At 40.6% G+C, this 72,089-nt stretch overlaps 1 protein-coding gene and 1 long non-coding RNA gene across 3 annotated transcripts; both read left to right on the top strand.

The window, feature by feature from the left end:
- The first annotated feature begins 14,255 nt into the window (after positions 1-14,255).
- On the top strand, positions 14,256-50,868 carry Hph (HIF prolyl hydroxylase). 2 transcript variants are annotated; one of them, XM_080280045.1, is made up of 6 exons: positions 14,256-14,866; positions 30,587-30,851; positions 42,518-42,786; positions 43,455-43,574; positions 48,000-48,136; positions 48,464-50,868. In XM_080280045.1, the coding sequence occupies exons 1-6, from the start codon at positions 14,390-14,392 to the stop codon at positions 48,564-48,566; spliced, it is 1,371 nt and encodes a 456-aa protein (XP_080136171.1). In that variant the 5' UTR covers positions 14,256-14,389; the 3' UTR covers positions 48,567-50,868. The 2 variants fall into 2 exon arrangements, with proteins under 2 accessions (XP_080136171.1, XP_080136170.1); XM_080280044.1 differs by lacking the exon at positions 14,256-14,866 and having other exon boundaries at positions 29,804-30,851; positions 48,467-50,868.
- Positions 50,869-50,880: 12 nt separating this feature from the next.
- Positions 50,881-52,693, top strand: LOC145409691 (uncharacterized). Its single transcript, XR_013899150.1, has 2 exons — positions 50,881-51,513; positions 51,549-52,693. It is a non-coding gene; the product is annotated as an uncharacterized LOC145409691 (long non-coding RNA).
- The last annotated feature ends 19,396 nt before the right edge of the window (positions 52,694-72,089 follow it).

Genomic DNA, 72,089 nt, shown 5'->3' with positions numbered 1-72,089 from the left:
TTGTTTTAGTCTAATTTCTCAACATTTTCTAAGGTGGCTCCTCCCATCTTCAGTACTGTAATTTCTCCTGTTTTTTTTCTTGTAATCTCCAGACGATTTTACTCAGCTTGGGAAGGATCTCTCGTACTGAAAGGGTTAATGATGGATATATCTAACCCCCCCACTTCGATAAGTCTCTCCTAAGCTGAATAAAATCGTCCGGAAACAGGAATAATGGCGAAAATAATAATAATAATAATAATAATAATAATCCATCCATCATCCAATCCTACATTGCCCCATGAGGAGTGTAGGAGCCCTGGGCTAGGCAAGCTGGTCCTGACATTTAAGATGAGAGTTAATAATAATAATAATAATAGCAATAAAGACGTTATCATAATGAAGGGATTAAACTATCAGGATAAACTCCGCATTACATTCCAGAGTCCTTACATAAATACATACATACATACATAATACATAATACATAATACATATATATATACATAATATATACAAACATACATATATTCAGTGACAGACAGAGAAATGGGTACCTTTTGTAGATACGATCTTTCGACAGTCTTTGATCTGAAACACCACTACATTCATCATCATCATCATCATCATCATCACCATCATCATCACTACTGCAACCACCATTTCCCATCAAAAGAAACAGGAATATATCACTATTGTCAATTTACCATCCCAATATTTATTTTTATTATTATCATCATCACACTAAATCTTCTAATTTATCTTTTTATCATCATCATCATCATCACCACCACTGCCAACAACACCATCACACTGCCATCATCACCGCCATAGTCAATTATACTGTATGTTCATCATTACATCACTCTCACCAATAATAATACCCCATCACCATCATCACCATCAACAGTACCACCACCACCACCATCACAACAACAACAGCAACAGTACCACCACCCACCCCAACCACCACCACCACCACCAGCAACAACAGTACCACCTCCACCACTAACCCCCCCCCACCACCACCACAACAACAACAGTACCACCTCCACCACTCCCACCACCACAAGACCACCACCAACAACAACAACATCAATAACAACAACCACTCTCTCCACCAATTGCAATGCACCAGAGAGAGAAATTTAAATAAGAAAAAAGGAACTAACAAAGACCGACTGTATTAAAGCTAGGGAGAGTACGAAACATGTGGGAAGCTGCCCCCTCCTCCCCCCTCTCTCTCTCTCTCTCTCTCTCACACACACACACACACACACACACACACACACACACACAACACACTGAGCCACTATTATCGTTTTATCAGTATCAGTAAGCTACGGTATTATCAAATCACCATCCTCACCTAACATTACGATAAGTACAAGCATTATCTGGATTGTCTTTATCTCTTATCGTTGCTACTGATTTATAAGAGTTTAATGGGAATACTACGACTACTACTACTACTACTGCTACTAGTACTTCTCTTCCTCCTTCTCCTCCTCGTTTTCCTCCTCCTCCTCCTCCTCCTTCTCCTCCTCCTACTACTACTACACTATCATCATTTACTACTTCGATACCAATTATTCTCTTTTCACCTTAATCTGGCTTACAGTTTCTTATTTTTGCAGCTTCTTTTGCACAGTTCATAATCGGAAAAAAATACAATGCTGCGGCTCTAAATCCTTTCCACAGCACTTCTTCGTGACGAGCAAAATTTTCTAGTGTTAATCTTCCGTTTCAGCTCAACATTCAAGATAGAGAGAGGTTAAGTTAGAGTAAAAAAAAAAACAATAGTCAGTCACTTAGATCATCAATAAAAATAAACAAATATGATTATAGCCCATTTTTTCTAACATGACAAAGATCCCTAACCCCTTCCAGCTCAGTTGATGGCCAGGTGTAGTCAGATAAAAGGATCATTTTGACTAGTTACCATGGAGATTCATTCGTACTTTTTTAATATAACACTAACCTGACAAAGATTCCAAACCCCTTTCAGCTCAGTGGATGGCCAGGTGTAAGCAGACAGGGGGATCATTTTCACTAGTTACCAAGGAGATTCATTCCTATTTTTTAATATAATACTAACCTGACGAAGATCCCTAATTCTTTTCAGTTCAGGTGTAGTCCGACTAGAGGATCATTTTGACTAGTAATCAAGGGAATCATTCGTACGTTTTTTTAACAACCAAAATTGAATATTCAGGTTGTGGGAGTGACCTACAGTAGTTCCATCGGGTGAAAAACAAATCAACTTTATTATCATTAACGTCATTATCATTATCTCTGCTATCAATAATCCAAGGATGTAATCAGAATACTATTATGTACTGACTTACGTTCTGCCTGTTATCACCCCCCCCCCTTATGTTATCATTATCAGCGTGTCTCCTCCACTGCACAGGGCGAGGGGGGGTAGGGGATAAGGAGAGAGATGAGAACCTAGTCTTATTATATCAACTTGGCCTAAAATTGACCTCTTGCGAGTTTTGAGTTGCGAGGGAGTTGGAAATACTGACATTATTTTCGTAGTATTTGTGTGAAAATACCTGTAATATTATACCACGCACTTGCTGAACTCCCCTGGATGAGAGAGAGAGTGAGAGAGAGAGAGAGAGAGAGAGAGTCAACAAAAGCAAAGGCCACGGAATGAATGTGTGTGTGTGTGTGTGTGTGTGTGTGTGTGTGAGAGAGAGAGAGAGAGAGGAGGAAAGAAGGAGAGGGAACAATTATGAAGGATGGAGTTGGAGAGGGAAGGGGGAGGGAGAAGGAGAGGGAATGTCTAGAGGGGAAGGAGAGGGAGGGAGGAGGGAAAAATATCTGGAGAGGGAGAGAGGAGGAGGGGGGAAAGGACAAAGGGTGGAGCAGCAGACAGCCTGGCTAGATCCCAGTGTTGCTTACGTGATGCTATCCACGCTGTCTTTACCCCTACCCCCCATCGTGTGTGTGTGTGTGTGTGGGTGGGTGGGTGGGTGGGTGAGAGAGAGAGAGAGAGAGAGAGAGAGAGAGAGAGAGAGAGAGAGAGAGAGAGAGAGAGAGAGACAAAAAGAAAAAATATATATATATATATATATATATATATATATATATATATATATATATATATATATATATATATATATGAAATCAGTGTTATTTTGTTATGATACTTGTAAAAAAAATTTCTAGAAGCGTCTGGTAATATAATCGCTTATTCCTCAAATGTCTTTAGGTTGGATTACTTTATAAAGCCGTTTCTAAACAATGTTTGTGGCAGGTGGGGGCGCTCACCATCCACTCACTCAGTGTAGTGTTGCTCCCGGATGTCTGCCCTGTCCTCTCCTCCATCCTTCTTTCCTTCCATCTTCTTCTGTTTTTCTTTCCTTCATTCGTTCCTCATCCTTCTGCCTACGGGTGACTTTACACTCCCTCTTCTGTCTTTTATTCCATCAATCTTTCCTCTTCCTTCTGTCTGTGGGTGACTCTACACTGACAGACAAGTCAAATGGTTTCCTCTACTCCAGGAAACCATTTACTACGCTGGGTGGTAACCATATAACCAAATTTTGGCGACTGGTGGTTTAGTGGGTAATTATTGTGCTCCGGTCGGATTGAGCCGGTGAAGGTTTATATCCAAGGGATGGTTGGGGTTTACTGCTCACGTAATGCCACTCAGGGATGAGTGAGGTTGGTCACTCTCATCTTAAATGTCAGGACGAAATGCCTAGCCCCCGGCTCCTACGCTCCTCATGGGGCAACGTAGGATTGGATGATGGATGGATGGATTCTAAACAATGTATGAAAAAACACAGAAATGGGTAACTTCGTAAATCTTATGCGAATTACTCTTCCTTAAATCAGTGCCGAGATTAATAATAATAATAATAATAATAATAATAATAACAATAATATATTATTCAATAAAATACTGAAAACAGAATTTTTTGCTTGACCTTTTAGCTAACGAAATAGTCCACCGTCCCATTTTTTCCTCTATACTTGTTAACTATAGTTTGGCGATATAAATAAAATGCATAACTAAAATATTTAGAATGATTACATGAATAAATTGTTGTGTAAAGCAATATGGTTATTAACGATCATATAAAAAAAAAAAACTAGCGTAACTCAACAACAGTAACCAGTGGGGGCTGTTATATATATTTTTTACATGTGATTATTCCTCCCCCCCCTTCTCTCTCTCTCTCTCTCTCTCTCTCTCTCTCTCTCTCTCTCTCTCTCCTGTATACAGTAGTTGCTTGGCTAGTAGACAGCATATGGAACAGGGCAGCAATACACAGACTTGGGGGGGGAGGGGGGAGTTCCCTTATTATGTGACGTTTCGCTAATCACAGCTGGCATCATCAGGCTGTAAGTTGGAGCAGGTCATGAGAAGTGTGTACCCGTTGAAGAATAAGTGGACACAACCCCCCCCCCCCCTGAATTATGTGTATTACTGTCCGGTGCCGTATGTATGTATATATGTATGTATTCAGAGATAATCCATCTCCTTACACTTGCAAAATATCTACTTAACTATACCCAGATGTTTTAATCCCAGAAAGGGTGGCCACAATCAAACTGCTCCAATGTCACCCTATCCTTCGCCATCAAACTATCCTCCATACAACTCGCACCATCCTCATTCATTTACCTCTCCAACTCATCCTCCCTCCACCACCAGAATAATTAGGGACCTTGATGTATATCTGATTGTTCCCCGAGCCTAACAGAACACTGACCACAGACTCATTGTTTCTAAGGATGAGCATTTTAAAAAAGATTCACCCACCACAGGGGAAAAAAATATGGCAAAAACTGGTTGTGATGGTTGTGGTCAAGGATGAGAGAGAGAGAGAGAGAGAGAGAGAGAGAGAGAGAGAGAGAGAGAGAGAGAGAGAGAGAGAGAGAGAGTGGGGAGGGGGACGATGGTACAAAAGCAATGAAGGAAGAAAACGCACAAACACGCACGTGTGAACTCATCCTATTAAAGAACGCACACACACACACACACACACACACACACACACACACACACACACACACACACACACAATTAATTATTCAGTTTAAATGCATATGCGATTGTCTCTAGGGAGGGTGTGGAAAAACAAGATGTGAGAAAAAAATGAAGAAAAAAACGAAAACTGGTCTTGATGGTTATGGTCAAGGAGAGAGAGAGAGAGAGAGAGAGAGAGAGAGAGAGAGAGAGAGAGAGAGAGAGAGAGAGAGAGAGAGATAAACAAACCACACTAACCTTACAGTCCCATACAGTCTCTCCACCACCCTGCTCTCCCACCGAAATCATGTCCATCTGAAAATTAACGAAGAATTAAGTGTACAGTTACAGACATAAATCTTTATCCACTTTACAACGATAAATGATGGTGGTGGGGGACGCCTTCACGCGGTGGAACTGAAATGACCGGGCAGTGGAGCTACCTGGTTATACAATCGTCCCACGGTCCCCTCCCTACCCGTAGACAGGAAGTTGGTGGGCTGCAGAAGAAAGGCAGCATCATTCTGTAGTCTACCGGGTTCACATTTCAGATGAACGTGGGGCTACTACTACTACTACTACTACAAAACCTTCTACTACTTCTTCATTTACTACTGCTATTACTGCTACTACTGCTACGATAATTAATGAGACTGAACAACAACTTACGACATTTAGCATTATGACATTCGAAGCCTAACACACCTTTTTTAATATTACGTAAGTTTCATAATAGTGCGATTTAAATGAATAGATATTACGGGGCGCTATTGTACGGGGTGGTCCATAAATAGCACTCCACTAGAAACTCACGTGACTTATGTTCTGCAGGGACGGCTCAGTGTGGTGGTGTGGGCGCGGCATTTGTAGTGGGAAATGAATGATGAAGAGTATATACTAAGAACACTGACTGATCCGTCCCACAAAGAGAGAGAGAGAGAGAGAGAGAGAGAGAGAGAGAGAGAGAGAGAGAGAGAGAGAGAGAGAGAGAGAGAGAGAGACGTCAACTATGGCCAAGGTTAATATGTTTTGCTGTGTGTGTGTGTGTGTGTGTGTGTGTACTGCAACATTCGCACAGCCGTTCCAGCAATACATAACACAAACTCACGGGCACCAGAGCACTTTCACGCCTAAAATAAAAAAAAATGACTCACATATGACACTCTTCAACACTGCCAAGCGATTCTTCGTGTGTTGTGGAGACAGCTCAGCGTGATTAAAGTCTATCCTGCATCATTTATCCATTTCCTCCTCCCACTGCCACAATCACGCCCACACCAGCAGCCTGAGCCATCCCCGCAACACCCAAGACACCTCCTGCTGAGTTTGTAGTGGAGCGCTACTTATGATCACTGCATATAAGTAATGTTCCTCACTTGGGGATGGGAATAGAGAAATTTAAAGGTACTAAAAATGCATCTCAAATATTTCCCACTTTCCAAGCTGGGTGTCTTCAACTCTCACGGGCTTAATAACACGTCTCAAATATTTCCCACTTTCCTGGTTGGTCTCTTCAACTCTCCCCCACGAGGCCTTCACCCCAACACAGAAGCACAAAACGTGTTCAAACAGCAAGTCACAATCCACACAGTAATAACGACTTGAACATTTTACCTTAACCTGGTCCAGATTTTCGTCCTTTTGCAGTTTATTTTACGTAGGACAATGACATAAAAAAAAAAAAATGCTACGGCTGTACATCCTAGAGTTTCCTTAAGGTTATCATCAAATTCTAAAGTTAATTTATAGCTACTACTCAGCATTCAAGACGGGTAGATTGCAATTTTGGGCCAAGTTCAACCGGTATAACATTGACGGTGGTGCAAGGGTGTGCCGCCACATAAAACTTAAGCTGTTGAGCGTTTGCTTTAATATATAAATATAAACTAAATGAATAAATAAATAACATACATATATACATACATAAATACTGTACATACATATATACATGTATAAATACACACACACACACACACACACACACACACACACACACACACATATATATATATATATATATATATATATATATATATATATAATATGTATATATATCTATATATATATATATATATATATATATATATATATATATATATATAAACTAACTCTTACGGTAGAATGCCATGTAGGAAATTGGAAGGCTGATCTGACTAGCCACCAAGGAGATTCATTCCTGCGTCATAACTACAGCACATCGAATTTCATGCAGTCACACCTTAGTACTCAAGGCCTGGCAGTGGCCCATATTCTCAGGTGAAAAAAAAAAAAAAAAAAAAAAAAAAATATATATATATATATATATATATAAAACACTATGGCAGAGGAGAAAAAAATCGCAACCGTACAGATGAATTTAACACACAAGTCACAAGTCCATCTGTGCCTTTGTGGAATTATGTCCTATGGAAGACTGTGCTGCTAATGGGGCTCTACAGGTTACACCAGTACAATAGTTCCAAATATTCGCCACAATCCTAATTCTCGGATGAAACAATTTAGGCAGCCCATGTCATCAGATAAATGATTTGGGTCATTAATACGAGTTTATAAGATGCCACACTAACATTATTTCGTGGAGATTGTGGGAAAACACACACACACACACACACACACACACACACACACACACACACACACACAAAATACTGCGTCTCCATCTCGGTGTCTTGACTTCTTCAAATAGATGAAAGAGGAAAAGCTGTGTACTGGGTAGATTACAACGGCTTCGTGTAAATCTGGGCCCCTCATCAGGTAATCCAAGTTGGGCCAGAACTGTTCCATCTCCCCAATAAACAAGTTCTCCAAATGCAGGCAAAAATTCTTGCACCCACGTATTCCCTGCGTGTTGCACAGGGTGACTCAGGCCCTGGGACATACACACATATACGCACGCAAAAACACATACGAAAACAACACACCCACCCATTCCCCCCCCCCCCCACACCAATGCACATGCCTCTATCTGCACGTCCACCAGTCTGCTCTTGTCTGGGCACGTGTGTCTGATCATGTACGCATAGAACCATAATCGCTGGTACGTGTGTGGATGCGTACCAATGTGTGAATGATGATGAGGGAAGAGGAAAAAACTACCAAAATAACGAAGGAAAGACGAGGAAGAATGAACGAAGAAATACTGAAGAAAGGGAGGGAAAGACGAAGAGGAAGAAGAATAAGACGATGACGAAGAAAAGGAGGAGGAGGAGGAGGAGAATACAAAGTAATACAAAGGAAAGCAAACAGCAACAGACCGTATGGATACTGAAGAAAGGGAGGATAAGACGAAGAGGAAGAGGAACAAGAAGATGACGAAGAAAAAGAGGAGGAGGAGGAGGAGGAGGAGGAGGAGGATACAAAGTATACAAAGGAAAGCAAACAGCAACAGACCTTATGGTCCTTTCGAGGCTGCTTGTTACAGAGTAGACTATGAATACAATATCTAATTCTGCATGCTGAAGGATAAGGAGAGTAAAGCAAGAAGGCTTCCTCGGCCTCCAAACACTCCAGTTAAAACTGGTAGGAAAAAGTGAGAAGGACCACGATGCAGCAGGGAGAACCTGATAGAAGTTTCATTGGAAAGGCTGAAAACGGAAAAAAAAAAAAAAAAGGATGAATAAGAGAAGGAGGAGGAGAAAAGAAGAAGAAGAAGAAGGAGGAGGAGAAGAAGAAGAAAAAACGAAGAAGAAGAAGAAGAAGATAATAGATCATGAAGAAGAACAAGAAGAACATGAAGATGGTGATGGTCATAATGGTAATGTTGATGAAGAGAATAAAAAAGAAAGAAAATGGAAAAACGAAGAAAAGGAAAGAAGACGAGGACTGAGATTAACAGCTATCGACCACACAAGGGTCACTGAGGCGATCATTTTTTTTCTAAGTCACAATCGTCGCCTAGAATACGACAAGCAACCATCACCATTACATCCAGATCCCTAATTGTACTGTCGGGTGAATGAACATTCCTCCTGCTGCGAGCTGGGTGTGTTAATTAATGTGCAACCGACCCCACCCCACCGTGTGTGTGTGTGTGTGTGTGTGTGTGTGTGTGTGTGTTTACGGCGGTAATGGCTGTTGTTACGCTGTCATGATCTTTTTTTAAGTAATCAATTATTCAGTCAGTCAGTCCTGTTTGGCCTTCAGTTTCAACGTACTGAATGGTAAATCAAAAATCTAAATTAAAATAAATATATGGAACTATTTGTTATTAACGTAAACTATGTCCATATTAAACCCATACCATTAATAAGCAAAATATATAAATAACATGCAAGTGAACGATCAAGTATAAGTGAAATAAGTCGCTGAGGAGGAGGTACTACGAAGCCTGCAATTTCACCCGTTCCAATGCCCTGTCGAGTACACACGGCTCAGTAAGATAGACATTTTATTCCATATCCAAATCTCCCTTCTGCCCCCCTCCCCCCAAAAAAAAAAAAAAATCGAATGTACACACGTGGGATACTCAAAGTAATTTACAATCAGTTCTGTCGTAACTTAGATATATTTTACAGAAAGGACTTGACAAAGGAAGATTTTTCACTCCTTTCCCTCATCTTCCTGCAGAAAACATTTATTACTTGCATTAATTTTCGTCTCGTAACTAAGATATTATTTATGAACTTAGAACAGGAGACAGAGGATGATTCAACAGCCTCCTTGTCTTTCCTGCGATCCAAAACCTGAGTTACGAGAAGTTTTTGATCGTAAGTGAGTTTCCGTATCTCTTCACTGCAGTTATAGAGACAAAATGTGGGCAGGAAACGTGACTGGGGAGCGGACGGGGGAATGGGGGCCTTTTCACCACTGCCAACCCACCCCTAAGACAGCTGTGTGTGTGTGTGTGTGTGTGTGTTATGACTCCTAGTGTGTGTGTGTGATGACTGTTTGTGAGTGTTTGTGATGGCTGCTCTGTGTGTGTGTGTGTGTGTGTGTGTGTGTGTGTGTGTGTGTGTTATGACTGCTTGTGTGTGTGTGTGTGTGTGTGTGTGTGTGTGTGTGTGTGTGTGATGACTGTTTGTGAGTGTTTGTGATGGATGCTTTGTGTGTGTGTGTGTGTGTGTGTGTGTGTGTGTGTGTGTGTGTGTGTGTGTGTGTGTATAATCCCATCGCCAGGGGACGAGCAACTTCAGCGGCAGATTAACTCTAAAATAAAATGCTAGTCACGAAGAAGTGCTATGAAAAGCCGTAGTATAGTCTTTTTCTGCCACTGATCTACGTGAAATAAGCTGCAAAGGGACGAAAATCTGAGCCAAGTTAAGGTGAAACAACTATAGTCATTCTCGGCTTAAATTTCACGACTGAGTAGCCTAACCCAGGGCCCTTACGTTCCTGGTGGGCAATAAAGAATGAAACAACAGATAACAGTCATGATAAGCATCAGATTTGGTTCGTAATAGAGAAGAGAAGGATTTATTAATATGCTATTGATCTTTTTCTGTCATTATTATTATTATTATTATTATTATTATTATTATTATCATCATCATCATCACCATTATCACCACAACCACCACCACCACCATCATTATTATTCTTATTACTGATTAAGATTTTGCCATGGTGCAATAAGAGAAAAGAAATATCTGCAGAAGTGGAAAACAGCAGCACAGGGAAGGAAAGTGGACGGTGCTATGAAGGCCTTGATACCAGAGTGTGGAGGCTTGAAGAGGACTGCATGAAGGTGCTCTAGTGTCCACATTAACGTATGGATGTGAGACTTTGGTGTGGCATGATTACAAAGTCAAGAGTAAGATCAGTGGATATGTGATTATTAAGGACTGCGTTTGGAGTGCGTAGAATGGATAAGAAATAACGTGATTCGTGAAAGATGTGGAGTAAAATGTGCTGAGAAATGAGCTGAAGAAAACATGCTTAGATGATGTGGAAATATGGAGAGAATGGGTATGGATAGGGTGGTGAAAAGGGTATGTACGGCCATGAGCAGAAGTTAGCCGACAATCCTCTTCCATTTTCTGTCTTCCACAATTCCCTTTCCTTCCCAAACGACGTACGTTATCCTTTCTTCTCACGTTTTTCTGTCCCGTGTGTCATGTGGCTATCGTATAAAAATAATTCATATAACACCTTCCACTGTCACAACCAGTAAAGAAGCGTCGGCGAATTTTTGCACATCGCTGTACGTGGGTGTGGAGGTGGAAGGAGGCATGGTAGGTCAAGGGGGTGGATGAGTGTGCAAGAAAGCGAGATATGGGATTTGATGAGGTCTGGAAACTATACCCTATTTGCCTTCATTTGCCCAGACTTTCGTCCTCTGCAGCTTATTCCACGTAGTTCAGTAACAGAGAAAGATTGTACTAAAGCTTTACATCCTTTCCACAGTACTTCTTTATCACTGACGCCATATTCTAGTGTCAATCTCTTGTTGGAGTTCAGCATTCAAGGTACAGATTTGGCAGTTTTAGGCTACATTAATGTAAAAAAGTATAACAGGGGATCGACTTAGAAAGGAGTACAAGGAAGAGCAAACAGCAACAGACATAATGATTCTTTCGGGGCTGTTTGTTAAAAAGAGAAGTGCATGACTTCGATATCTGATGCTATGAGATGAAGAAATGGATAGCAAAGCAAGGCCCCCATGTCCCCGCTACTAAACCCTCCAGTTGAAGCCGTGAGGAAAAAAGTGATAAGGACCACCATGCAGCATAGAAAAACTGACATGGAAATTTCGTGTGTAAGATTTAAAAATATACATAAATAGGTAAGATTTAGTTGGATGAATTAATCAACAGACAATGGTTTAACATCCCCTTTTTTTGTACATGAAAATCGCCGGGCTATTTGTTAGGTGGTGTGGAGAGTATCTAAATAAATATATAAATAAAAAAAAATGTGCAGATATTTAGGTCTGTTTAGTAGAGTCAGGATTCTGGGGTCTTGAACGGTGAATGAATGAATATTATCCACTTCACTGCTGATTCTCTCTATCTCTCTCTCTCTCTCTCTCGGTAAAAGAGGTCGGGATGATAATAACAATCAAGGGAAGTATGCTGGTCATTGATCCATAAAGTCCTCCCTCCGAATACGCATATTATGGATCATTCTTGTTCTCTCCAGACGATTTTATTAAGCTTAGGGGAGATTTTTCAAACTGGAGGGGTTGGATATAGTCTTCATTAAGTCCTTCCCTACAAGAGGTCTACCCATAGCTAAATACAAGTGTCTGGAGATAGTAGCTGTAGCAGTAATAATCGTAGTAGTAGTTGCAGTAGTGGAAGTAGCCCCAGGTTCATCTGTAACGTGAACCCAGGCTGCAGTGCTTTTCTCCAGCAGTCCACCATCTTCCTTTGGGAGGATTGGGAGGGCGATGAGGGACGCTTGTATATCCGAGCACTGAATTCCACAGGTTATACAGGTGCCACCACATGAAGGCGTCCCTCTCCAGCACCATTATCTTGTGTCACTCAGCATTCAAAAAGGAGAGAAGGCTAGTTTGCGCCAAATAGAATAAAAACGCTATAGTAAATAACTGCGCTGAATGGCCCTACTTCATGACAAATATGCTCTACGACTGATCTACCTTATTGCCACAACTCAGAATTCACGATGGAGAGATGCCAATTTTGGGCCAATTTAGGGTAAAAAGAGTATACCCCACAAGCGACACGTAAGCACTCACTTTAGCTCGTAAACAAGAGCCAACCAGGGTGACAGATTTATGTCTATGGCCTTGAAGGTATAACTGTATCAAGGTTTATTTACCAAGAAAGTTCACAGTTGCCCTACGAAATACATCTGATATTCGACATTATCCATCGTTAGTCTGAATACATCTGACATCCAGCATTACCCGAAACTTATCCATGATCAATATTACCCTGCTGAATACATCTGATATCCGAAATTATCTAAAAGTTATGCAGTCAGGAAGAAGAAAAAAAAAAAACTAAGTTGGCTTCCATTTCTCCACCACTTAACTAGTTTTTAGCTTTCTGAAGTGATATATGCAGGCAATATGTAAGTTATACAGGTGCGCAATGCTGGAGAGGTACATGTAGAAAGTGTGAGGGTAAGCATGAGGGATATTTAATGAAGGTAAGCATGAAGGCAGTGTGAAGAAAGCATGTAGGCTGTGTAGAGATGTAGGCCGTGCTAAACATATAGGTAGTGTGGGAATATGCAAGCAGGCAATGCATGTACGCACTGTGGTGAAGATTAGGCAATGATAAACATACACATACTGTAATAGGCATTGTGAAAATAAACATGCAGGCAATGTGCAGACGAGCGGGATGGCAGTGTGGTGAAGTCGGTGGTGTGTGGTGCAGCAAGGTGTGAGGTGTTGAGCGTGCGTGTGTGTGTGTGGTAGGGGCAACAATTGGGTTGGGGGCGACATATGTGTGGCTGGTCACGTTCGCACTTCCTTCCCCGAGCCGTCAGCTTCTACAGTGGGGACCCTTATTCATAGACTTACCTAGAGTTACATTTGCTCCTCAGATTGGTTTATATTTTTGCCTTCATTTATGCCACTACTGTGAGGCAACCAAACTAGAGTAAGTGAAAATGCGATAAAGCAAAATTATGTATGGTACTAGTTAACTGGTGTGAAGAGATATATTTGTATGTTTGGGTAGAATCCTCTATGAATACTCCACCGTCGTTATGTCAACCTCGCGCCAGGTAAAGTTGCCGCTACTCCTTATTTGAAACTTTACATATGCACATCAGAAATAAAACGCACGCTCCCTGGCCATAACCCTTCCTACTAGATATAAGAGGATTGTTAGTGAGTTACACTGCTTAGTTATTGCGAACGGAAAATTTAATTTATGTACAGAATTGAGATAAACCGGGAGAAAGTTATGGCATCGGCGCCGGGGCTGATGGTGCGCAGGCGCCCAGGTGTACAAAACATGGCTGGTCCGAGGCGGGAGCTTCAAATGGCTTATAATGCCAGCTGGGCCACTGTTTTCAACCACATCGCTACAAGCCACGCGCACGGCTACACACGTTCTTGGCTTCCCGGTCATGACTGGAAATTCTGTTATGGAACTTTAACCTTGAACACAGGAAAACTTGTGACTAGTCCACAGACAGTGGGAGTTATCGCTGTGTTGCAAGAAACATTTTATGGGTACCGATGACTTTGATATATGTTAGAGGCTAAGTTCCTCTGCTGTTGCACTTTGACCTTTTGAAAAGGACAATTGGTGATTTATTTAGAGTGAGCTACGACTGCTGGATGAAAGTTTGTGGTGTTAAGTGACCGTGGTGAGGATTTCATATCGTCCCTCTGCGCAGTACAAATTACAACCAAAGATAACGTTGTGAAAATGTTAGTTTTTTAACATTATAACTTAAAACCTGAATAAGATATCTTAAGTTATTAGTGAGAGCTTACGCAGTACGTGGTCGTGATTCCAAGGACTTAGATCAAGACTGCGAGGGTGGGTAGTTCCAACCATGCTCCTTACGACCGAACCCAACTACGACCAGTGTGAGCCCGAAATGACCCCCATCCTAGAGGAGACGACCAGGGTGCGTCGACGACTACAGGACGACCCAAGTGATGCTCCTATGACCTCTAACGACTCTCCAATTCCTTCATCGCCCCTCCAGCACATCCCACTCCACCTCGTAGCAGCCCTTCGCTTCCCAGGAACTTGCCACAATCTTCGTCCTAGCAACGTATCTCCTGAGGCTCAGGGTTTGGAGAATACCGCACTTTTCGCCAACAAAAAGAGGAAATCAGAGAGCGAGGAGACGGAAGAGGAGGAGGATGAATCTCAGGATAAAACGAGTGAGTCCCAGAATATACAGAGACGGCAAAGGATACTGATAGGAAGGAGAAAGATGGGCAAAACAGCAGGCCAACAGAGGAAAAACATGCCTCTTTTCTACCTCTATGGCGACTACCTCCTTATACCTAATTATAACTGGGTAAGTATATATATTCTAGTACTTCAGCATGCCTTAAATGAAACCCATGAATATAAATGCTATATATATGTGCATTATGTTGATTTGTAAATAGTATGTGCATTACCAACAATAGTAATAGAATAAGGTAATAAATAGCCTAAGTAATCAGCTCCCTCACCCCATCTTTAAGTGGGATGATGATGATGATGATGATGATGTTACTTGTATATTTTAAGTATCGGGGTGAATACATTAGATCGATAGAGTTCAAAGTAGAAATAAGGACAGGTGGTTCTAGGAAGAGGAAACTAGAAGGGTGTGTTACGTAATTAGGGGAAGTGATCAGAGAAGAAATAATAAATGCAAAACTAGGAAACACGTGCAAATTAGTTAAGATGTGAATAGAAAAAGAAATATAGCCGGGAAACAGCGCAAAGAATGTGTCAAAGTGTACATGATAGGAAAAAAAAAGAAGAAGTGGGAAGTAGAGGAAGGAAATGAAGAAAAATTATTACATCGAGAGAGAGAGAGAGAGAGAGAGAGAGAGAGAGAGAGTAGTTAGGGAGATAAGGGGTGGTGTACGTGAGAGAAGAGGTGAAGGGAGGTGTCAGGAAGGGGAGGGGAGGGGGGGAGAGGAAGAGGGGGAGACCTTACTACTTATAGTTAAGACAATCTACTCCGCAGGATATCCTTGGGTAAACGTGACGAGGTGTGTGTGTGTGTGTATGCGCGCGTTTGGGTGTGTTCAACTATTTGTTTCTCTCAGTGTGTGTGTGTGTCCTTACGTGCTCCGGTGTGTATTTATGTTAATCTTGTTCACATATGTATGTGAGCTAACGCAGTGTGTACTCTAGCTCGTCCGAACAGAGAGAGAGAGAGAGAGAGATCCAGCATATACCAGTAAGAACCCAGACAGGCAAGAGAGAAGTATGCAAGGGGGACATGGCGGATACTGGCCATCTTGAGTCATGTTTAGTGTTGAATATTCCTTGGTTCGATGATTATGATGGTGGTGGTGGTGGTGGTGACTGATGATGATGATGATTAATGACGTGTATATCTGCGTTTAGCCAATGCATATGTACATGTGTGTAGTTAGAGCAGCCTTTGTGTATGTGTGTAATCAGTGTATGTGTACGCGTATGTAGTCATTGCATGTATGATTAGTTCGTGTGTGTGTGTATGTGTGTAGATTATATGCATGGGCGTATTTAGTCCGTTCACGTGCATGTATGTCTACGTCAGTGCAGACAGAGCAAGAGCCGACTTTTAACAACAAAGAAATACCACGACAACGATGACCAACAGTTCTAGGTATTCAATTTATTATCTCGTAAACGCTGATAATGAGTTAATATAGACATCCAGGATCGCTTCTGTGTCGTGGCCTTTGGATAGACTCTGACAGGTAGCAAATCGTTGACCCCAATATTTCTTGGTGGGAGGGGGGAGAGAGAAGGTTGAGAGGGAAGGGAAAAGTAGGAAAAACAGAAGGAAAGTTGGACGCTGGAAGTTTGTCAGAGTATTTTGCGTAAAATTCCTCTTACTCCTGAGCCATTCTATTTGGGGTAATTTTGGTCTCAATTGCCCTGGATGAACTCTGGGATTAGGAGACAAGAAAAACAAGAACAGCAACAACAACAACAATAATAATAATAATAATAATAATAATAACAGTAAGTACAGCCTCCCTATTCCGAACAGCTTTTCTCCATTTTTTTTTCATTCAATGGGGGGGAGGGGGGGATTGATATCATCTGTCCTCACACACACAGTTAATACATACCTGAAGACAAAGTTTATCTGTAGGCATGTAAAAAATAATACTAATATAAGATACCTCACTGCATTTACCCTTCGTGGTACTACAGACAATTTTTTCATGATTTTCTGTAATTCAACTTTCCAAAATTATCCGTTTCCCATTAAAACATTTCGAATTAAGCATTTTCGACGAGATTTTGTCCTGTAGTAAGAAGAACTGAAGGAGAGACTGATTTCCTGCGAGACATGTAGACAAGGCAGTGCTCCCTCGCACACCCTCAGCTCCACCCAGTGTTGTGGTGGAGGTCGGGAGTATTCGGGTCGCCATCGATTCGCCCTAGTTCAGCTGAAGGTCGCGCGCGTTATTTGTATTTCCAGCGTTATTTGTGGTGTCTTCATTTGCACTTCTATTTTGTTACTTTATCATATATTGCCCAAATACTTATATTTATCGACGTTTTTAATACCAATTATTGTTCTAACATCAGTTTCAGAGGCTATACTGTATAATGACAATTTTTTCTGCACTGAATGATTCACTTTATTTAACTCGTCTTGGGTGAATGATTAATTCTGCTTGATGCCTTATCCAGGGTGCAGTTCTGTTAGATAATAACTTATGTTTATCAATCTGTTGCCAGATGCCTTAATCCCCTAAGAGATTGCCACAAACCGCCTTCACGTCGCCCTGTCCTCTGCCCTTTGGCTGCCCTCCCTCTAACTCACACGTCACTCCCTTATATGTCTCTCCACTCTACCCCTCCATCTCAGTCCTTGGTACTCCCCTCCCCCCTCCCCGTCTACTCATAATACACTCCAGTCAGTCGCATTCTCAATCCTCTCCCCATGGCCAGACCATCTGAAGGGATTTCTCCGAACGCTTTCAATAACATCCACATTTAGTCAGAGGTATGTAAGGTGTATATGTGACTGAATGTTTGTCAGGTGCCTACGTGACTCAGTTCGCTGATATCGTTATTTTTTTCCCTCCTCGTCAGGTAGACAGTTTCCTGAGTGTACATTTATGTAGATGGGAAGTCGGTCAGTGTAGTTAGCCTAGTTATGATACAGTTTTTACTCTAACTTGGCCTAAAACTTCCATCTCTTTATATTGAATGCTCAGTGGCAACAACAGATTAACACAAGAATATGGTGCTAGTCACAAAGAAGAGCTCTGGAAAGGATTTAGAGTCGTAAATGTTATTCTGCGGGAAAAAAGGTGCCAATAGGAGATAATCTCTTCCTATACTTCTTTCACCTTGGCCCAAATTTTCGTCATTTCGCAGTTTATTTCACGTAGCTCAATGACAGAATAAGACTGCGGCTGTTTATAATCTCCATAGCACTTCTTCGTGACTAACACCATATTCAAGTGCTAACTTATGCAATAACTCGGCATGTTAAGTGGACAGATGGCAGTTATAGTATAGATCATTGCTAGAATATGATGCTAATCATGAAGAAGTGCGATTCGGCGCAGTGTAGTTACTATACCATTTTTACTGCAACTTGGCCTAAAATAGCCTCTCATATCTTGAATACCAACTGGTTGCAGTAGTGCAGTCCTAGAATATGCAAGTCACGAAGAAGTGCCATAATTATGCTTATCCGTGGTACTGTCACCACACTGAAGGGGTGAAGGTCAAAGGTCATTCACATTTACTGATAAATTTTGGTGAACAGAAAATAGACAGATAAATAGACGGACAGAGAGACAGACATATTAGACAGAGAGAGAGAGAGAGAGAGAGAGAGAGAGAGGTTCTGGATCCGGTATGGCAAGGGGAAAACGGGATGGGCGGTGTCCTCCCTTACCCCCTCCCCCCGCAGCCACGCCTAACACACACACACACACACACACACACACACACACACATTCTCCCTTCTAACCTCCTCCCCCCCCCCTGCACGCACATCCACACCCAGACACCTTATTACCATCCCTTCCCCTCCCCTCCCCTACACACCTGCACCAACACCCCTCTTCTCACTCCCCTCCCCCACAACCACACCCACACCCCCTCTTATTCCCGTCCTATACACCCACACCCACACCCACACACACTCTTTACTTCCTCCCTTTCCTCCTTTTTTCCCACACCCACACATCCCTTATGCCCCCTTCTTTTCCCACACCCACATTTATCCTCTCTCCTCCTTCCAAACACCCACACCTCCTCTTACCCTCTCCCTCCACATCATTTTATTCTCCTCTTACTCCTCTCCCCCCTCCCCCACGCCCCCTCTTCTCCTCTTCACTCTCCCACATCTATTCTTCCCCTCCTCTCTCCCCCACCCCTCCCCTTCCCCTCCACTACCCCTCCCCCTTCCCCACACCCACACCTACGCCCACATTTTACTTATAAATGGTAGGAAACTCAAGCCTCAAGGTCTAGAGAACTGATACTGACAATTATAACTTAACAATAAAAATATATAAATAATACCGGTAATATAATAATAATAGTAAATGATAATAATAATAATAATAATAATAATAATAAACAGTGATCCGATTATTAATGCTAATAGTGAGAAAACCAATAATTACACTTAATATATTATCTATTATTATATATTTCTCTCAGCCTCTACCTTTTGTATATTTTATATATATATATATATATATATATATATATATATATATATATATATATATATATATATGAGAGAGAGAGAGAGTCTGACCTCACTTGAAAAAAATTTCCTCCTTCGGCCAGCTTGCTTAAGAAATTTACTTTGCATATTAGGTCGAAAAGTCATGTTTCTCTCTCTCTCTCTCTCTCTCTCTCTCTCTCTCACACACACACACACACACACACACACACACACACACACACACACACACTATCAGTTCGGTCTACAGGTATCAATCAGTATCTATCTGTCTACCTACATTATTCATATATCTGTCTGTCTATTTGTATGTATATGTCTACTTACCTATCTATCTGTCATTCTACATATTTATCTATCTACCCATCTGTCTACCTACCGACCGCATATCTGCCTATCTATCAGCCAATCTATCTATCAATCTACCGGAATTTCGCCTATCTTCTCATTCTTCTGTATGGCATTTATATCAATTAATATCTATATATGTCTCCATCAGTAACATACAAACTAATAAGAGGTTCAACGCGGAGAGTAAATCGCTAAGGAAGAGGCTTTAAGGAATCCCAAATGCCGTGGAAAGTACGGCCCTGAAAACGAGGAAGGAAGTAGTAGCTGGGTCGTATTCTTGGCTTAGCGTCCGTAACACCTCTTCCTTGGCGATCTAGTCTGCATATTACACTTCAGAATTCTCTTGAACTAATGTAAACTTTGTCGATATTAAGGATATCAATAACATGAATTTTAAGGTGTAATATCTGGGCTTTATGCAAAACATAAAATAAACCAAAATAAATCGCTAAGACTATAATAGCTACGAAACCTCCAGAAGTTGTGTTTGTCGCAGCTGCTAATAGGAAATAGGGCGTTATGCAAAAAAAAAAATAAAATAAAATAAGATCAGCAAAATAAAATAAATCGCAAAGCCAGTAGTGCTACGACGCCTCGAAAAGTTGTGTTTAACGAAGCAGGTACGTCTATCTATCTATATACCTAGGCTGCTTCCCCCAAGGAAAGGGAGGTAGCCGAGACAGGACGACTCACTCTCCATTTACTCATCCATTCAAAAACATTCATTCGCATCTTAGCCCCAAAGGGGAGAACGGACAGATCCTCACCGCATCACACCGCACAAGGGTCAACTGCGCAATGCAAGCTGTGACATCCACAGCAGGGCCCGACAGCAGAACTGGTTTACCCCTGCCACATCATAACAGACCCATCCCCTTACCCGCACCTGACCTGACTAGCTGATCAGACCAAATGCGGGAGAATATCCCCTCAGGGCTGCGTCATCACTTATTCATTCACAATTTCTCTCCATTTATTTCTGTCACGCACAGCCACTCTTCCTTGCTCAACAGACATCCCTCTCGCATCCAGCGCTCTCTTCACACTGTCCATCCATCCTATTCGTGGTCTTCCTCTCAGTCTTACACCTCTCACATCAGATCTATTATATTTTTCACCAATCGCTCATTATCCATTCTCTCCATATGCCCAAACCATTGCAACACCCTCTGCTCAACTCTACCAGCCATCTCCCGAACAACTCCAGTTCTCCTTCGCACTTCTTCATTTCGCACTCGATCCATACGCGTCACTCCACACATACTCCTCAGACATCTCATCTCCATTACATTCAAACTTTTCCTCTCTGCTACACCCATATTCCATGTTTCAGCCCCATATAACGCAGTCGGTACCACAACACCCTCATACAGCCTTCTCTTTACATCCATTCTAAGCGAACGACATTTAAACACTTTTTTCATTCCTCCCAGCACCTTTCCTACTTCATTTATTCTAAACTTCACTTCTGCATCTATTCTTCCATCCACAGCAACATGTGACCCTAGATATTTAAAACAATCTACCTCCTCAAGCAACTCGCCATTCAAAACTATATTCATCCCCCTACCATCTATCAACCTCGTACATATATATATATATATATATATATATATATATGACAAAAGTGATACGAAGCCTCCAAAGTTGTTTATTGCAACAGGTACGAAGGAATTATGCAAAAATATAAAGTAATAAAATAAATCGCTAGGGCAAAGATGCAACGAAGCCTCCAAAAGTAGTTTATCGCAGCAGGTACGAGGTAATTATGGAAAAAAAATACCGCAAATAATATAAAATAAATCATGGCAAAAGTGCTACGAAGCCAAGGGAAGTTGTTTATCGCAGCTGGTACACTTGAGCCGAACCCAAACAGCGCCGGATTTAAAAATAGGCCGTGGTGCATTGACGAAGGAATGCCGGGGAACTTGACGCTTCTCAGAACTGCTTCCGTTGCTTGTGTGTGTGTGTGTGTGTGTGTGTGTGTGTGTGTGTGTGTGTGTGTGTGTGTGTGTGTGTGTGTGTGTGTGTGTGTCATATAACTGCACATTGTGTGTGTGTGTGTGTGTCATATAACTGCACGTGTGTGTGTGTGTGTGTGTGTGTGTGTGTGTGTGTGTCATATAACTGCACATGTGTGTGTATGTGTCATAACTGCATGTGTGTGTGTGTGTACATCTGCATTTATGATTTTTTTTTTCTTTGTCATACTGTCTACACAGTTACTTGTTTATGACTCTCTCTCTCTCTCTCTGATAATGTTTAAAAATTTCCATGCTGACGACAATTTGACTTAAAACCACCACATTCATAAAAAAAAAAAAAAAGGAAGTCAGTGTCTGATACGCGGCACTGAATCATCTCTGGGTAATTTATCAGAGGAAATGAGTCAGACAGGGCAAATACAAGGAAGATAGATGAAGTATACAACAGATACAGTAGATAGGGTAGGTATATACATGGATAGGTTATATACCAAATGCGGAAGGTTAATGGTTTGTTGTGCTATGGAACAATGTTATGGGATTTTCAGAGTCTGGATATGTATAGGTGAGCAGGAAAGACAGATGGACAGATAGACAGACGGATAAATAAAAGTCTGAAAATGTACACCAGAGCGGGAAAGACACAGGTACCGGTAGTTTTAGACAGGATAGACAGGCAGACGGACACAGACATACAGATAGGTAGGTAGACAGACAGACACACGTAGGTAAGGAGGGGAGGGAGAATTATTGAGCGAAATGATCAATAAAAGTATAATGATCGACATAATGAAATTGTACCTTGAGAAGGAAGAAATACTCGTAAAGGGTGTCGGAAAATGAGAGAGAGAGAGAGAGAGAGAGAGAGAGAGAGAGAGAGAGAGAGAGAGAGAGAGAGAGAGAGAGAGAGAGGATGAAAAGGTGAGAGGAGGAAGGTGTTATCAGGGTAGACACGTGTGTGTGTGTGTGTGTGTGTGTGTGTGTGTATGTGTGTTGTAAGAGAAATGTGGCGTTACTCACGTACACTTTTCCCTCCCCACGATCTCGCCTTATCATGCAGTATACCCAATGCCCCATCACGCTGTTGTTCATCCACCCATCAACACAAGGCATTTATCCAAGCCTGTTCATATTTATCCAGCCCTGTTCGTATGTTCTGCTTATTTGTTCCATCATGATCGTGTTCGTCCAATCCTCTTCATGTTTATTCAACCCTGTTCATAATTATCCAGTCCTATTCTTCATCAACAACCAATCCATCCTGTTCATATTATCCAATCCTGTTCGTCTTTATGCAGTTCCATTCTTCCCTGCAATACGTTTATCCAATCTTGTTCATATTTATCCAATCCTGGTCATCTTTATCCAGTTCCATTCTTTCCTGCAATACGTTTATCTACTTCTGTTAAATCCTATTCATATTTATCACAATCATCAGCCTTATCCCACACAAAACATCCAATCCTATTAATGTTCATCCAAACCTAATATTATCCACAGAGCGCTTATCCAATCCTCTTCTTCCCCGCAAGGCGTATATCCAGTCCTATCCTTCATGTTTACCCAATTCTACTGTCCTCTTTCCAAACAAGTACTCTCACAAAGGCTACCAGTGTATGCTGCATGTATGTCCACACGTCACCCGGAGTAGGAAAGAAATGAGAAAGAGAGAGAGAGAGAGAGAGAGAGAGTTACACCATGAAAACTTGCTCTTAACATTTTTCCGAGAGAGAGAGAGAGAGAGAGAGAGAGAGAGAGAGAGAGAGAGAGAGAGAGAGAGAGAGAGAGAGAGTTACACCATGAAAACTTGCTCTAAAATTTTTCCTAGAGAGAAAGTGACATTTTACCTTCACCCTTTGCTCTATCTAATAATTTCCTACTGTGCAAAATCGTCGATGGAAACAAAGCACACACATACACACACACACACACACACACACACACACACACACACACACACACACACACAACGTACAGTTCCAGACATTAAGATCGATCCACTTCATTACTACATATATATAGAAAGAAAAAAAAAAAAGACCCTCGAAGCCCAGCCAATTTTACAGAATATTATGTAGGAGTTTCAAAATTGATAAAAATATGGAGATAAATCAGACTCCACAATTGTAAGTATTTATGTTAACTATGTAGGTAGCAATATATAAATACCCTGTAACATAATATCAAGGGTCAATAAATATAAATAGCTAAGGAAGAGGCGTTAAGACATGCTAATTAAAATCAATATCAAGGGTCAATAAATATAAATAGCTAAGGAAGAGGCGTTAAGACATGCTAACTAAAATAAATATCAAGGGTCAATAAATATAAATAGCTAAGGAAGAGGCGTTAAGACATGCTAACTAAAATAAATATCAAGGGTCAATAAATATAAATAGCTAAGGAAGAGGCGTTAAGACATGCTAACTATAATAAGGGTTTTTATCTTCCTTTCGGGGGACAGGGAGGGGACAGAGGGGTGTTTGTATAACCGAGCAGCTGATTTCCGTTGTGTACCATTTTTTGCTTTTTGTTTATCCAGGAAAGTGTAGGCTAGGTTAGGTTTGTTTTCTTTGTGTCAGGTTAGGTTGGGTTGTTAGTTAATCTGTTAGGTTAGGTCAGGTCAGGATAAGATAGGTTGTTAGGTTAGGGTAAAAATAAAAGAACAAAAATAGAATGACCATCCTTGGACTACTGAACACAGAGTGTAGTGCAAAAATGGTACTGAACAAAAATTTGCAGCCGGAGTGGAGCCACCCAGTCACGTCTACGAATTCTTTGCAGTAATAAAGATAACTACAGTCTCATCATCATCTATCTCGACTTGGCAGATTTACAACAGCATGATTTTAATTTCAAAACGAATCTAAAAGCTTTGCAAGAGCATGTTTAATGCTGCTAATGACCAAGTCCATGGGACTGCAATTTACATGTGAAATGCCGATCAGTGCCGGACGTTTGTCATTAGTAAAATAATATCGTCTGGTACAAGCGAGCATATACATTAAGTCCAGCACCTTTGTGAATTAATCCCTTCAGTCCGATGATACTTATTATAAAATTGTTTAATTCAGCATACGAAACGCTTTGGAGGAGTTAGATACAGCCATCATTAACTCGTTCAGTAAGAAGCATAAAATCAGGAAATAAGATTTAAATAACAATACACAACACAGAGCCTTATTTTAAGTGGTATAAGGGCCTTCGTATCATCCCCTCCTTAACGATTTACTTTTCATATTGCCCTTAGCCTCATCGTGTATGCTACATATATAGATTTACTGTCGTCAGTGTCCTTCATTACCATGGATGATACTGAAATGTAAAATGATTAATAAACCGATAAGGAGGCGAGGTTACAAAATCTTGAGCGCCACTTTAAATACGAGTTAACGGTTTGGGTGCGTGGTTTTCCTCTGGTGGGTAAAATAAATAATGGGTTGTGGTTTTCCCTAAACAAATAGATGGACAGATACAGATAAATAGTTTTCCGAAGGCTTAATAAAATTGTTATCCGGACTGGAGTACTAGAGTTGTCCCGACTGCTACTTCCGGTGTGCCATTTTTGCACTTTTTTCTCCGGGAATATGTAGGTTAGGTTCTTTGTACGGTATCAGGTTAGTTTGTTAGGCTAATCTGTTTGGTTAGGACAGGCTTTTCGGTCAGAGAAAGAAAAAGATAAAAAAAAAAAAGGAAAAATGTAAGAATGATTCTAGGAAAAATCAAGCTTATCGCGCAATGCAAAAATGGTATACAGAACGGAAATCTGCGTCACAACCATGAGTGATAAATGTATATACAGTATTGAAGACTGAAATAACGCCACAGTTGACGAAAATACTTAAAGAGTGAAATAGATCCATGGACGTGGTTACAGTAATTATACCTACGGAGAAATTGCTCTCACATTAAAACGATGCCAAAATATCAAACGTAAAAATAATAGTATGAGGAAGTCTGGTATAACGCTATAGCTTATGAAAAGACAGGCAATAACAGCATACCAACGGAGAAACAGTGATCTCATACTAAGCAAGAACGATGCCAAAACATCGTACGTTAGTAGCAGTATGAGAAAGTCTGACACTGCGCCACAGCTGATGAAAAAACTCAAGGGTGAAACCGCTCCCTGGACGTGAAGTTAATTATACCAGTGGAAGAACAGTGCTCTCATACTAAGCTAGAACGATGCCAAAAATAGCTTGTGAGTGGAGAAGGTTGAGTAGTTTGTGCAAGGTTTGGGAGGGGAGAGCGGCACGTGCGTCCGTCAGGGCCAGCGCTAGCCATCGTGAGCGCCAGACCAGCGGCAATGGCGGCTGTGCGTCTCCCGCTGCGATAAGACGCGCATGGGATTCTCCAACTTTAACAGTACTCTAAAGCATAGTTCATTATAATTTTTTAAAAGTATTTGCCAAAAGTAATACCTTGTACTGTTTTTCGCAATGGCGGGTCTGTGCCTCCCTCTATGTCTATGACAAGGCTCGCGTGGGATTCTGAAACTTATTTACGATATATAAAGGCATAGTGTTTTGTAATTATATGCCAAAAATACTTTGAACTGCTTTCATATAATATCGCATACCCGCATACCTCGAAAGGGGTCAATAGGGATTTTCCTTAATAAATCTTACAATTGATTCCCTGTCCTAACTTAGGTTTATTTTCACAGGAACAGGACGATAACAGTCTTACCATGTCTGTTCCTACTGTTTATAAATACCTTAGTTGCATGGAAGTATTATCGTGGGTGATGATTTTGTGCAGGTGGAACAAAGCCAGGAAACAAATCATATACACGATTTTAGTTACGAGAGAAATGATTAAGTTATTGTTTTGCTGAAAGGACAAAAAGAATAATGCAAAATCTTTCCATCTCCCTCCCCCCCTCTCTCTCTCTATCTGTCTCTGTGTATCTAGAAAGTCCTTGGTTACGACGAGAATTCGATTGTAAATGTCTGTAAATCCCACGAAACTTGTCGCCGTTACACCTCACTCGTAAACTTTTTTATCACTGAATTGCATCACATCTCCATACTTATCAGCTCTCCTGTTACTCAAAACTAATTTACCTTTGACCAGCGTTGCACGTAGATATATCAGCCTTATTTGCTCTCAAGAATAAGGATACCCTACAGACTGGAGGGTGGTGTAGATGAGAGGGTGGTGTATGTAGGTGAATAACGTAGACAAGAGTAGTGAGTTATAGATGAGAGGGTGGTTTTAAGTGGGTGAGTAATGTAGACGAGTGTAGTGTACTAGTAGGTGGGTGGGTGGTGTATGTGTGGGAATAATGTAGGTGAGAGGGTTGTGTAAGTTGGTTGGGGTGGTGTAGGTGAGGTGGTGTAGGTGAGTGAATAATGTGGATGAGAGGGTGGTGTACCGGTAAGTAGGTGGGAGTGGTGTAGGTAAGAACATTCACAGGCTCATGGATTTGTCTGAAAGGGGGGGGAAACAGGGTACCGGTACCGATTATTGCTTTAGAGTGGAGTCTATAGTTGTGTAACACGGAAGGGAAACAATCATTTGCCCTAGAACAAACAAACGTCATGTCTAGGCTCATGTCACCTTTAGATCAGGGTCTTATGTGCCGTATTTTGTATTTCAAGTAACAGGAAGGCGTAGTTGGCCATTATCTTTCACTACTGTCAGATGCAAATTTCCAGTGTATTACCAAACGTGCAATGCCACCTAGAATATGATGCAAAGACCAGTCCAGTTTTCCTAAAACTCCCACCACTGTTGAAATCAAGTAGGTCTCAAGGTGTTAGGAAATACATGCAAGAAAAAACGAGTGGTTCACATTATGCAACACGCTTATAATCCAGACAGCTCAAGCTGTATTTTTCAACTAAGCTTGGTATGTGTATAATAAGATTGCTTGTTATATATATATATATATATATATATATATATATATATATATATATATATATATATATATATATACACGTCTGTCTTCACTCATAACACTCTACAGTCAAATCAGTGACATTAGTGTGGAAATACAAAAACAAGACTTTTTATAATAGTTGACTTAGAGACTTGTTTATCCTGTGGTTTGAAGAAGGATGTGCAGTCCTTTAACAGTTCACTCTTATTTACGAACGTTTATAAATCACGTCCCAAACCTAACCCAGCTCCTTTCGACCCATTTATGGTCAGTCGTCTATAACAAGTATAACTAACTCGTTTCTACAGGGATATACCTTCATTACTGTAACTTAAATAACTACAGTAAGTACACAGCATAGTACAAGAATGAATGGGTGAGACTAGGCGAATAACATTTTAGTCATGGGCAGAGTGGTGTAGTTCAATGAATGATATTCCTGAGCTGGTATATACAGATCGACGGGTATTATCTAGGAAGGGATGTTTTTACGTATATTGTATGAGGGTGAATAATAATATAGGAAGTATACTTTTTCACTTTAACTAGGCGTAAAGGTGCCACATCTCTCTCTTCAGTGCCAAGTTGTAGCAATAAATTTACAGAATATGATGCTAGTCACAGAGAAGAGGTGTGGAAAGAATGTAGAGCCGTATCACTGTCTTTTTCTAACATTGACCTACAAGAAATAAGGCTGCCAAAGAACGAAACGCTACTTTAAAATTAATAAACAGTAATACTGCATTCCTGAGAAAATGTCTAACGGAGTAATATCTCGCAATTAATGACAAGGTTTGTGGACTACTAGGTAATATCAGACAAAAAGGTGGCTTGTACAAGGATGGTGATAGATAGCCTTGGGATCAGTCTGATAACGGTAATTCCACAAGTAGTGTCATATGAAGTTGTCTCAAAACACAAATGTAAGTAAATCTACAAGGAGCTCTGTTGATAGGGGCATGTCTTTTTGCATTATAGGCCTTGTTGCTCATTTTTCTCAGCGACTTATTATGCCCACTGCATCTCAACATACACTTATTTATACCGTTTTAATATAGACAAAGGCACCATCAGTACGATACATGAGGTTTGACTGGTGTAATGTGAAAAATAAATCGCCGAGGAAAAAGTTCTGCGAAATCTGCAAAAACAACTTGGAAGACGACTCTGGAAGGAGGTGTTTGCTTGTAAGTCCTCATGCCTCACATTTACGAAACGATTATAAAGGGTAGATATAGTCAGCCTGCATACTACGTTTCAGAGCACATTCGACAGCGAGAAACCAAATACTTATCTTTCATCAAAGGTTTCATGAATATCACAAACATGGGACTTTAACATACATCCGCGATGCTGCATGAATATGACTGATAGGAGTCAGTAGGTTAACTTGTGTTATAGCAATGTTGCCCAAGGGTAGTACTATAATGCTAGCTCGGTGTACTGCAATACGTTGGCCTAAAGCTGTGTCGATCACACGGAAATCGTAAGTAGGTTTGTCTGTCTCCCAAAGGTGCGAAAATGCCCCGCTCTCGAACAGCAACTCACTCAAATAATTATACAGGCGTGATCAGCCAATGAATGGCAGGCTATGTAGTAAACAATTTACACAAATAGTAGAGTGAGTGAATCAGCTACAAACACAGGCAGTCTGTTACGGTTAATGTACTGGGGAAATATGGGACCATTATCGATCGGTTATATTATTATTGTACGCAGCTATATTTTGGCTAACATGGATCACAGAGTTCCGGAGCATTAGTATATCAGTATAGAGTAAATTTCCCGAAGCTGCAGCTCAAGCACTAGCTATGCAATATCCTCAACCATTCTGAGCTTGTGGTGCTTGCTGCCAGCACCCATTACTCTTGCGAGTTTCCATCGTCTATGAATGTTGTATTTTACCGATTTTTTTTTTTTTTTTGTGCTATTTTAAGTTAACTGTTCATACCACCAACTGGATACCGTATACGTAGCACTCAGTCATCAATGTACTGTTAGCTGTACATATTGGCTATTGTGGTTTGAAATAAGCTCCCACTGAGCTCGATTAAATGTGCGATTGGCAACTCTAAAGAGTTACTGTACAGTGGATTTTCGTCAATATTTTCATATTACAAAGAACACTTGTAATGTATATGTGATGCATATTTATTTCACAGTATATTTATACATATCCCAGTATAATTATTTTTTTGTGATATACAGGAACTTTAACCGAAATAAAAATTTGAAGGATACGTGAGCGAGGAATTAGATAACACAGGTAGTAGGGTAACAGCTGAGTGTGTGAGACACAAGCCAGCCTACACACCTCACACTCACCTCGTCTCACTCCACTCTTTATCAGTGCTCGGACACGTACTGTATCAGCTCAGGGGGGACCATGAAACTGTGTGATATGACTGTGACGAGGGAGGCGCGGGGAGCAAGATAATGCGTAGTGTAATGTGAGTAAGGGCCGAGGACAAGGCTGGATGGCAGGCGGGGATAGACCACATCTATCCAGAGCTGTCACATTCACCCTCCCACACCACCACCAAACTACCTGTGAAGAACACTGACATTTGAAAGCAACTGGTACCGGGTTAGTTTGCAAACTTTGTGTAAAAGTGCTCCGAGGGCAAGTGACATTACCAGTAACCTTGCCATGCCCCTCCAATCATACAAGGGAGCCATAAGCCACTTGAAATAGCCTAACGTTATATCAGTTAAACTAACCTTTAACGATTAGTGTTGTACCGAGTCAGAAGTGAACTGATGACGACTGTGTCGCAAGAACACTTTGTTTTTGATAGCAGACTTCTGAGTGGTGCCAGAAGAATGAGCAATGGGGTGAACATTAGAGTCTGTGCACTGTGCAATTGCCAGGATGATCAACTCAAAGTGTGTAGTAGATGTAAGAATGCTTGGTACTGTAACCTAGACCACCAGAAGCTGCACTGGAAGCAGCACAAGCAGGTCTGTAAGTCTAAAAACGGTGCTGTGTATGAAAGTTCCAGGGGAGGAGAGGTAAAGAAGGCAAAATGGCCTGGCAAAAAGACAAACTTCTCCTTCGATCAGGCGGTGTTGGAGGCCCTTGCAACAGGGGGGGCACAAGCTAGTATGAGTCATGAGAGCCAACCATTTCAGGGCAGCGGAATGGGTGTAGGAGGGAGAGGGAGGCGGAGATCCCCCCCTGTAGCCGACTACAGCACACCTATAGACTTGGGAAGCCCCATGGAATCATCCCAACAGCACCAGCCCAAAACTCCACCCCTATTCCATGTGCGAGAGTGTGTTGACTCTCAGTCCCTGGAGGAGAGGGGCTACAGTCAAGAGTGGTTTGCTGGTGTCATGGCAATCATCATTAACGACCTCAACAAGTACGGTGTTTGCGTCGTCGATGACTTCCTTGGTGAGTGTGGGTGCCGTTTGCTAATGTATTTAACTAGCTGTGTAAAATATGTCATAGCTACTAAAAAACAGCTTATGTACTATACTTAATTATAGTTGTGTAGCATGTCATAGCTACCAGAGAAGAGCCAATGTCTAACTGTCATAGCTACCAGAGCTAATGTAGCTGTGTAAAATGTCATAGCTACCGGAGCTAATGTATTTAACTATAGCTGTGGAAAATATAGCTACCACAGAATGGCTGTGTACAGTACTTAGCTAGCTGTGAAAAATATTTCATAATTACAAGGGAACAGCTAATGTACTTAATTATTACAGAATAAGTCATACTGTAACTAATGAAGAACACAATGGAAGTACCGGTATATACATACCTGGTACCACTAAAGATAATGTTTTTCACTGACTAAACAGTAGCTACTGAAGAACATAGTGGAAATATATGTGGAATATACAACAGATCACTGTTTTTCACTGACAATATAGGCCTACAGTATTTTGTATCTTGCAAATTAACATGGCTCTGGAAATGATTATGCAGTATAGTATGGTAGCCTATAATATCTTACAAATTTTTAAGCTTATAGGCTGCTAAAACTTTGCACCTTGCTAGAAAAAAAAAAGGTCATTTCTTAAGGAATACAGTTAAGAGCATTGGAAGACCCATGCAATTTTTTTTTTTTTTTCCCCCCACCTTAGAATACACGTGCAGGATAAATTTTTCATATTAATTACTGTACCCAACCATTTTCATACAGCATTTTTTTTATATTGCGGTATGATTGTCTGACATTCATTTACCGTAATTAGGAAAAATCCCCATTTTCGAGAATATTATCTGACGTCATATTATCGGAAAGTGACATCTTTCGTACCAAACTGGAGCATCCCTTGGACATACCTTAGCTTGCTTTGTACATAACCAGATCATTGCATACTGGTACATCTAACCATGCATTTCTTTAGATTTACAGTGATATTGTTTGGATCTAATATGATACCACTAACCATCCTGCCAGAAGGGAAGTAATTGTAGAAACCATCCAAACTAAACATAACTTCCCAATCCCCCCCCCCCAATCAATACTCCACTAACCAGCTACAGTTATATACTTATGGAAATAGGAAAGAGTAGTTAAAGCTGGTAAATATTAAGTGATTGATACAGTACATATAATACAGTATAGTACAAATATGAGAAATTAGGTTGGTAGTGTTATTAAGCTACCAGTACTGTTGTGGAATTGAAAATGCAGCAGTTTTTTTTTTTTTTTTTTTTTTTTTTTTTTTTTTTTTGTACCGTACAGTTAGGTAGCCACTATGCATAATACTGGACCCTTTTCCTTGCATTTTAGGATAGGTAGATGTCATGAAATAGTGAGTGAACTTGAAATACATGGTGTTATTTGGGATTTATTTTCTATATTTTCTAGCATGCAATAACAGTACTTACGATAGGCTAATGTGGCAGCAGAGAAAGGAGCAGGGCAGTAAATTTTTGTTGCCTTGAATATTCATTCCAGTTCTGCACACCTTCCATTATAGAAGGATACCACGGCTAAAAGTAAAGTATGTGGCAGTTACACAGGATTAAATTTGGGAAGTTGACTAAATTTTCAAGACTGGGTTAAATTTACCTACTGCACTGGTATATACCATACAATATCTTTGACACCCCTTATCCTTGGCTAAACAGTGGCATCCTTCGCTTGCACCTGTGCTGTCTTGTGGTAACTCTGTCATAATGATTAATGTATATGAGACCATACTGTTATCAGGCCAGTATACACTTGCTGTTATCTGATGGTGATCTATTAAGTTAAAAGTGGAAAAAAAAACTGCAGCTGACTTACCCTATGGTATCTCAAGGATCAGTGGGTAAAATACTGTAATGGAGTTTATACTGTGTCATGCTAAGTTGCAGTGTTGCTGTTGTCTGAAGGCGAATGATCAAGTTCGGTTTTAATTGAGGGAGAAAAACATGTAGCCTGCTGTTTTTAGGCATGAGTTGTCTTTTTTTTTTTTTTTTTTTTTGAAATTCACATGGTTTATTAATATTCATCTCAATTAGTGGTATGAAAATCCTTATGTTTATTTATTTTTTACCCGCACTAACACTATACTGTACAGTATCAGTAAAATTAATGACTAAGTGAAACTAATTTTCAGGGAGAATTTTCATTTGAGAATGTATGATACTAGTAGTCTCGGGCAGAGCAAAATATTTACAACGATTCTACGTCACCAGGCTTTCAGTTAATACAGTACTGTAGTTCTGCTTTTATGCTTTCCTTTTTGGCTTCTACCCACTGTATTTAATGTAGGTAGTAGGATGATTAAAGTGGAGAAAGTAGCTGTTAACTTAATGTTACAGCTAGCTTAATGTCTTCTGGTCTTTCATTTTTAGGCTATAGACTATAAACTCGCAATTATCCGTTGTCACAATATCCAGCCAAACGCAATATCCGGCGCTGCTGGCTTGGCTCTATCAAAGCAGAAACAGGACGTAACCGGCAGTTCAGTGCAATATGTGGCATTGAGGTACAGTATATCAACCGGCTCGTAAATGGTACGGTAGCCTGCCAGTGCTGTATTACCCGGTACTGTATTTTATCATTATTTTATTGTATTTTATGCCTAATTTTCATCTTTTTTTTTTCATTCATTCATTCATTGCCAGACGCCATGTATCCCAATCGGGGTGGCCAAGGGCTTAGAGTTAATTGTTTTACAGGGAGGGGCACTAATCCTCCACCAACCCCACTCACGTAGGGATGTTTCATCTTTTACACATGGGAAAGTTTTTAGTATAGATGTTCAAGATGGATAGTAACACAATATCCAGCCTGATGCTGAATATTGAGCTGATGGGGGGTATTATGCAATATCCGGCATTTTTGCTGTAAGCGACGTAGGGCTTGGCTGAATTATGCCAGATACAGTACCTGTAAGTTTACCGTACATTTCATTACAGCTCTGGCACAGTAACTGTATGGTATTTTAGCTAGTGCATAATGGCTGCAATCATATATACAATTTTCTCGCCATAATTTTTTACGATGCAGTACCATTTTAACAGTGGACAAAATTGATAGTCAGTACTGTAACTGTTTTACTGATTTTTTTTTTTTTTTTTTTTTTTTATTACAGTATTATTATTTTGTGACTGGCACTTCTTACATATAGCCATATAGTACCATATAATACAGTACACTACCTTTATGGTACTACTGTATGTACTGTACTCTGCCAAAATATTTTCAGTAGCATTCAAGTAGGGGCTCATAGTGGGAGGTGGGGGGATAGGTCTTTGGTAACACTTTGAAACAGTTGTCCGAATTGACCTCCTCAGGTGCAGTTTGTATGTTTTCATGGTGTTCCAACAATTGGATTTGGTGTAAACCACCTCACTGTGGTAGCATCAGTTTCGTCAGCTGTCGGCTACATATCTTGAGAGGAGAATGATATGCACTGTGATGTATTGGCACCAGCCATGAAACTGGTGGCTACTTTTGTGAATAGGAGTACAATACGGTACCAACATTGCCAAAAAGAATCTGGAAGAGTCCCTAAGTACTGCAAAGTACAGTATGATAATCTGTTTACATGAATTAGGTGCAGATTTTTTGTCATTTTGCAGCTTATTTTTAAATTTCTTATAAACGCTGACCTGATTTTCATCCTGTTGCAGCTAAATTATTATATATATATATATATATATATATATATATATATATATATATATAGATATATATATATATATATATATATATATATGTATATGTATATGTATATATTTAATGGACTTGACCGAAGCCAAGAAACCATTTACAACGCTGGGTGGTAACCATATAACCAAATCATACGTGCTGCCTACGTGTCAGCAAGTGGGTTGGTGGAGGGTTAGTGCCCCTCCCCGTAAAACAAACAGGCTAACTCAGTCAAATGGCCACCCCTTACGGGATTATGGCGTCTGGCAATAGATAGATAGACTTGACCGAGATTTTCATTATTTTGCAGCTTACTTCACATAGCTCAGTGACAAAGACCAGGTTACTGTCCTGCAGTTTTTTCCTACTACTACTTCATGATTAGCATCGTATCCCAGTAGCAACTTATCTCTTATTACATCCCAGCATTCATGACTGAGATGGCAGTTTTAGGCAAAATTAGAGAGAGAGAGAGAGAGAGAGAAAAAAAAAATGTGGTACTTTTACTTCGTAAGTGCCTCTTGTGCGCTATATCTGGCATGACGTGGCACATCAGGGCACTGACTTCACCCCTTTGTAGAAATATGAGCACCATATTGAAGTTACGGTATGGTATATAGATGAGGAATTAAAGGGAACGTTTTGGTGTTGTTGTGGACGTGACTGAAAGTGTTAAGAGAAATACTTTAGGTGGTTTGGCCATGTGGAGAGGATGTAGAATGAGAAAAGTGTATGTGAGTGAGGAGGTGGGTGAGACAAAGGATGAGCTGAAGAGATGGTATGCAGAGGGGGTGGTGTGAGTTAGAGGAAGGGCAGCCAAATGGCAGATGCAAGGGCAATGTGGAGACAGTTTATTTGTGGCCACCCCTTATGGGATTAAGAGTCTAGCAGGACAGATAGAACTTAAAGCAGTGATGATCATGATTATTATTATTATTATGTTATTGGTAGGTGGGGGCGCTCACCATCCACTCACTCGATGTAGTGCCGCTTTGGGTGTCTGCCCTTTCCTCTCTTCCTTACTCTTCTGTCTTTCCTTCATTCTTTCCTCTTCCTTCTGCCTATGAGTGATTTACACTCCCTCTTCTGTCTTTCTTTCCTTCATTCTTTCCTCTTCCGTTTTCCTATGGGTGACTCTACACTGAGTGACAAGCCAAGTTGTTTCCTGTACACCAGGAAACCATTTACTACGCGGAGTGGTAACCATATAACCAAATTATGGCACCTGGTGGTTTAATGGGTACCGGTAATTAGGGCGCTCCAATCGTATGGAGCCGATACAGTTTATCAAAGGGGTGGTTGGGGTTTATTGCTCACGTATATATTGCCACTCAGGGATGAGTGTGGCTGGTCACTCTCATCTTAAATGTCAGGACCAACTTGCCTCGCCCCGGGCTCCTGCGCATACCATGGGGCAACATAAGATTGGATGATGGATGGATTATCATCATCATCATCAAAGACGGGTCAGATATCGTATCTTATCATATTAGGCCAAAAGTAGCCTACCGTACTTATCGGTTTTAGAGTGTTAAAAATTTAAAATGCCACGTCAAACTTTAAGCGGCATAGATTTTTAAAATGATTATTTACGAGGAGTTTTGGTATCGTAACTTATAGTAAATTATAGCAGCGTACAACAGGCCTACAGTACGGTACCGTCCTTGTCCATGTGTAGTTCATACGGTACTGCTGTCACATACCGAAAATTATTATACCACTCGCAGATACTGCGGTATACCGTTTTTATTCTACCTTAGCTTAAAATTGCTAGCCCTTCATACTAAATGTTTGGGTAAATCCGAATAGGCTGTAGGCAGATATCAGACAAGGAAGAGCAGTGTGGGGAAGATCATGATAGTTTTTACATTGACGAGGGAGAGGAAGAGATTCTTCTACATTGACGCGCATGCTCCATGAGCTGCAACATTGGCGTGATGAGAGAGAGGTGTTAAACTGACGTGATGAAGCGAGGTATTAACACAGATGTGATGATTAGATGTTTGTACCGTTAGAAGCGAAGGGAGGTGGCTTGGCTGCACAGGTGGCCTGGTTGAGCAAACGACCACTTCATGGCGTTGATTTTTTTTTTTTTTTTTTTGGGGGGGGATCCCATTTTTCATGTTTCATTTAAAGGGATTTTTCATTTCATACGGTGGTTTGTTTCATTTTACAATTGGATGACATTTTTTTTTTTTAAATCTGATTTTCGGTCGTAGCTATATTTCATTTTTCAGTCATGACTTTTTTCAATATGATCACTTTTTTTTTTTTTTTTTCATCCAGACCGTTTCATTCAGCTCTGGATAGTTTTTCGAAAAGGAAAGATTAGACAGATATGGCTAGCCTCATTTGCCCTTTCGTACAAGAATATGGTTCCCTAAACTTTGATGAAAATCGTTTGAAAGTGGTAAGAATAAAGAAAAAACACGTCACCAGATTAAGGGACTGAAATTACACACCGGCCGATGGGAAAATGCCACGTAAAATAGCACGGAGAGCGAGTTAAGCGATAGTAAAAATGAAGCAAGGGGTGCGTGTTAGCACCGTATTCAAAGTCGACTGGCAATTGAGATTTTGCAATATATTTTCCTTTGCGATTTATCTTCCATTCTTTTCATCCTAGTATGTTGTAAGTGGGAATTATGTCGGTATTAAAATGGATAACACAAAAGTAATTTAAGGTTTCATATGCAAATTTAATACCGGTATCCAAAGAAAGGATGTTACTGCGTATCATATTTACGGAAGTTAAACCATAAATATAGCATACAAGAGAATTTAGCGTGTCTTAATGCAAAAAAATCGCTAAAGACATTGTTCTACGGTGCCTGGGATGCCACCTAGCACACTGCCCCCCTAGGCTTCGCGGAGGTGGGAAAGACTTGCGTGGGAGAGGATGCTACGCGGACTTAAAAAAAAAAAAAAAAAAAAAATGGTGGGTCAAGTGTTTGGAATCTAAACATTGATGGAGGGAGGAGGGCGCAGGTGGGCAGCCACTTGAACGAACACACACACACACACACACACACACACACACACACACACACACACACACACACACACACACACACACACACACACACACACACCATACCGTACTTAGGAGACCATGACGCAATGCACTTAAAATGGAATGAATGAAAGATGGAGGTGTATATGTGCATACTGCAGGCTACGTACTTCAAAAAAGAATATTAACTAAGCAAACAAGGACGCAATGAATAACACACACACACACACACACACACACACACACACACACACACACACACACACACACACACACACACAAGGAAACTATATCAATGCACTTAGCCAATACGTGGAATAAATGAATGAAGGACTAGCATATGCATACCGCACCGGTATATCGTAGGTTGCGTACTCATGGAAAGAATCTTAACAATGCAAACAAGGGGAAGGAAAATAAATGTAACACACGTTGTAGCCTACATACCTTCCGACTAAAACAAGTATACAATGAATGAATGAGTGGTCGACAAATGCACACACGCATACTGTGGGCTATATACTTATGGAAGGAATCTTTATAAAGCTAACAGGGAAAAGGAATCTTTAAAAAGCAAACAGGGGGAAGGAACACAGTCATAAGGAAAATAGATGGTAAACTTTGGAGAAGACTCTAGGAAAGGCCTTATACAAAGAATAAATGGTCACGTAACATATACAGATACTGTTGGGTACGTGACTGAGAAAACATGACAGCATACAAGAAGGAAGAGAATAAGGAACACACACACACACACACACACACACACACACACACACACACACACACACACAGGCACAAGGACGGGAGTCAAGCTTGAGAGAAGGAACGTGATACAGGAGATAACACAAGGAGAGAAATATCATAGTGACGAAATATATAAGAAAGGTAGCTATCTCACACACACACACACACATACACACACACACCAAAAAAGCACAAAAGGAGCAAATTACATACACCAATATGCTGTTGGTTACTTGGAATAATTACTAGTCTACAACTGCTTTAAACTAGGATAATATGGAATAGGAAACAGCCATGACTTGCACGCACACACTCACACAAGGGCAAAGAAAAGATGTACATAATTATAACACGTACGATAATAACTGCCCTGTTATACTTTTTTTTATACTCTAATCTGCCCTAGATTTTCATCCTTTTGCAGCTTATTTCACGTAGCTCTGGCAGAAAACGACAGTGCTGCTGCTCTACTTACTTTCTACAGCACTTCTTTTTGACGAGAGAGAGAGAGAGAGAGAGAGAGAGAGAGAGAGAGAGAGAGAGAGAGAGAGAGAGAGAGAGAGATTCCCAGCATGGAAGTATAACTCACACTAAGCTGAACAGAGTACCTGCTTTGTAACAGAACACATAAATAAACCATTCACACACACACACACATACACACACACACACACACACACACACACACACGGTCTGTGACTCACTGGAGTTTCCGTATCAGACCCAAAATAGTTATGCTTAACTCGATGGCCATCAAAAGGTTCTTTGCATCGTACAGAACTTAACTGTATCTATTGTAAACGGTGAGGTGTATGATAGGTAGGAATTAGTATTTATTAGTATTAAAATTCCATGGTAAATAGTGTAGGTGTATGATAAGATTGGTAAGAACTAGTATTAGTATTTATTATTTATTAGTATTAGAATTTTTGCAGCATTAGAATTTATTAGTGCTTTACGGTGCGATGGGTAGTCAGTTTTTTCTTTTTTAGGATAAGACCCCTCCCTGGAAAACAAATAACTCAGTCAAATGGCAACCCCTTAAGGGATTATGGCGTCTGGCAATAGATAGATAGATAGACAGACCCGACAAACGTCAGTATAATAAGCGTTGCAGTGTGGAATTCCCCCACCCCTCTATGTGTGTGTGTGTGTGTGTGTGTGTGTGTAGCACGTGTTGAGCTACTGAACATACACACTTGCGCGGTGTCGAGGACCTCGACATTAAAACATGTTAAAGGGAAAGTTTTGTGACGTCATTCTTAACAATGGCAATGGCTGTCACGAAGACTGTGGAGCTGGTGACAAGTTTGCTTTCTGTTTGACTGACTCTGCTTTACACTATGGGCATGTCCGTTATTTCCTTTTCACCGAATCATAAGAAAATCGTCTATGGGTATAGAAACATGCCAAGCCTCTAAGTTTGCCTTATGATGTTATACAGCGGAGGTCAGAAGCTGAATGGGTGGAATATTATTGGAATTTTTGTCTCCGATTGAGCTATACCTGCCTAACCACATGCCGTCTGTCCTATTTTTGGATATGATGTAGTCTGTGCACTTCGTCAGGGAAATTTGTACTGCCTCCTGGTACTTCACTGAGGAGGAATTTCTATTTACTGTGGTTCTGGCTTACATGATAACATTAGGCTACAACAGAAATTATTGACGTTATTATTATCTGCACGGTAGTACGGTAGGTCTACAGGCATACACCTTTATGTTAACCCTGACTAATAAGATAGTACGGCAGTTGTTAGCCCTGAGATTAGTTGGATTAGCTTCCCGAGAGACACGGGCTGATTTCCACGGCGTAAAATTATGATCTGGAGAGCACTAAAGGGGTGATATTTGTTTAGCCATTGGCCTGAGAAAGATCGATGCATCATTTTGTCATTTGTAACTAGGACGTTGATTTTCCTTGATTGGTACCATAGTGAAACTGCACAGTATTCCTATATTTGTGTAATGTGCTGTTGAATGCAGTGTTTAACAGCTTAGAGGAAAAGGTAATATTGTGAGGGATCGGTAAACGCTAATTCACGCAGCTCAGTGACGGTGACAATGCTGTGGTTCTACATCCTTTCCATAGCACTTTTGTGTGACTAGCATCATATTGTAATGTTCATCTTACAGCTGAACATTGAAGATGGGGAGATGGCAATTTTGGGCCAAGTTAGAGTAAAATGGGTATATATATCTTTTGTTAATATACTTTGATAAAAAAAAAATTTGAGTGGAAAAGCCCTGAGTATTAAGCACAAGGCGGCCAGGTATTGCATGGAGGCGGTGAGAGTGGTGCTGCAAGGTCATATCAAGGGCTGAGTGTGACTTTGGCGATTCCTTTAAAATTGACGCAGCTCAAGGTTAAAGAGGAATTCTGATGCAATTTCGCTGACTTGACGAGTTCTTCAGCTTATTGTTGTTTTACACAGGTAATAAGGAACACTTTCAACATAATTTAAAAACTAGGTGAATGTCACATCCTTTGTTTTCAGCCGGTAAAGAATGCAGTTGTTGAATGATTTGACAGCATGTATACGAGTATATAACAGACTACCCGGTACATTTTCCCTCCCTTTGCACTGACTGTAACCTGTGTTGGTGCATGTTTAATATTTCTGTCCATTTATCTATAGCTTTACGCCACATCTTTTAGTCTAACCTCTTCATTATTATTATTATTATGTGGATGTGATAGGAAGCGTTATGAGGAACACACTGAGGTGGTTTGGCCATGTGGAGAGGATGGAGGGTCAAAGACTGACGAAGAGAGTGTATGTGAGTGAGGTGGAGGGGGAAAGAGGGAGGGGGAGGCCGAGGATGAGGTGGAGAGATGGGGTGGAGAGGTATATGAGAGAGGGGGGTGTGAGTTGGGAGCAGGGGAGTGAAATGGCGGGGGACAGGGCGACTTGGAGGCGATTTGTTTGTGGCCACCCCAAACGGGATTGAGGCGTCTGGCAATAGATAGATAGATTATTATTATTATTGAGAGATGAAATGTTAGGCGACACTACGTTTAGGAATAGTAGCCAGTAAAAGAAAGGAAGATGTAGAGGAGACGAAACATACAAAGCCTTACTTTGCTTAGGAGTGTTAGCCCGCGAGGAAAATAAGATGTAGAAGAGGTGCATTAGAACTTTTCCCCCTGACTGTAGGGGTATGAGCAGAAATTCGCCGACAACCCTACGCTAGCAGTGTGTGCTGTATTCCATATTTCCATTTCTGTAAACATAAGCAAGTATCTTCCCTTCAAGTAGTTGTTCTTTTGGTGTGTGCTTCATATTGCTGTCACTTCAAAACCACCACACTTCAAGCAACACGAACTACTGCCGCAGCCAGCAGAGGAGTCGACGAACGTTTGCTCATCGCTGTTACCACCTCTTATCAATCCTGCTCATATACAGCTTCCTGGTCACACTTTCACTTTCATTAGCTCAGTATGGACAGACCACCACAAAGTATTTGTCTTCATATTTCTGATCACATCCGCCTCCACGCCGTATTCGTCCTGTAAACATTGTTCGTTCGTGTATCACTAGGTCTCCCTACGTGCACCGAACAGGCTTAGGCTCCAGCGACTGTCAGTAATAAAAATCATGCTGCTTTAACTGAAATAACTGTAGAATGCCGTACTGGAGTTACCCCTACCAGGAGAGGGTTAAAAGTAACTCATTCTGTTTATCTATCCATCTGTCTAAACCGTATGTCAGACGCCTGAATCCTGTAAGGGGTGCCCACAAACAATTCGCCTCCACGTTTCCGTCGTCTTCCATTTGGCTGTCCTTCCTCCAACTTACAGTACAGCCCCCTCTCACTCATCACTATATCCCTCCATCTCATCCTGGATCTCTTCTTCCACCTCACTCATACACTCTTCTAGTCAATGTCTCATTCTCCATCCTCTCCACATGGCCAGAATTATTCCGTAATACTTGAGTTATTCGTACAATGAGACGGTTAATGGTAACAGTAAGAACTTTCAAGGCAAGACAGCTATTATTCAATTCTCTGAATATATCGCCTGGATAAAACAGAGAGAGAGAGGGAGAGAGAGGGGGGGGGTATACCTACGCCCTCAGTTCGAAAAATATCTCCAAAGATAAAACATGGACCGGAGAAAGCAAGAAAAACTGAAGCCCCAGACTATATAAATGTGCAACGACCACTAATAAATGGTTCTCTTTACTTTTTGCAGGAACCGAGCGAGCCGAACAGATCCTGAACGAAGTGACAGCGCTACATTCTCGGGGGGTGTTCCAGGCGGGGCAGGTGGTGTCTAGGCAAGTGCAAGACCAGGCTAGGGGCATGATAAGGGGGGACAAGATCGCCTGGGTGACTGGAGGTGAACCGTACTGCTCTAACATAGGCCAGCTGGTGACCGTGGTGGATTCACTTGTGGCAAAGGCAAACAAACACCAGGACGCGGGGAAACTTGCTAACTACAATATTACCTGGAGAACTAGAGTAAGTAGGGCGGTAAGAGAGAGAGAGAGAGAGAGAGAGAGAGAGAGAGAATCACGGAAAACAACTTTTGCCTGACGGTAGGACGCATGCAAGGGACTGCGTTTTACCTGAAGATCTGTAGAGGAGTGGGTGAACGGTTTCCCTCACGAGGGAAGAAATTGTGCTTTTGAGGATTTTTTTTTTTTTTTTTTTTCATTATCGGCTTTCAAAATTTAACATCATTCATCATCCTAGCGTTTACCCTGTGTTGGGAGCGGCAGTAAATTAAGCCGACTCGTGCCTGTAACTTGAGTAGTGAAATAGATCATAACTCAGTTTACAGTATGGACGATTTACGCAACTAACAGTGGAGTACTTGCATACAAAAACTATTCACGGTAAGAGTAATTAACACTAAGATTTCGTAAAAAAAAAATAAATAAATAAATAAAATGGCTCGACGCAGTTTCAGCTTATACTTTGACATGTCTGCCCTTGACAATAATAAATGACCATTGTTCTTATGTATATATGTATACGTTGTCAGTTGTGGTGTGATTGATAATATGAATACGGTTCTCAAAAGTGATATACTGGTGTGTGTGTGTGTACATAAATACGGAAATGACTACATAAATTAGACAAAGTTGCGTTGCATCTGGAGGGTAATGAATTTTTTCCACCCACAGGCGATGGTTGCATGTTATCCTGGTCGAGATACACACTACGTGAAGCATGTGGATAACCCCAACGGTGACGGTCGCTGCATCACCGCCATTTACTATCTCAACCGCGGATGGACTTCCGAGGTGAGAGTCAAGTCTTCGAGAAGGCCTATATTCTCGTCAAATTTGGATTCTTTTTAGCCTCTCTTCCATACTGTAGTTTTGTGTACGTTCAGTGGCAGAAAAATACAATGCCACAGAGCAACATCCTTTCCATAGCGCCTCTTAAAGCGTAGCACCTTTCCATAGTGCTTCTTCATGCCTAGTACCTTTCCGTAGTGCTTCTTAATTCAGACTGGTATCGTAATCTAGTGTTAATCTCGTGTTACAACTCAGCATTCAGGGTGGAGAGATGGCAGTTTTAGGCTGACCTGGAGTAAAAAGAGTATAATTTATCTCTGCATATGGCGCATTATTAATCTCGTGTGTTTGACGAAGTCGAAGTCCTTAAGAGATGCATGAGACGTACAAAAGGTTAATATGCGATGTTGAAAATAAATCGCTAAGCAGTAGGCTCTTCCTTACCGCTTCGTTTCTGCATACGGCGCATTGTTATTCTCCAACTTTATGCGGTTGAAGTCGACATTAACAAACATGAGACATCATAATCATCTAGACCTCCCTTCCCACCATAGTATGAAGTGTGTTAGGGTTCCCCACGTAGCCACACATTCACCTAACAAGATAATTATAGTTTTAATGTATGACAGGCATAATAAATCAGTAAGGAAGATTGATATTACAGACATAAGATGCAAGAGAAAATAGTGCCTGCGCTTTCAATATTACAATGCTCCTCAACTTTCTGGTCAGTTGATGGCCAGTGTAGATTGAAGGGGAAACGCCTAACCAAGGAGACATAGCCAAGTTTCATCGAAACAAAAATAAATAAAGTAATACGTAATAAAAATAAGTCGCGGAGAAAGGTGCATGGAAGCCGACGAGAATCAGGTTCTGCAGTTTACTCTCGCAGGCTACTGTAGCTGCCTAGCATGCACCGCGGCCCAGTTTGGTGACAGTCGAGTTTCTAAATCGGCATCACACATTTGACGCATATATCGGGGGTCGCTTCACAGTTCTCTTGGAAGATGATGATGGTGGTGACGATGACGACGGTGATGATGATGATGATTAATCGTTCCAGTACGATTATGTCATTTTAATTCTTACCGAGCCATTTAAATTTTGTCTAATTTCCGATTGAATCTCTCTTGAACCAGCTATATACTGAAAATTTCCTTCTGCCAGTTCGTCAAATCCTCCACCCCCCCACACTCATATTTTGCGCGTGCTTTTATCGTAAGCATCTTTCGTATATAACCATTGAGTAATTTTTTTCCAGTCCTTTTTAACTACCTTCTATGTCCTGTTAAATTGTTGTTTCTGTTCAACTTCTGGTGCTTTATGCAGTGTGCCATCAGTGGACGCGTTGTTAGTCCCATATTGCACTATCTAATCTTGGTGATATGTGATTTGATTGTACACACTGACAGTATCATAGTCTCGTGATGGGAACAGTACAAAGGCAATCATTATGTTGCTATTGAGGTGCGGGTATATTTGAAGTCAGTTGTACAATACTCTTTTCACATTAATTTGGCCTAAAACTTCCCTCTCCATCTTGAATACCGAGTTGCAGCTGTAGATTAGAATATGATGCCGTACCGGTTTAACTTGGCCCAGTTTTTCCTTCTGCTGCTTCACGTTGCTCAGTGACAATACGGCAATACTATGGTTTTGTATCCCTTCTGTAGCACTTCTTCGTGCCCAGATTATTTTATTGTTAATCTCTAGTCATAGCTCAGCATTTCAGTTAGAGATGTGGTAATTTTAATCCGTTAGGGTAAAAAGAATATAGTTATATCGACATATATAACTGAAGCCTCACGAACTGCACATACGATCAAATAAGCCACGATTATTGTGAAAGGCCGTCGCTAGCAGTCTCGAGAGGAATCTGGAATCAAATGGTTAAATGGCAAAATTAGGTCTTGCAACACATTCAGGTTGCTTCATTCCCCCTTCACTTTTCCACCACCTGCAGTTTATTGTTTTTAAAAATTAATAAACCACAGTTTCCTCCAAGAATGAAGTAAATTGAAGATGTTGATTGGATTCCCCTGTTGGTGTTTGAAAGCTGATTCAAGTTACATATACTGGTAAGTAATGTGTAATCAGAAAAGTTAAAATGTTCCATTCCTCCAACAACGAAGGAAATTGAAGGTGTCTAGTGGATTGCCCGGTAGGTATTTTGAAAGCTGATGAAAGTTACATATAAATAACTAGTAATCAGCAGAAGGGACAAGTAAAGTAAAATGTTTAAAACGGAACGAGCGACGAAGGTTGTGTTGAATTCCGCGGTCCCAGTATCCCACTACCTGTGCTTGTGCTCGCACTCTTGGCCGTGCTTATGCTCCTTGCGGGGCCCTGCCTGATGTCACGTACGCCAGTCTAAGCTTCTGCTTTTATTTTATATATTTGAGGATGTAAATAAGTGAGATACTTCTTACGAGGTTTTCATTATGAAAAATTTCTTGTGCGACCCTTGGACTTTTTGCCGATTATCTCTGACATCGATGAAGTTTGGTGAATGCAAGGGAAATGAGGTTGTCATAAATTTGCAGGCCATTCTTAATCCCCAATATCCTTCGTCAACTTTTTTGATCGTGTGCACAATTAAAGAAGGCAAACAAGTAATTGGCATCAAATTATTTTACATCGACATCGGAAGGTGAGTGTGAGGGGTCACATTGGATGAGTTCGCTAGCAGAGGAAGGGGCTTGGCGGGGTGATCCAGTGAGGCGAGGGTGAAAGGGGACAAGAGCGAATGGCAGGGGTGAAAAGGGGGAGGGTCATTGAGTTAATAGAGAATGACAAAGTGGAGGGAAGGAGTGTTGGAGATATATTGTGGTGGAAAGGCATAATGTGCCAGTTTCACAATCAACGAGCGAACTTCACATTCGCCAGTTAGACCAATAGGCAGTGTGTGAAATAATTTACATTATCATTGTTCATCTCTAGCTAACTGGCAGGTAGGTTGATTGAGAAATGATGGAATTGAAGCATGCAAAAGATGAAGGGGTTTGGCGACGAATTAATATCTGCGTAGTTTAAGTAATGCAGTGTAGCATATTCAGAATCGAAAACAGGAGGTAGTCACAAATAATACTAACAAAATAATGAAGCTGTATGTAACGTTCGGTAGCTTCGGTTGAGAATATTGGGCGATTTTCCCCATGACGATGGTTTTTCCTACTTAACGTTTTCATACATAACCGATTGCAATAGGAGAATGAGTTAACTTTGGGTGAGGTTTATGAAATAGGAAAATTGGTTAACTTTGGATGGTAATGGTAATAAAAAGGAAAATTGTTTTTACCATTTTATACCTACCCGTTAGAATTAATAGGAAAATGGGTTACCTTAGGGTTACGGTTGTGATAAAAGGAAAATATTTTAAAGGAGACAAAGTTGCCTGGAAAAAATAAAAAAAGGTTAGTCTGGCGAAAAATAACAATTTACATAATGCCAGGTGTTATAGGTTGCAAGATGGGACACATGACCCACAGTTGCTAATCGTGGAAGCCATCGTCAAATAATTTATAAAAATACATCGGCATATTTAGTTGCTTTAATCAGTCGGCCATAAAAGTAAGAATCCACCCTGAATATGAGATTTTGAGGCATTTACTGATGAGATTGGTATGATGATAGTGGAAATTCCAGTCGATGAGTTTCCCATTAGGTGTCTCAGAGAAACTACCTGTATAGCTATCATCATCCTGTACTTAATCCATCCCCTTCAGTGCAAAATGCCCCACTGAGATGAGTAAAATGTGGTTATACACATCATCATCATCATCATCATAGCAGAAGGTCATTTACATATTGAAGAGGTAAATGAAGGCTGTATTTCACCACAAGTTCAAAATGTTTCTTTTGAGCTGAATAAAATTTGATGTTTGTAAAAAATTGGGTAGGGGTTACTGGAAAAAAAAAAAAAAAAAAAAAAAAAAAAAAAAAAAACGGATTATTTAAAATGTAAAATACAGTACAGGAAAAGTATTGATAAAAAACCAAATCATCGTGGGGCAGAGGTTACATTGGTGATCTGTGCAAGGGTAGTAGGGTGGAGACCTCCTACACCAGCAACAGGTTTTGACTTCATTTACATAATGGCAGCTTCATTCCTAGTCAAGATGGACACTTGGGTCAACACTTAGCAGTTGGTGCCTTGTCCATTCTGCAATATTCAGTGTTCTGTCTGTATTTGTGTCACAAGCAAATCACCTTTGTGTCACCTTCTCCTCAGGCTGCCCTCGCTTCGATTCACACCACACTCCTATATGTATCTCTCCACCTCATTCTCAGTCTCTCCCTACTCTCTTTTGACTGTACCTATAGTGTATCAGTTGGCACTGTATATTTATTTGACACTGTAAATGTTTACATGTAACACTTGGCACTGTGTATATATTATACTCTTCATGAGCAATTGTACACCAACAGGATGGCGGTGTGTTGCGAATCTACCCAGAAGGTTGCAGTGACCAGATAGCTGCCATAGAGCCACTGTTTGACCGCATGTTGTTCTTTTGGTCTGACAGACGGAACCCACATGAAGTTCTACCCGCCAAAATTACCAGGTTTGTTCATGGTTAACTACTGTGAATTATCTTTGACCAACAAAATCATCCTTAATATACCTGAATAATATATCGAAGTGTGTCCATAGCAGGGAAAGGGTTAGTTTTCAGTTCAGTCATTACGTGAAGATTCAGTCATAGCTGATCGTACTGAAGTATCCACATTGTCTCTGTATGCCGTCTTATTAGTCATCTGCATCAGCAAACTGTCACTGATTAAGTTACAGTGCTAAGCCTACTCAGCTGTCATATAGGATCTTATGTTGACTTGCCTACTCAGCCATCATATAGGCACTTACAGCTAATTTATTTCCCTTGCTGAATCAGCAGATATGCCATCACTGTGTGGTACCTGGACCAGAGGGAACGAGAAGAGTTCCTTGCCCGTGAGATGCACCGCCACCACACCACATCACCCACCCACACATGACTGCTCAGGCATACATACCATATATACACTCTACATTTCCTACCACTACTTGATGCTTGGCTTTAATGTGAACACCTGTTCTCACATGATGGCTCACCACCCAGCCACAGAACACTGACATATACACATACTGTACACCTACCAGCTCAGACATACACAAACACATACACACACCAGCAGACAAACACACGCAACACACATTCATAATGAGCAGCACACTTGCCTGTATAAGTTCTTTACCTCCACATATGCCCTTATATGTAATACATCTTAAACACACCTCATTTACTACCCCTGCTGACTGCCTGCCCACATGTTTACCTGCCTGTGTGACACATCCTGCTTAAAGAACGTCTGCCATCCGAGTTGAAGGATTACTTGCCCGCCCATGTGACTCGATCTACAAAAGAGACTGCCAATTCCCAAGCATTGCCCACAGATAACCCCTTCATTCTACCCCTTGTCCTCCTTAGGAAACATATTTAAGAGAATCCTCATGTATAGACTGTTTAATGCTGCATATGTCACGGCACTGGTATTGCTTACTTGAAACATGTGATCAACAGGAGGAAATGAAGCTAAGGATTAGTGTTGCTGCTGTAACAAAGTCTGAATCTTAAGTAAACCAAGTCTCATTATCTCTTGTCAGTCATATGTTTTAGGCAAGTGTGTTCATGCCCTTTAGCTGTCCAGTCTCTTGTGATACATCTTTGAAGAACATACTGTATAGGAGAGAAATCTAGTGAAATATCCTGTTCTCTCATTTATGCTGATTTTTTTTTTTTTTTTTTTAAGAAACAAAGGAAGTTTAAATATTTGTTAATGTATATAATATAGTTTCTCATTTACACATTTAAAAATTATGGTGTGCCAGATACCTGCATTACTTCTTTTAACATCTTTATGGGAAAATGAGCTGCAGTTGTCAATGGGTTTTTAGCAGTTGACCCAATGAATCTGGGTAATGTTATTCTTTAGGCCAATCTTTCCATTACCAGATGATTTTATTCAGCCAAGGAAAGGCGTCTGGTACTGAAGGGATTTGTTAATTCAGTACCTAACCCCTCTAGTTCAAAAAATGTATCCTATCTATTGCCTGATGCTTTGATTCTGTAAGGGGTGGTCACAAACAAATTGCCTCCATGTCTGCCATTTGGCTGCCCTTCCTCCAGTTCACACCACCCTCCCTCATACTGTATATCACTTCATCCTATCTATCTATAGCTAGACGCCTCAGTCTTGTAAAGGGTAGCCAGAGACAGATTGCCTCCATGTTACTCTGTCCCACCATCCAAAGCTGAATATAATCATTATGAGATGGCAGGAAGTGGAAAAAGACATTCCTAGGCTCACTGAGGTAAAGTTTTGATGGTGCAATGATTTCTTTGAACATGTTGGTTGGGAATACTGTTCAGTGTTACTACTTAAAAACCGGTGACCCATGCTTTTCAATCATTATTTTTTAAAATGAATATTGATATTGGTGACTGTGTGCCATAATAATGCTAGAGTGAATGGATGATGTATATATAGATATTTATATACAGTAAACATTGATGATCATGAATTTTTGGATGTAGAGTACAAGAAAGAGCGGACAGCGCTTCCTTTAAAAGAAAAAATGAAGGAAGTCGAGTATGATGTCAGTTGCAAAATTTTCTTAAGTGTCTGACCTAAACAAGGCTAATACAGTAGAACCAATTGTGATATTTTGTATTCTATTCAGCACTTTGTCAGCTAGACAGTAGCTATTAAAAGATGCTCAATGTAGTTGGCAGATCAGCATATTTATTCAACTGTTGATTTGAGGAAACGGTATAGACTGGATATAGATATGAATTTGACCTTGATTTTTTTTTTCCCCTCATGTTCTAATAAAAGTGTCTTGTACTATTCAAGGTAAATGGTAAAATAGTCTCAGCATGTGTGCATTTTGTCAGAAATTTTAATTTAACAGAGTGCATGAAGTAAATTTATATGTAAAGCACTGTATATCATACAGTATAGTGTATTAAAAAGTATATTCATTTTTTGTGCAGTCATTACAAGCTTCAGTCAGAAGTGTGAAGTGTACTAACAATGGTGAAGTTAAAGTAACTGAAGTAAAATGCAGGCAAAACAGGCTCTGATATCTTCTGCATGTAGAACTTTTTTTTTTTTTTTCCACAGTTTTTGTTATTAGCTTCTGAATGGGTCTCTGAACTTCATTGCATGAAGCCACTTGTAAAAAAAACAATCATTTAGTGTTGAACAGAAACAATTATATAATTAAGAAAGTAATGGTTATTAGTTCATACCTTACACAAGGCTTGTAAAAAAAACAATCATTTAGTGTTGAACAGAAACAATTATATAATTAAGAAAGTAATGGTTATTAGTTCATACCTTACACAAGGATAACAGTTTCATTACTTGTACTTCTAGACATTAACAAAATGAAAGTAGCACGACACTGTGTGTGTGTGTGTGTGTGTGTGTCTTGTGACACTTCAAGTAGTGGCTGAGTTTGTCTGAGTTTTACTTCAGTTACTGTCTGTGCTCATTTCTGGCAACTTTCTGCTATGCTGTATACCTCTGACACCATTTCATCTCTTATTATCAAGGGGGGAACAAAGTTCCAGGCTTGAGTTTGAAGGTGTGACCATAACTGAAATTCTCAAACTATTTCCCATTTGATCCAAGATCTAGAGGTACTCTCCTTTTTTAAATAGTCACAGCTTTCACCACAGCTATTGCCCCTTTCACCTGCAACTTAGTACAGTACAGTAACAAACTACTGGGAAGCTCTCAGAAACAATGTTAAGATCCATCCATTTCATATAACGAAACAGTAGTATATGGCACAGTAGGTACAGACAGATGCTAGATTGCTGTAAACATCAACTCCAACATTCCACTTTTTCCAAGGACGCAGGTACTGCTCATACCATCGTGATAATGAACACAGGTATACTGCTCTTACAATCACTTTAATGAACACAGGTACTGCTCTTACCATCACCTTAATGAACACTAATACCTCATACATGCAAGTTAAGTAGCTTGTGTTGATATGTACTTAGGCAATTACTGCTAATGCAGTATTGTGATAAATATATATTACTTAAAAACTGAATATCCATTAGTAGTGGTTGTGAAGTGTCTGTGAACACTGTGATAAAATCAGTATTATAAGGTTCAAAACTACCAAAGATAATTATTAAAAGCTGGAATTAAAAGTATACAGTATGAAAGCCATAAATTTGCACCCAAGTCTCGTTTGAACATTTCAGACATATGTGCACATGTGCTGAGTGCCGGGCTCACTCTCTAGCAGTGGAAACACTGAATAATTACATTTAGACTACTGAAAATACAACAGGTTCTGTTGTTTACTGGCTGTGCATGTTACACACTACTGTAGTAATATTTGTGTGAATGAAAATGTTTTGGTGTGCAGGTAAATACTGTTAACTCTTTGCACTTTGTATTCTACCATGCTTTTTGCAGTGTGTAACAATGGTAGTTTGAGAAAAGAAGGCAACTTTTTCATTGATATATCATGTACGATTTCAGTGAATTATTTAGTGTGTATTGGGCTCTTGATTTGTTTTGAAAATGAAACATTGATTCTCATTTTCATAGTTTCTGTCATTGATGATACTATTCAGACACTTGTATATTTTTAACTGGTGCCAGAATCAGTTTGACAAATCTTGTATTTAGTGTACAGTTACAGCACCCCATTGTACATTCAAATATTATAGTACCTCTGACCTGGAAGATATTGTTACCTTTACTTGGTGCTATTGTGTGTAGAGGTGTAAACTGTTATGCATCACCGACAAGACTCGCACACTGGAACTTCAGTTACTTTCATGTTCGTAGCCTCACAGTAAAATTTTTCAGATTAAATTTGATGCTTCCAGCTTTCATTACTCACAAAAATGATTGTATATAAAACACTGAAGGAAGTTGTTTCCAATGTTCCAGTCAGTTTCTGATAAATTGCATAGCGAGAAAGTCTGATACATAACCCAGTCTTTTACAGGTCTTCTGTATGCCATAAGGACTCTGTGAAATGGACTCTTTGAAGGTGGATCAAAGACTAAAGCCATATCTATATATATATATAAAGATGAAATCAACTTGAATTTTTATTTCTCTTTGCCCCTGAGTTAACACCAAGTATACTTTACAGCATAAATTATCCTAACCCTAAATCTGATCTAGAAGTAAAGGTGATGCAGGACCTAGAAACAGAAGGAGCAAAAGTATGAGAATTATCAAACAGCATTCCCAGTGAAGTGTGTCACAAAATCAACCCTTTACAGTCTGGCTCCACCTCACAGTTAGGCAGTGAAGTGGACCTTTTGACACATAGTAAAGGGCAAAGGGAATGAATTCCCTGAGCTAGAGATTGATGGATCATTATAGCCCTGCTAGGTGACAGAAGGGCACTAACTCTCCCAGCAAGACAGCTACCTGAGCAGGGCACAAACCCTCGACCCTTTGGTCTCGAGTCAAGCACTCTACCGCTGAGCCACCCTGCCCCCTAGTAAAGGGCAAAGCTATGCAAATAATGCTTTGCTGCTTACTAATACTATAGATAAACAGGATATCTGCAGTCTTGTTCAGAAATTTGTGAAGGTCCATGAGTAGCATGATGTTTAGAGTAATGTTGATAAGTGTACTGTAAGGAGTGGCTCTAAGTATAATGGAGATGATAATGTTTAGATGAATTCCTACCAGTTATGTGACCTTGAATGACAGGCCTGGGAGGGTTAGGACTGCAAACAGAGGTGAGAGGAAGGATGGGACTAGAGTGTAATGGTGTTATGATGAGAAAGTGTAGACTGAGATGGTTTGGGTATGCTGAGAGAATGAAAGATGACCACTGGGTGCAGAAGGTGAGAAATGTGAATGACAAGGGGTGAGCTTGCAAGAGGCAGACCGGAAAAGACCTGGGACAACGTCACCGAGTGTGACCAGGGATAACGGACTGAATAGGGAGGCTAACAGAGATTGAACTGTGTGAAGCGCCATCATTCGGTGATGAAAGTCGATGCATATAACCATGTTGGAGCCTTTATAAACAATACAGAACGATACGAGTTGTTTTTCTCTTACACGATCTCCATAATGTCTTATTATAAAGTCTTTTTTTCTTGTCCTAACAATCACTACAATGGTAGCATTGTCATACACCAAATTATTATCAATTGTCAAAAATATGTTCGAATTTAACAAGGGCACTCTATACAACAAAGTACTGAGTTTATAGAATGAAGGTTAGGTTTCTGATTATGGGTAGCTGTTAGCTATATTTTTTCAGCTTACAGTGTCATAAAGTTCATTCTCAGTTTTGTAAGCAAAGACTGAAAAAGTTGATTTACGGCCCATGATTGATGGTAATCCTATCACAGAATTCTCTGTGAATTCTCTCATTATTGACAGTTTTGATTACTGATGGATTTTTCTCAGCTGATTATTATTTATTTACTAGGCAGGCAAAAAAAAAAAAAAAAATGTTCCATTCTTTCCAAATGGCATCACTAGCAGCATCTTCCGGCCAACCCACTAGTTGCCCAGTTTCAGCTCTACTCATTTCCACCTATGCACCTGACTCATCATCATCATCATCATCCAGACCTCCTTTCCCACCCAAGAGCAGGGTGAGGAGTAGCAATGTCCAGACAGCCCAAAATTGCCCAAACCAATGGGCCACACTTCCACTCACTCATCATTCAAGCCCCTGGAATCCTGGCTCTATCAGATACGCCAAAAACATTCACCACATTCTGTAGCTTCACATATCGTATCCGACAGAGTCAATCCTGACGCTGCCACGTTAAAAGGGGTGCCAAAAATCCCTGATCATGCACATCTCACAAAATTCATCCAGGCAGCTCGATCTTCTGTCAGTTCCCTAGCCTCACCGACTTCCAAACCTCTCTTCCTCACACATTCACCCACCATATCTCTCCACCTTCTTCTTGGCCTACCTCGCCTCCTCCCTTCTTCGAATTCGCTCGGATATACCTTCTTCACCACTCTATTGTTATCCATTCTCTCCACATGACCATACCATCTCAGTACACTCTTTTCAATTCTGGTGTCCACCAACTTCCTCACTCTGCATCTTTCACGAATCACATTATTTTGTATACTATCCACCCTCTGTACTCCACATACATTCCTCAGCAGTCCCATCTCCACTGCTCTTACTCTTGACCTTTCATTTTCATGTCACATCATAGTCTCACAACCATATGTTAAAGTTGGCATTAACACTCCTTCATGTAAACCTTGTGCAGCTGCAACACTCAAGCCTCTGTTCCTTGTCAAGGCCTTCATTGCACCAGCTACGTTTCTTCCTTGTGTCACTCTACTTTCAACTTCTTTTGCACATTTTCCTCTCTTTTCTATCACTGTACCCTGGTATTTGAACTCTCACCAGTTCCAGTCTCTCTCCATTCACTGTTACATTGCACTGGGAGTCACCTTCTCTCTCAATAACCATCACTTTACTCTTTTCTACGACTCTCACTTTTAATAAATAACAAAATACTCTTAGTGTCTGTGCCTCCTTCTGTAGAAGATATTCATGTAAATAAGCATGCAGGCAGCACCAGCCTGTCTCCGTTGTGTTATGTATGTAGCTAGTCATCTGCTTTATGCATCTCTTTCTCACTTTTAATAAATAACAAAATATTCTTAGTGTGTGTAGGTCCTTCTATAGAAAATAATAAAATGTTTACCGGTACGTAAATATGCATGCAGGAAGTGCCAGTCTGTCTCCTCTGTGTTATGTGCATAGCTAATCACCTTCTTTCAGCGCTACTCATTTCCATTTATGCATCTCGTCATGACTTAATACATACTGTAACAATAATTGTAATGCCTGTAACTGAAACAGTATTCAGTGCTGATGAGACTGACTTATGGTGGAAAGATATACATAAAAGAAACTCAATTCAGTTATTAAAATATAATATACGAGTGGCTGCATAAGAATTACTGGTATATACAAATATATATTAGTGTCCATAGGAAAATCAGTACAGTATCAATGGATTATGCACAGCAACAGCATCTTAGAAAAGAAGTCCCTGTCGATACCGAGGGGGGATCAATACTTAACGTTAGTTATAGTTGGAGATTTATGATAGTCAACATTGGGCTACATTTTAAAACAGGTCTATAATATACAGTAGTCCAACAATAAAGTTGTTGGGGAAATGAAAGGGCGAGGTGTGCACCCTTTGGGTCTGATGGTCATGAAGATCAGCAAATTCCTCAGACACAGATGGATTAGTTAATTTGGTTCTGAAGCCTGTATACATACTGTATTATGATATTTTATGTAGGTGGAGGCGCTTACCGTCCACTCACTCGATGTAGTGCTGCTTTGGGTATCTGCCCTTTCCTCTCTCCCTTCCTTCCTCTTCTTTCTTTCCTTCATTCTTTCCTCTTCCTTCTGCCTACGGGTGACTTTACACTCTCTCTTTTGTCTTTCTTTCCTCTTCCTTGTGTATACGGGTGACTCTACATTGAGTGACAAGCCAAATGGTTTCCTGTGCTCCAGGTGATAACCATATAACCAAATTATGGCACCTAGTGGTTTGGTGCGTATTTAAGGCGCTCCAATTGGATTGAGTCGATGCAGGTTTATATCCAAGGGGTGGTTGGGGTTTATTGCTCACTTAATGCCACTCAGGGATGAGTGAGGCTGGTCACTCTCATCTTAAATGTCAAGACCAACTTGCCTAGCCCTGGGCTCCTACATTCCTCATGGGGCAACACAGGATTAGATGATGGATGGATGGATTAAATGCAATAAAATAGGGTATAAAGGTTTAAGTACTTTACCGTATTACTTGCACGTATATCACAGGATGAACTCCAAATAAAAATTCTATAGTGTAGACTTCAGACTATTCAATGCTACAAGGGATGTGGTACTTTTCTTGAGGGATGTGTTCTTTGATGTAAATAATTGTTACACTGAACACAGCAATACTGCACGGACTAATAATTAAAATTAGCACCAAATCCGTTCATAATACCTACTTTAAAAAAAATAATAATACTGCTGTTATTAATCTTCATTCATTGCTTCAAGAACAAACACCATTAAAGATAATACAGTACAGTACTTATTTATCTCTCTGCGGCTGACTAATTTACAGTCACTTCTATATGCAACACTCGAGTATAAACTGTCTTACCAAGTTACCCCATAAATACTTCCCTTCCGTCACTCCAATCCATTCCATTCTTACACTTTTTGCCCAGGGTCAGTTCCATACAGTTATACAGTAGACTCTCAATTTGTGCGGTTAATGTATCTGGGAATATTACCATGCAAATCAAAATAAGCATATAATGTCACTGAAATCTATATTACATGACTCCGGCATGGCGAAATCCCAAATTTTCCTCAAGTCTCCTCTTTGGCCCTTAGGAAAAAATTTCACCCCCTCCTGATCATACCTAACATTCACTGTAATACAGATACAACCTCTAGGCACATCAGTGGGCATGAAAAATGGTTAAGCAGGGTGTAGAAAGTGGAAAATAAGTGGTATCACTTACCATAACATGGGATGATGTTTGGGTGTTGGGGAAGAGGGTATCTTCTGATGGCAACTTATCTAACTACAGCAGGTGTTCTTAAAGTAGTGCCTAGATACCTGCAGCAGGGGATATCGAAATGGATTCTTGGAGGTACCCAGATAGCATCCTGGGGGAAAAAAAAAAAAAAAAAAAAAAAAAAAAAGCTCAATAATTTGTGTAGCCTGTGGTAACAACTCATAGCAATTTGCTTTCCTGTTTTGCAATTAACTGAAAGTGAAAAAGGTAATATTAATTGATAGGGGGATCAGGTTGACATAACACTGAACCTGGAGGTAATGATGCCAAAAAATTTTAAGTACCACCGAACTAGAGGCAGGTGAAAAATTATTCTGATAGCAGAAAGTAACAATAAACTTAGTTGAATGAAGAAAAAGTACCGAGTAAGTGGTGACAATAAGGTGAGGGAGACAAGGGGCAGGCAGCGAGTGATATTTGTCTGTGCGTGACCAACTGATCGATTGTAAAACACCACTTTGTCTCCTATAATTTTAGCCGTGTTGAATTCTGACCACCCATTTTAGCAAAATACTATAAAAAGCAATGTTTTCTTTATTCTAGGTGAGGTATACATGCATTTACATGCTCTGTCAGTGAAACTTTGGGGGGGATGGCCGTGGACAGGGGTCAACATCTGGGATTTGCCTGTGTAAACTGTTTTTTTCTCTTTCCTTGCATTTTCTGGGATGAGTCAGGGTTTATATTTCTACACAAATTGGTCCCAAATAAACTGTGGACCTATTGTACTCCTCTTATCCTAACTTGGCTCAGATTTTTGTCCTTTTGTAGCTAATTTTACATACTGTACTGTAGTTTGGCGTCGGGCTATAGATAGATAGATAGACTGTAGTTTGATAGTAGAACAAGACAATACTACAGCTCTGTCCTTCCCACAGCATTTCTTCAAGACAACCATCACATTTTAGTGCTAATCCTTTGTTAGAAATGAGCATTCAAGATGGACAGAAGTCAATTTTTTGCGAAGATAGAATGAATGTGGTAATATAATAATGACACCCATGTGTGTGTGTGTGTGTGTGTGTGTATATATATATATATATATATATATATATATATACAGTATATATACACAGGTATACCCTGCTATATGATACTGCTAGATGCAATACCCCGGCTTAGCAATGGGGGTAGAAATACCGCCATACCCTGCCTAACGATGGCCAAACCCCAGTTTAACAATGGGTATAGATTTTTGTTTTTTGTTTTTTTTACCGATTTTGATATTTTAGACTTAAATTTTGTGTTTAGGTTGATTTATAAACTGTCTTAAGACTAATATTAATGTGTTTTAGTCATAGGTGGGATGAACATTGTCCTTTTGGGGTACAGTTTACTAAGTTTGATTTTTCCAGACTTATATTTGACAATTTTCAGATATTATTTTTAGATTAGGTGAGTTATAAACTGCTTCTGGGCTTAGTTTAGCTTGTCTTAAAGCTATCTGGGGGTTTAGGTGAGCTAGAAACTTGTTTTGGACTCAGGTGGGTTTAGGACTTGGGGGGGAAACCCAAGACTCAAAAATGCATCCCTATACTTTCCGTGTTAAATCTACCCCGATATATGATACCCCACCTAGCAATGGGTTTTTATTTAACCAACTGCAATAAACTGGGGTATACCTGTATATATATATACACTATACTGTATATATATATATATATATATATATATATATATATTCATTCATTCATTATCATCCAATCCTATATTGCCCCCTGAGGAACGTAGGAGCCCAGGACTAGGCAAGTTGGTCCTGACATTTACGATGAGAGTGACCAGCCTCACTCATCCCTGAGTGGCATTCCGTCAGCAAAAAACCCCACCCATCCGTTGGATATAAACCTTGACCAGCTCCACCAGGTGCCAAAATTTGGTTATATGATTATTACCATCCAGCATAGTAAATGGTTTCCTGGTGTACAGGAAACCATTTGGCTTGTCACTCAGTGTAGTCACCCACAGGCAGAAGGAAGAGGAAAGAATGAAGGAAAGAAAGACAGAAGAGGAAATGTAAAGTCACTCGTAGGCAGAAGGACGAGGAATGAAAGACAGAAGAGGATGGAAAGAAAGAAGAATGGAGGAGAGGAAAGGGCAGACACCCGAGAGCAGCACTACATCAAGTGAGTAAATGGTCTATCTATCTATCTATTGCCAGATGCTATAATCCTGTAAGGGGTGGCCATTTGACTTTGAGTTATTTGTTTTACGGGGAGGGGCACTAACCCTCCACCAACCCACTTGCTGACACAGGGAGCACGTATGAGTTGGTTATATGGTTACCACCCAGCGTTGTAAATGGTTTCTTGGCTTACAGGAAACCATTTGGCTTGTCACTCAATGTAAAGCCACCTGTAAAGGAAAGAAAAGCAATAAGTGACAAGAGAGATGGGAGAAATAGGAAGGGAGGACGACAGGCACAGAAAAAGAATGATAAAGGCTAAGGAAGAAGTGGGCAGCACTACATCAAGTGAGTGGATGATGGTCGCCACCACCTACCACCCAGTAAATGGTGCATAGTATATATATATATATATATTCTACTTTATGCAGACTATACAATATTTAAGAATTTAAGTGCCACTGAAGGCCTCTAAAACAAGGAGATGGTTTGCCTTTGCCATTAAATATACCAGTGTCTAAGAAAACCAAATTTGTTTTTCATATGGCATTTTCACAACAGCAGCTTCAACAAGAGTTCCTAACTTATCGCTATGGCATCTTTGGTTTGCCTTTCCCTCATCTACATTCACAGATTTTCTTCTTTTTGCTGGTGGAGTTTGTTCACACGCTGTACAAGAATTACCTGATAAAGATGCCTGGTTGCTTGATGATGAGTGGTAGTTGTTGACCACTGGCATCTCCATCTCCCAAGTGTCTTCCCCAATGCTTTCTTCATGAGTGACATGGTGTGGGACATCATGAAGGTGTGAGAGATACCAGGTTTAATTGAGATGTCAGGTGGTACTCTTGCCAATAACTCATGATGTGATAGTGACTGCAAAGCAAGGGCAGAAGAATTAGATCATTCAACAAGGTAAAATAAACTCTTACCCCTAAATTATGGTCCAACAGTGATTGCAAAACAAGTGCATAAGAATTAGTTAATTCTATCTATCTATCTATCTATTGCCAGATGCCTCAATCCCGTTTGGGGTGGCCACAAACAAAACGCCTCCACGTCGCCCTGTCCCCCGCCATTTCACTACCCTGCTCCCAACTCACACCCCCCTCTCTCATATACCTCTCCACCCCATCCCTCCATCTCATCCTCAGCCTCCCCCTCCCTCTTCCTCCCTCCACCTCACTCACATACACTCTCTTCGTCAGTCTTTCACCCTCCATCCTCTCCATAAGAAGGTAAAATTATAAAGTCACACCCAACACAATGTACAGTACATCAGTGTGCAGTGGTTACAATCTCACCTATAAAGTACAGATATGTGGTGGGTGGGGGCACTCACCATCCACTCACTCGATGTACTGCTGCCCTCGGGCGACTGCCTTTTCCTCTCTTCCTTCCTCTTCTGTCGTTCTTTCCTTCATTCTTTCCGCTTCCTTCTGTCTATGGGTGACTCTACGCTGAGTGGCAAGCCATATGGTTTCTGTACACCAGGAAACCATTTGCTAAGCTGGGTAGTAACCATATAACCAAATTATGGCATCTGGTAGTTTAGTGGGCAATTAAGGCACTCCTATCAGATTGAGCTGGTGCAGGTTTACATCCTAGGGGGGGGGTTGGGGTTTTTTGCTCACGTAATGCCACTCAGGGATGAGTGAGGCTGGTTATTCAACTGTTGGGACCAACCTGCCAGGCCCCAGGCTCCTACACTCCTCATGGGGTTACACAAGATTAGATGATGAATGAATAAATGAATACAGTTTATCAATAAAATAGAGGTCACCCACTTTACAATTAGCAATTATGAATTCATTTGCTTATACAATCCTAACCCTCTAGCACCCTTTTTCGATATATGACTGCCATAATCGCTTATATGATTGCTGCAATCCCCTACAAAACAACACTTACCTATTATATGGCTACAAATAGATAGTGTTATTAGCAACCTTCAGGCAAGGGGGAACAACCAAACCCATTTTACCCCCTTCAAGGCGTTGGATCCAGAGTTTAGGCTACTGTAGTCCAGTACATTTAAAGGTAAATAACCAACCTACATTCCTCTGTGGCATTACATGGTAAGAAAAAAAAATATGGTCACTTCTTGTGAACCAAACCTATACAAGGCTGTCACTCTAACTGGAACATTCTAACTACCTGTAATAAATTCTTTAATTTTATTCATTTATAAAGGCTTCAACATGCTTGCATGTGTTGGCCTTGATCACAGCTTAATTGCTAGCTGCCCATTTATTAAATCTTTTATCCCTGAGGTCATACTGTATGACCTTGACCCAAGTCTTTTTCAGTCTGTCTCTCTGGCCTTTTGGAAATCTGCCATCAACATTCACACCTTTCACCCACCACACCCAGCAGTCATCCTCCATCCCCTCCACAGGCCCAAACCATCTCACTCTAATCATCACAACCTAATACTGTACAAGCAAACTGCTATATCTAACCTTCTCTGGAATAATCAATTCAACGGTGGTACTGGCATTGCTTATGTCAAGCCAAGAGTTTGCAAGGAACAGGACCATTTCATATTAAAGCCACTGTGGACTTAACTTCCCCTCTAATCCACTGGATGCTCTCTGAATTTTCTTGTACAGGTCTGTGAAGTAAGTTTGAATGTTCCTGAATTTCTGTTGTGTGTGTTCTCCAAGACAGTGAACATTTATTATTCAGGCACACATTATCACTTTTTTTCCTGACATAAAGATGAGGTGAGATAGGATCCAGAAATTAAAGAAAGCAAACACAGGAAAATGGAAGACCTATCAACAACTTGCCCAGCAGAATGGGCCAGACCCTCACATACACATCATTGAAGTCCTCAGAATCTGGGCACTACCTCAAAATTATCTATTCCAATCAATTTAATAATTAGCATGACATGTCAGTATTATACACTACATACTGACAGCATCTCAACACATTATTGTACCCTGTGTTAGTATCTTGAGCACTCACTACTTTTACTTGTGGGTTACTTAAATTACACTAAATCACTTATATGTTCATTTAAAAAGGCTCCAACATTCTTGCATGCATCAGCCTTACTTACCTAAGAGCTCTTCTCCACAGTGCTCTTGAAACCTCTAGCAACATATCTATTCAGTTCCTTAACCCTGAGGTCACACTGAATAACGCTGTCCCAAGTCTTCTTTGGTCTACCTCTTGCAACCCGACCCTCAATGTTGACACTTCTCACCCTCCCTCCACTCCCAGTTGTAACCCTCCATCCTCTTCAAATGCCCAAACCATCTGAGTCTACCCCTTCTTATCAGAACACATTCAAGTCACATCCTTCCTCTCAACTCTTCGTTGTAATCCTAATCCCCCTCCTAGGCCTGTCATTCAAGGATGCATTACTCATCATTTCGTTTCATTTTGTTTTTGAAAGCTCCAACAAGCTTGCATGCATCGACCTTGGTCACCTAATGGTGGCTCTCTATGCTGCCTGATCTCTGGCAGCTGCCCTATTTAGTTCCTTATCCCTGATCCCTGAGGTCACACTCAATGACCTCGTCCCAGGTCTTTTTTGGTCTATCGCTTGCTAACCTATCTCCAACATTTACACTTCTCACTTTCTGCACCCAGTTATCATCCCCCATCATCTCCACAAGCCCAGACCACTTCAGTCTACATATCCTTATCACAACACCGATACACTCCAGTCCCATCCTACCTCTCAACTCTTCTCTTGTAAACCTAGCCCCCCCAGGCTTTGTACTCAGGGACACACTGCACATCCACCTAATCATTGTCATTTCTGTATATTTGAGCCTATGAATATCCACTTCCTTTACTGCCCAGGTCTCACTACCATACAGCATTACACTCCTAACACATACTGTATACAAAAATCCCTTAGCATGGAGGGAGAGCCCTGCCAATGTCAAGAGAGACAACAGCTCCCTGAACTTCTTTCAACCACTTTAGCCGCAGAGTTACCTCCGGCCCCACCTCCAACACATAACATGTCTCCCCAATAAAAAAATTCTTCCACACACTCAAAAGACTCACCAGTAAGTTCAATCCTTCACACCTGGCAATCTCCACAGGCTCTCCCCAACACACCACACACATGAAATCAGCATTATCTCGCAGTGTATCTGTAGCACCACTACATCTCTTATGCAACCACTTATCACAAACACTGCACAAGATGGAACTGCTTCCCATGCCCTTGTGGAAAATCGCACATGGCCACTCCTCCTCTTCCTTGACAGTAATGCCCCCAGCCCTAGATACCATCACTTTTGTTTTATCTGCACTCATAAAACCTTGTGCTCCATACAATCTCTCTATTTCCTGAATCTTTTCTCTGCCTCCCTTTCGTTCTCTGCAGTCAACACCAAACCATCAGCATACAATATCACCCACAGAAGTCCATTTCTGAAGTCACGTGAGAGGGCTTCAAATACCATAATAAACAAGAGCTCAAGACTGACCCCTGGTGCACACCAACATTCATGGAAAACTCATCACTCAAATCTCCATTCATCCTTACCTGTGTGTGGGCACTCACATACATGGCCATAACCACCCTAACCAGTCACTCCTCGATCCCAAGCTTTCTCATTGCCCACTTCACCACCTCTCTAGTGACTCCGTCAAAAGCCTTCTCCAAATCAACAAAAACAAAGTACAGTTCCCTTTTCTTTTCTACATATTTTTCCTGAAGCTGTCATACAATGAATATGGTATCAGTGGTCCCTTTGGCTGGTATTAACCCAAACTGCATCTCATCAACACTCTTTCTTTAATCATACCCTCTAGAACTCCCTCCATTACCTTCACTATCTGGTCCAAAAGCTTTATGCCTCTATAATTTCCTCTTTCCAGGACATCACCCTTCCCGTTGTATACATATACAACAACACTTCAGCCAATTATCTGGGACAACACACTTATATGTAACTGTATTATCAAATTAGTGACTAACCCCACTCCTATATCTCCTGAGGCTTTCAACATTTCAGCAGTCAACCTAGACACACCTGTTGCCTTCCTTACCTGCATCCTGCCTAATGCCCTGGTCACAGTAGCAGCGTCAATCAAAGGCCAAGGGCCAAAACATTGGATCAGCTGGCTCCATACCTTTTCTGTCCCAGTCAAACTCCTCACTCAAAAACAAATTATAGTGCTCTCTCCAGGTGTCTTTAATATCCTCACTGTTCACCACTACCTTTCCTTCTCATTCTTCACCTACTGCTCACCTATGATATCTCTATTCTCCCTCTTCATCTGATTTGCCACCATTAATATCATGTTCTTCCTTTCCCCACTGCTAAGATTATCAGGTAACAGACTCCAAGATTCAAACTTTGCCCTGTAAACCTCTCTTCTAGCCCTATTCTTGGCGCAATAATTACTCAATAAACCACCAGGTGCCAAAATTTAGTTATATGGTTACCACCCAGCATAGTAAATGGTTTCCTGGTGTACAGGAAGCCATTTGGCTTGTCACTTAGTGTAGAGTCACCCACAGGCAGAAGGAAGAGGAAAGAATAAGGGAAAGAAAGACAGAAGAGGAAGTGTATATATTTATATAGATAGATAGATAGATAGATATACTGTACATGGAGCCTCTGTGGTATAGTGGTAAAGTGTGTGTTTTTGTACATGGGAAAACGAGGGTTTGCGCCCCGCTAGGGTAATAAACTTTGGGAGTGTTCATCTGGCCATGGACTGCTTTGGCAGACAGAAGGGATGCTGTGGTTAAACCAGTGTCGCATACTATAAAGTATGCTTGCACTCAATCAGCTTGTGTGGGCCGATTACACTTGGTTCACAGACTACACACACATACAAAGCTGCTCCAACATTACAAGCACTTCTCACCCTGCATACAATCTCCACTAGACAGCCTAAGCCACATGGTAGAGATACATAGGCTGTATCATCCCCACTTTGGTCGGGATAGGCCAGCTCTGCAGTGGACACTCAATGGTTGCTGCTGCTGCTGCTGATATACTGTAATATATATACCTGTATATATATATAGATAGATAGATAGATAGATAGATAGATTGATAGATAGATAGACAGGTAGACTGACTGATAAATAGATAGACAGGTAGACTGACTGATAAATAGATAGACAGATAGACAGATACAGATATAGACAGATAGATAGACAAATATGACCAAATGAGTTACTACCCCAGGTCTGTCCAACTGAATGTGCAACACTCCCCTTCACTCCCCATTCAAGCCCCAGAATCCAGGCTTCACCTCAACATGACAATACCTACTTACTGTTCAGTTTATCGAAATAACACAGTAGTTCTTAGGCCTAAACCTACCTGCATTCAAACAGATGAAGAATGGGTACTGTACTGCAAGTTGAGTATCAAAGTGATGGTTTCAAAGATTTTCTTCTTCACCAGGCTATTGGTGTAGTGTTGATGCTTGAGGTCCCACACTGCTCTGTTTGTTTCACGAGTTACAACAGGCAAACTTCAGAGTCTCGGGTCCAGGGTAATTTTTCAGCTTTGTTCATCTTGGAAGTAGAAAAAAGTCTACTGCAATGACTGGATGTAAACAAATATCAAAACAATCTGAAAGTTTTAGTGGCATTTGTGCATACCAGTGTTACTACATTACTTGATATCTTGTATAACAGTTAATAGGCTATATTATGATAAATGGTGTTTTTTAATGATGTACGGATATATTTATTTCATAAAATAAGTGCAGGCAATATATTGTACATGAATTAACAATTCCTTATTCCATGAAATACAATGACATCACATTCAACCCTTACATGGACAACAACCCGTGGACAATTAACTCTCTTTTTAAACTACGGCTCATAATCCAATGAGGAATCATTGTCATGTAATAGTTTATAAACTAGAGGAGAAGAAGAAGGGAAAGACCAAGGATGAGATGGTGTGATAGAGTGGAGAGATATATGAGGGAAGGAGGTGTGGACTGGAGGGAGGGAAGCCAAATGGCAGAGGACAGGGCAATGTGGAGGCAATTTGTTTGTGGCCACTCCTTCCAGGATTAAAATGTCTGGCAACTGATGGATAGAGAGAAAATTATACTATGTTTAATCCTTACATGGATAATGACCTATTTCAGATTTTTAATAAAAGGTGTTGCGTGGTCTTTGTGTGAGTCATAAACCCAGGACCACTGTGCATACACAATTCTGTAACTTTAAACAGTAATTTCATTCACTTCAGTTTTACTGCACAATCCAAAACTTTTAAGAACAACATTTTGCTTATATAGATACAATAAATTACAGCTGTTCTTGTGGTGTCACCCTGCTTATGTGCCATACAAATCCAATAACTTTTTTGTTAACATTATTGACATCATCAATGAAAGACATGGCTGAAACAAAGTACACACCAAAACGTTGTGCACACACAGTTTTAATATGGCGAAGCAATTTTATTATCCTGTTTGCATCCTTGTCAGCCAAAATAACTGAACTCATTCTCGTATGAAATGACAACATTGCATAGTTCAAAATCATCTAAAAGGTTCCCAGTAAGTACTGAGCTTTATCTCACAACCTTATCAGAATAGCCACTACCTTCTCTTCAATCTCTAGAATTTTCTCTGGCACAGTTAATTCAAGGGTGGTACCGGCACCAATTGTGTCAGCTGAACAGTCCACCAGGAACATGGCAACCTCAAGAAATGGCCACTTTGGACTCAGTTTTCCTTCGGGTCCTCTGGGTGCTCTCTGAATTTTCTGGTACAGAACTGTGAAGTAGGTCCAAATGTTCTTGAATTTCTGCTGCACATGTTCTACAAGAAAATGGAGGATTGTTGCTTATGACTAGAATTAAGAAAAGGCAGTACGGTGTCATGATGGGTGCACAGAGCTTTTACTTTAAGTTAATAGAACTAAAGAGTTTTTTGGCTCAGTTAATTGGGCATGGATTGTCAGATTAGAGGACTTATTTGACAAAAGATTCAAAGAATCACACAATAATGGTTCATCAAATTTCATGCATCCATGACTAAATACAGAAGGCCTACAGTACTGAAGTTAGAGTGGGCAACTTCCATCATGTGTAAACCAAACAAAGGATAAATATATGTTCACTTCAACGAAAAATGTGTAGGGGATGTGGTGGTACTCTCACCTGGCAAGTATCAGGCTACACTGTTCTCTCAAATTTAAGTAATGGAGAAGTGTAGTTGATCAGCGACCCCAGACTGTCTGGTTAAGCATGCATGCACACACACACAAACTGGGTGCTGAGGGTGAGAAGTGTGTAGGGTCAGGGCTGCTAGAGGCAGACTGAAAAGACTTGAGACAAGGTCACAAAGTGTGACTTTAGGGATAAAGGACTGAACAAAGAAGCAGCTACACTTTGAACAGTGTGGAGAGTCACCATTACGTGATCAAGATCGATGACTACAAGCATACTGGAGCCTTTATTTAAAAAATAAATAAATAAATAAAAAATAAAAAGTGAGCCCTCGAATATCACGAGAATATTGTACCCTGAAGTTCCTGCTTTACAAGACTTCTGTGTTATCGGGCCATATGTGTACATGTTAAAGGGTTTCATGGTACTTAAGCCAGTCCCAAGTTCAAACTTGGGGGATTTTTTTTTTTTCCAGGACAACAGACTTCATTACATACAAACATTGAAGGATTCCCCACCCCGAATGGAAGAGGTTGTGGGTATGCTGGGGGGAAGTGAAGTGAGGTTCTGAGGCAGGGCAGGACTCCTACTGGTCTCCAGCATGGTCGTCCTGCTGTGCCAGTTCCATAGAGTCCTCTTCTGAGGAAGTAGATGTGTCCTGTATGTCCTGATTCCTCTGTTGCCACTCTTCTGCTTCCTGTACAAACCCCTCAAAGTCAACATAAACATCAGACACAGGATCTTCTGGTTGTTGTTGCTCTTGAATCTCTTGATGGGGATTCGTATGAATGGTGGACTTGTTAACTTTGTCAAAATTTCGCAAAGTCGCAGTTCCATTGTCCTCTCTCATTCCTCTTGATGACATCCGCCTTCTGCCCCTACGTCAGAGACTTCCGACGTTTGGCAGGGTCATCATGCAGCGGCATGGTCAGGCTGGGTCACATGGCTAAAAACAAGAGAAAAGATCATACAGAGCACGTGCGCAGCAAGTGTGCAGGGAAAGGGTAGGCTCAACTGGGACAGGAACGCTCAGTGGACCATGACATTACCCCGTGCAGACATGTGACAGCAATACGTCATTGGCTGATACAATCCGCTCTCTGTCTCACTTGCCTCGTTGTGTGAATTCCAACCATACTTTCAAGCCTCACACCGCGTTCTGTCTATCATTGGCCATGTAGTGAGACTATGAAACATAAATTAAGGCCTCCCGCTGCATTATGTCCATTGTTACAATGTAGTCAGGTGCTGTAAAAAATTATCAGCTTCCTCCAACCGCGTTATATCTATTTTTTTCCGCATTGTGACATTTTTGGGACAAAAAATGACACCTCCCATGCTAAGTGAGAATTGCACTTTGTGACTGCGCATTATGTAAGCGCTTACTGTACTGTATATTCAGTAATGGATGGAGCCAAGAGCTGTAGAAATCTATTTGCTTAATGGCGCAGAAAGCCTTTGCAACATAAAAGTACCTAATAAAAGTAATTTAGAAGACCCTTTCTAATTTGGTCTGAATTTTTTTCTAATTCTTGGGCCAAAATTTAATACCGTATATGCAGTACCATTATATAAACTGACGGAAATGCTGAAAGCCTCAGGAGATAAAGGAATGAGGTTAGTCACTGACCTAACATATATGATAAGTATGAGTGTGTTGTCCCAGATGATTGGCTGAAGAGTGTCATTGTACATGTGTACAAGAGGAAGGGTGATGCCCTGGAAAGAGGAAATTATTGAGGCATAAAACTTTTAGACCAGATAATGAAGGTAATAGAGACAGTTCTAGAAGGTATGATTAGAGAAAGAGAGAATACTGGAGAGATGCAGTCTGGGTTTATGCCAGGCAAAGGGGCCACTGATGCCATATTCCTTGTTTGACAGCTTCAGGAAAAATAAATAGAAAAGAAAATGGAGCTGTACTTTGTTTTTGTTGACTGGAGAAGGACTTTGTCAAGAGTCCCTAGAGAGGTGGTGAAGTGGGCAATGAGAAAGCCTGGGATCGAGGGGTGACTAGTTAGGGTGGTTATGGCCATGAACATGTATGTGGTTGTTGCACCCATGTAAGGGTGAATGGAGATTTGAGTGATGAGTTTGCCGTGAATGTTTGTGTGCACCAGGGATCAGTTTGAGCCCCTTGTTTATCATGGTACTTGAAGCCCTCTCATACGACTTCAGAAATGGACTACCATGGGAGACGTTGTATGCTGTTGGTTTGGTAGTGACTGCAGAGTATGAAAGGGAGGTGGAGGAAAGATTTAGGAAGTGGAGAGATGATATGGGGCATAAGGGCTTCAGGGTAAATGCAGATAAAACTAAAGTGATAGTATCTAGGGCTGGTGGCATTACTGTCAAGGAAGAGTGAGAGCGGCCATGTGTGATTTGCCAAAAGGGCATGGGAAGTAATTCCATCTTGTGTAGTGTCTGTGATAAATGGGTGCATAAGAGATTTAGTGATATCAGAGGCAGACTGCAAGATAATGCTGATTTCATGTGTGTGGTGTGTTGGGGAGAGCATGTGGAGACTGTCAGGCATCCATGGAAGGACTGAACTTGCTGGTGAGTCTCTTGAGTATGTGGAAGAATTTTGTTATTTGGGAGACATGTTATGTGTTGGAGGTGGGGCTGGAGCTAGCTCTGTGGCTAGAGTGAGGAGTGGTTGGAAGAAGTTCAGGGAGTTGTTGCCTCTCCTGACACTGACAGGGCTTTCCCTCCATGCTAAGGGATCTTTGTATGCAGTATGTGTTTGAAGTGTAATGCTGTATGGCAGTGAGACCTAGGCAGTAAAGGAAGAGGATATTCACAGGCTCAAATGTATAGAAATGACAATGATTAGGTGGATGTACAATGTATCCTTGAGTGTGAGACCTCGGGGGGGCTAGGTTTATAATGGAAGAGCTGAGGGGTAGGATGGGACTGGAGTGTATTGGTGTTGTGACAAGGAGAGGAAGACTCAGGTGCTCTGGGCATGTGGAGAGGATGGGGGATGATAATTGGTGGAGAAAGTGAGAAGTGTTAATGTTGGGGGTAGGGTTGCTAGAGGCAGACTGAAAAAGACCTGGGACGAGTCATTGAGTGTGACCTCTGGGATAAGGGACTTAATAGGGAAGCTGCCAGAGATCAAACAGCATGGACAGCCACCATTAGGTGACCAAGGCTGATGCATGCAGGCACGTTGGAGCCCTCAAAAATGAAACAATATAAACATACATGCAATAATGAGCACTGATGAAGTCTGAGTAATCCCCCTCTCCTTTTTTACTGAGCACTAAATGAAGCATTAGGGACAGAAAAATCACAGCCATGATCGTCTTGAATCTGACCTGATACAGTATTATTAACGAAAAAAAATAAATACCAGTAAATAATTAAATACTGTATACTATATATATATATATATATATATATATATATATTAGTACAGTAATACCCCAATATACGATAACCCTAGATGCAATACCCCAGCTTAGCGATGGGAGTAGAAATGCCACCATATCACTCTTAATGACGGCCAAACCCCGGTTAACGATGGATTTTGATTTTTTTAAAAACCGATTTTGATGATATTTTAGACTAAAATTGTTTAGATTGATTTATAAACTGTTTTTAGACTTTGATTAATGTGTTTTAGCCATAGGTGGGGTGAACATTGTCATTCTGGGGTACAGTTTACTAAGCTTGATTTTTTCCAGACTTAAATTTGATGATTTTCAGATTTTATTTGTTGGATTGAGTTATTTACAGGTTTTTGGCTTATGTTAGCTTCCTTTACAGATGTCAGGCCATTTAGAATGGCTTTCAACTTGTTTTTGGGATCATTTGGGTGGGTTATCAACTTGGTTTGGGGGGAAACCCAAGGATGATAAATGCTTCCCATTACTTTACATGTTAAAAGTACCCTGTTATATGATACCCCACCTAACGATGGGGTTTTACCTAACCAATTACATTACTAAACTGAGGTATACCTGTGTATATTATATATATATATATATATATATATATATATATATATATATATATATATATATATATATATATATATATATATATACTGTATATCTATCTATCTATCTATCTATCTATATACAGTATATTCTGGGGGGAGGGGGCCAAAACTTATTACTTACCCATTTCTGCAACTATACAAATACTGCATGTTACTTTGACAAACCAGTTGTATCTTATACAGCAAATATACAAAACTGGGCATTTTTTATATTACAAGCAAATACAGGGTAAGCAGTTTTATGCATTATCTTGAGCTTACTCTCATAAATGGTAACTTTTTCATATACCACTTCCTTTGGACATTAGTAATGAAAGACATGTGAGAACTGAAAAATATACATGGGCACTACATTGGACCGGAGATGTTTTCGCCTTGCTTTCTTGACAAACCTGAACCACCACTCTCTCCCTAAAAGTTAGGGGTAAAGGTGGGGACGGATACCATGAGGCTCTTAGCTGTGGTGCTCATCTCCATAACTCAGGCCTTTGAGCCTGTGGTGGGTAATTCACCCAATCTCCGGGGTGTACCATCCAGGTTGCCAGGATTACCTCCCCTATTTGTTAACCTTGATACACATTTTAACCACCACCCCATAAAGGGTGGATGAATACCTGAACTGAGTG

This window comes from Coenobita brevimanus, chromosome 82 (genome assembly GCF_032717465.1).
Source record: "Coenobita brevimanus isolate Jiangsu-jjx chromosome 82, ASM3271746v2, whole genome shotgun sequence".
Taxonomy (NCBI): domain Eukaryota; kingdom Metazoa; phylum Arthropoda; class Malacostraca; order Decapoda; family Coenobitidae; genus Coenobita; species Coenobita brevimanus.
This window is presented reverse-complemented; position numbering and strand designations above follow the sequence as displayed.

Coding starts and splice junctions, on each gene's coding strand:
- Hph (XM_080280045.1), top strand. CDS start 14,390: ATGCTCCTTACGACCGAACCCAACTACGACCAGTGTGAGCCCGAAATG. Junction 42,787..43,454: donor ATATTACCTGGAGAACTAGA/GTAAGTAGGGCG, acceptor TTCCACCCACAG/GCGATGGTTGCATGTTATCC. Junction 43,575..47,999: donor ACCGCGGATGGACTTCCGAG/GTGAGAGTCAAG, acceptor GTACACCAACAG/GATGGCGGTGTGTTGCGAAT.